The 72,089-nt window shown below is 42.1% G+C and overlaps 1 protein-coding gene across 6 annotated transcripts; it reads left to right on the top strand.

The window, feature by feature from the left end:
* Positions 1-46,227: 46,227 nt before the first annotated feature.
* Kbtbd2 (kelch repeat and BTB domain containing 2) lies at positions 46,228-68,494 on the top strand. 6 transcript variants are annotated; one of them, XM_063286037.1, is made up of 6 exons: positions 46,418-46,561; positions 49,508-49,622; positions 51,167-51,239; positions 56,785-57,270; positions 64,286-64,451; positions 65,784-68,493. In XM_063286037.1, exons 4-6 carry the CDS (start codon positions 57,101-57,103, stop codon positions 67,317-67,319), a joined length of 1,872 nt encoding a protein of 623 aa, XP_063142107.1. In that variant the 5' UTR covers positions 46,418-46,561; positions 49,508-49,622; positions 51,167-51,239; positions 56,785-57,100; the 3' UTR covers positions 67,320-68,493. The 6 variants fall into 6 exon arrangements, with proteins under 6 accessions (NP_001101331.1, XP_008761114.1, XP_006236610.1 ...); XM_008762893.4 differs by lacking the exon at positions 51,167-51,239 and having other exon boundaries at positions 46,402-46,561; XM_063286038.1 differs by lacking the exon at positions 51,167-51,239 and having other exon boundaries at positions 46,406-46,561; positions 49,496-49,622.
* The last annotated feature ends 3,595 nt before the right edge of the window (positions 68,495-72,089 follow it).

The raw sequence follows: 72,089 nt of genomic DNA, 5'->3' as shown, positions 1-72,089 counted from the left end.
AAAGGGAATAACAATCAAAATGTAAATAAATACTCAAGTTAATAAAGGAAAAAAAAAAACAGAAGCATGCTGCAAGGATGTGGGGAGAGAAGCTTCTCACATTCTTAATGAAACTACAAATTATTTTTGCTATTTTGGGAGATAGGAGGTTATTCAGAATCTAGAAGTAGTGCTACCATCTGAGGTGGGCCTGGTAGCACAAGCCTATAACCAAGCTACTTGGAGCCTAAGTAGTAAGATTGGACGTTCAGGGCCTGCTTGTGCTACAGAATGAATTCTGGTCAAGGAACTTAGCAAGATGCTGTCCCATAACGAAGAGAGAGAATGAGGCTGGGAATGTGTCAGTGAGCATTATATTAAGAAAAGCAAACCAGACAGAGAAGAATAGATATCGCATGTGTTAACACATAGAAATTTAAGAGTTCATCTCAAAGTAGAAATTATAGGCGATATATACATATATCAGTTCACGCCTAACCTGACCAAGGCTTTTGATCCAATGCCGAGCAGAAAGAGAAGGGAAAGGAGAAGAAAAAGAGGAGGGAGGAGGAAGAGGAGGAGAAGGAGAGGAAGTCACCAGAACATGGGAAGAGTGTGGAAGATGGGAGGATTGGAAAAGGGGTATTCATGTGTTGGGGGATGGCTTTGTGAGCTGTGTAGTCAGATGCTGATTTCTATACCCAGACGTCTAGTTGAAGTCCAGAGGATTGCATGGTCAGCTATCTTTCATAACACAGGACTCTGTGTTATGTAAAAGTTGGTTGGTTAATAAAAGAGCTATTCAGCCTATTAGCCTAGCAGAAAAGAATAGGGTGGGATTTTTGGTCCCAGCCAGGGGGTCCCAGAGAGACAAGAGAGAAAGACCACGGGGAGAAAAAGGTATGGAGCTATCATATGGAAGGACTAGGAAGAGTTGCCATGAACTCTTCTAGAACACACATAGGGCAGAGTGAGCCAGGACAAGACTCAGATTGAAGGTAAAATGTGGCTGGGAAATAGCCTTAGAGGATGAGAATAACTCAGAACCTTCCCAACCTAGGCTTGCATCTTGTTAATAAAAGTACCAGGTCTCACTCATGGGCATTGTACTGGCTGGTTTTGTGTGTCAACTTGACACAAGCTGGAGTTATCACAGAAAAGGAGCCTCCGTTGTAGAAATGCCTTCATGAGATCCAGCTGTAAGGCATTTTCTCAACTAGTGGTCAAGGTGGGAGGACCCAGCCCATTGTGGGTGGTGCCACCCCTGGGCTGGTGGTCGTGGGTTCTATAAGAAAGCAAGCTGAGCAAACCAGGGGAAGCAAGCCAGTAAGTAACATCCCTCCATGGCCTCTGCATCAGCTCCTGCTTCCTGACCTGCTTGAGTTCTAGCCCTGACTTCCCTTAGTGATGAACAGCAACGTAGAAGTAAGCTGAATAAACCCTTCCTCCCCTCCTTGCTTCTTGGTCATGATGTTTGTGCAGGAATAGAAACCCTGATAAGACAGGCATATACCCAAAAGATGCCGCCCCCACCACAGAGACATGTGTGTTCATAGCAGCCTTTTGTGTAACAATCAGAAGCTGAAAACAACCCAGAGGTCCCTCAAACAAAGAATAGATACAGAAAAAGTGGTTCATTTACACAATGGAGTACTACTCAGGCAGATGGATGGAACTAGAAAATATCCTGATTGAGGTAACTCAGACCCAAAAGGACATACATGGTATATACTCACTAATTAGTGAATATTAGCTGAAAAGCACAGAATACCTAGGATACAACCCACAGAATTTAAGAAGTTTAGCAAGCAGAAGGCCAAGTGAGGGTGCTTCAGTCCCACTTAGAAGGGGGGAGAAAATAATCAGAGGAGGCAGAGGGAGGGAGGAACCTGGGTGGGAGAGGGGAGAGGGGAGAGGAAAGGGGGAACAGGATCAGGTATGGGGGGCAGGAAAGAAGCTCAGAGGAACAGCAGAATGGATGGAAATATGCAGCCTCGAAAGGTGGAAGGCAGGGAGACCCTCTACAAAGCACCAGAGACCTGGAAGGTGAGAGACTCTCAGGACTCCATGGGAGTGACCTTAGCCAAAATGTTCAACAGTGAAGAGAGAACTGGAAGAGTCCACCTCTAGTAGATAGACAGGGCCTCAAGAGGAAGAATGGGGTTACCAATCCACAGTCAAAATTTCTGATACAGAAGGTTCCTATCTAAAAGAACTGCAGGGACAAAAATCGAGGAGAGACTGAGGGGAAAGCGGTCCAGTAATCAGCCTAACTAGGGATTAATCTCATGGGGAGACACCAAAGCCTGACAATATTACTGATACTATGCTGTGCTTCCAGACAGGAGCCTGGGAGGCCCAACCAGTAGCTGACTGAGACAGATGCAGATACTCACACCCAACCATTGGACTCAGGTGGGGACCCCCATGATTGAATTAGGGGAAGGACAGAAGAAGCAGACGAGGAGGGTGACCCCATAGGAAGACCCCAGGAGCTCCAAGACACAGAACCACCAACCAGGCAGCATACAGTAACTGGTCCAAGGCCCCCAACACATACATAGCAGAGGACTGCCTGGTCTGGCCTCAGTGGGAGAAGATGTGCATAATCCTCAAGAGCCTTGAGGCCTCAAGGAGCAGGGAGGCCTGGGGTGGGGGTGGGGGTGGGGAATCCCCTCAGAGAGAAGAATGGGATGAGGAACTGGGGTGGGGGGGCACAAGGAGGAGGGACAATGACTAGATTGTAAAGAAATAATGAAATAAGAAAGGAAGAAAGAAAGGAAGGAAGGAAGGAAGAAAGAAAAAAAGAAAGAAGGAAAGAAAGGAAGAAAGAGAGAGAAAGAAAGAAAGGAAGAAAGAAAGAAAGAAAGAAAGAAAGAAAGAAAGAAAGAAAGAAAGAAAAGGGTACAAGGTCTTTGTGTCTTTATTTGGGAGCTAAAACACACAGGTGCAGAAACAATTGGCAGTTGAGAACAAGGGAGGGTGTAGAATCCCCCCCTTCAAGAATTACATTTACATTAATGGACCAGCAGCAGCTGGAAGGAAACATAATAATTTCTGATGGTTTATAGCAGAAATTCTTAAAATTTTTCTACACATGATCTTTCACTATGGTACATAAATACATAAAATAGTCACATCAATCAACCATTTACTGATGACAAACCATAGGAGTTTTAAGACAATAATATGCATTTTCACCATTTATTAGAAACGAAACCAAGTTTGTGAAATAATGAGACGAATACACTCGTTTATTTTTACACACAAAAGTTACTCCTGGCTGAATGGTTGATATTGCAGGACAGAGAGAAACAGCAACGTTTTTCAGAGATAACTGATGTTCAACATTTAAGTCTCCAATGCTAAGAACACCACTTCAAATGAACACATGCATACTACAGTATAGTAGACGCCGGCCTAGGGTCATTTAGGAAATTCTGTTCTAATCAAAAGCCAAAATTCTTTAATGAACTTTTTATATAAAACTCAAAAGTTATCAACAGCAATGCTTTTTTTTTTGGTTTTGGTTTTGGTTTTTTGGTTTTTGTGACACAGGGTCTCATGTAGACTACACTGGCCTTGAACTACTGGTCCTCCAGACTGCACCCTCCCAGTGCTGAGATTACAGACAAGCATCACCCCGCCTGCCTCAAAAGTCATATCTTAAAATCAAACATTCTTTTTTTTTCTAATTCTGTGATCATTTAAATATATGCTTATAATGTGCTTGGATGACCCTCTCCCATCATCCTCTCTGGTCCCAATCCCCTCAGCCAAACCTCTTCTTCTTGAGTGTGTCTCCTCAATGTGGTGTGTGTGTGTGTGTGTGTGTGTGTGTGTGTGTGTGTGTGTGTGTGCGCGCGCGCGCGCACGCACTTCACTGATTTAATCGGGGTCTCCTTTATGAGTATGCACAACCTTCCAGTGGCTACCACCCTGAGGAATGTGATACCCACTGCTCCAGCAACCATGAACTGCCTGTAGCTCCTTAGAGAAGGGTGGAGCCTCAAGAGCACCTCCCTGACCCATGGTAGAATGTTGATGACACACACTTTGCCGGTAACACTGCATGCTAGAAGCTCAAGAGTGCAGCAGCCACACAGTCAAACATTCTGATAACCATCCAAGGAAATACTAAATTATTCCATGCTAAGAAACCGTGGTAGAAAAACAGTGAAAGTCTTTGTTTTCTGGAACTAACACGTTATGCTTCTAGAAAAGTAAGACTCTTCAAGCAGTGAAGGCACTGCTCTTCATGTCCCACGGGTCTCCAGTCTGACAGAAAGCATTTGTTTGCTGTTGCAAGACGAAGAGCACACAGAGCAGCCTCAGAACCTCAGCTGCTTTGACGTTGAGTGGTGACCACAGGCGCTGTCAGAAACACCTCGGCTTCACTCCGTGTTGAATTTTGAGTTGACTTTGGGTCCTTCACATTCAGAAAACATTTACTGTTGCCGATTTTAAAGGTGCCCTGTGCTGACTAGTTTATGCCAACTTGACATGGGCGATAGTCGCCTGAGAGGAAGGAAACACAAATGGGAAAATGCCTTCATATATTCTGGTTATAGGCAAGTCTGAAGGCCATTTTCTTAATTAGTGGTTGATGAAAGAGAGCGCTGCACTTTGTGGGTGGGGCTATCCCTAGGTAGGTGGCCCTGGATTCTATAAAAAGCAGGCTGAGCAAAGCCATGAAGAGAAAGCCAATGAACAGCACTGCTCTGTGGCTTCTGCATCAGCTCTTGTCTCCAGGTTCGGGCCTTGACTTCCTCCAATAATGATCAGTGCTTACATAGAGCATAAGCAAAAGAAACCTTTCCTGCCTGTCTTAGTGTTGCTATTGCTATGATGAAACACATTGACCAACAGCAACAAGTGTGTGTGTGGGGGGGGGTAGCTTACACTCCCACATTATAGTTCATCATCAAAGGAATTCTGGACAGGACCCCAGAGACAGGAGTTGATGTGGAGGTTGTGGGAGCCTGCTTCTTGGTTTGGCTCAGCAATTAAGAGCACTGACTGCTCTTCCAAGGTTCCAAGTTCAATTTCCAGCAACCACATAGTGGCTCATAACCACTTGTAATGAGAGCCAATGTCCTCTTCTGGTATGTCAGAAGACAGCGGCAGTGTACTCATATACAATAAATAAATAAATAAATAAATAAATAAATAAATAAATAAATAAATAAATAAGAAAGAATCCAGGACCTCTTTCCCAGGGGTGACCCCATCACAATGAGCTGGGCCCTTCCCTATCAATCACTAATTAAGAAAATGTCCTGCAGACTTGCCTCCGCTGGTAGAATTTTCTCAACTGAGGCTGCCTCATCTTAGATGCCAATAGCTTATGTCAAGTTCTGCACAATGGACCCTTTGTCAACTAAACTGACAAATGCATCACAACTAAGTAATAACCTTTCTTTTCCTGTTCATCCCCCAAAATCACACATTAATATCAGCATCACAATATAAGACATTTCACAGACTTAAAAATTCCTACATTCTTTACAAATTTAAAAAATTTGATTAAATTGTAAGATTTAGACTCTTTAGAAATTTAAAGTCTTTTTTAGTTCACAATTCTCTAAAAGTTGAAAGTCTCTCAACTGTCAAAGCACAAATGTCCTTCCACTCACAGAAAACTCTAGGAGAGTGGAGATGAAGACTTGCCTGAATATGAGAAAAGTGAGCAACAATATTTAGAAAGCATCTTTTTATCTGCAATGTCCACAAATCTTCTCATATAACTTTCTGAGGTGACAAAAGAAAGGAAGATTTTTGAAGTAGCAAATTCAACTTGAGTATTATTTTTTAAGACAGTCCCATTATAGACCAGGCTGGTCTCAAACTCTATGTGTAGAGGAGGATATGAGTTAAACCCAGAGCCTCAGGCCTGCTAAGCAAGCACTCTACAAACTGAATTACACACCTAGCCCTAAGTTGAGGACATTCAAAAGTGAACTAATGTTTCGAGCAAATGTACTCCTCACTTGGGCCATTTTTCCATACTTGTAATTCACACATCCCTTTCCTTAAAAAGTGACTTACCAGCTCACTGCTCCCAAACCCCGTGGGAGAGAGAGCTCACCGCCCGGACAGGTGGGCACTGCTGAGACTGCAGAGCGGAAGAGACCACCAATACTGCCCACCCCTGCCCACATCCCTGGCCAAAGAGGAAACTGTATATGGCCTCTGGCAACCGGAAGATAGGGGCACTGGAGCTGCAGGTCCTCTGTGCCCAAGTCACCGCCAGAACCTGAAGGGACCGGATCAACAGTTCTCTGCACCCAAAACCCGTGGGAGGGAGAGCTAAACCTTCAGAGAGGCACACACGCCTGAAGGCAGGAGAGAATACAATCAGCCCACATTCCTGACTCCAGAGGAAAACACCAAACACCATCTGGGAACCTAGTGCACGGGGGCTCCCAGAAAAGGCAGCGCAGGTCCTGGTTGCTGCCCTCGCAGAGAGCTCATAAGCAACACCCTATAAGCAAACATGAGCCTCAGGACCACAGGTAAGACTAACTTTTCTGCTCCAAGTGACCTGCCTGGTGAACTCAGGACACAAACCCACAGGAACAGTTGAAGACCTGTAGACAGGAAAACTACACACCTGAAAGCAGAACACTCGGTTCCCATAACTGGCTGAAAGAAAACAGGAAAACAGGTCTAAAACACTCCTGACACACAGGCTTTTAGGAAAGTCTAACCACTGTCAGAAATACCAGAACAAAGTAATACCAGAGATAATCTGATGGTGAGAGGCAAGCACAGGAACCCAAGCAACAAAAACCAAGACTACATGGCATCATCAGAGCCCAATTCTCCCACCAAAGCAAACATTGAATATCCAAACACACGAGAAAAGCAAGATCTAGATTGAAAATCATATTTGATCATGATGCTGGAGGACTTCAAGAAAGACATGAAGAACTCCCTTAGAGAGACACAGGAAAACATAAATAAACAAGTAGAAGCCTATAGAGAGGAATCACAAAAATCCCTGAAAGAATTCCAGGAAAACACAATCAAACAGTTGAAGGAATTAAAAATGGAAATAGAAGCAATGAAGAAAGAACACAGGGAAACAACTCTGGATATAGAAAACCAAAGGAAGAGACAAGGAGCCGTAGATACAAGCATCACCAACAAAATACAAGAGATAGAAGAGAGAATCTCAGGAGCAGAAGATTCGATAGAAATCATCAACACAACTGTCAAAGATAATGTAAAACAGAAAAAGCTACTGATCCAAAACATACAGGAAATCCAGGACTCAATGAGAAGATCAAACCTAAGGATAATAGGTATAGAAGAAAGTGAAGACTCCCAGCTCAAAGGACCAGTAAATATCTTCAACAAAATCATAGAAGAAAACTTCCCTAACCTAAAGAGAGAGATGCCCATAGCATACAAGACGCCAACAGAACTCCAAAGAGGTTAAACCAGAAAAGAAACTCCTCCCATCACATAATAGTCAAAACACCAAATGCACAAAATAAAGAAAGAATATTAAAAGCAGTAAGGGAATAAGGTCAAGTAACATAAAAAGGCAGACCTATCAGAATCACACCAGACTTTTCACCAGAGACTATGAAAGCCAGAAGATCCTGGACAGATGTCATACAGACCCTAAAAGCAGTAAGGGAATAAGGTCAAGTAACATAAAAAGGCAGACCTATCAGAATCACACCAGACTTTTCGCCAGAGACTATGAAAGCCAGAAGATCCTGGACAGATGTCATACAGACCCATACACAAATGACAGCCAAGGTTACAGTATCCTGCAAAACTCTCAATTAACATAGATGGAGAAACCAAGATATTCCATGACAAAACCAAATTTACACAATATCTTTCTACAAATCCAGCACTACAAAGGATAATAAAGGGTAAAGTCCAACATAAAGAGGCAAGCTACACCCTAGAAAAAGCAAGAAACTAATCGTCTTGGCAACAAAACAAAGAGAAGAAAAGCACGCAAACATAATCCCACATTCAAATATGAATATAACAGGAAGCAATAAACACTATTCCTTAATATCTCTCCACATCAATGGTCTCAACTCCCCAATAAAAAGACATAGATTAACAAACTGGATACGCAACGAGGACCCTGCATTCTGCTGCCTACAGGAAACACACCTCAGAGACAAAGACAGACACTACCTCAGAGTGAAAGGCTGGAAAACAACTTTCCAAGCAAATGGTCAGAAGAAGCAAGCTGGAGTAGCCATTCTAATATCGAATAAAATCAATTTTCAACTAAAAGTCATCAAAAAAGATAAGGAAGGACATTTTATATTCATCAAAGGAAAAATCCACCAAGATGAACTCTCAATCCTAAATATCTATGCTCCAAATACAAGGGCACCTACATACATAAGAGACACCTTACTAAAGCTCAAAACACACATTGCACCTCACACAATAATAGTATGAGATTTCAACACCCCACTCTCATCAATGGACAGGTCATGGAAACAGAAATTAAACAGAGACGTAGACAGGCTAAGAGAAGTCATGAACCAAATGGACTTAACAAATATGGTATGCATGGTATTGGTACAAAGACAGACAGATAGACCAATGGAATAGAATTGAAGACCCAGAAATGAACCCACACACCTATGGGCACTTGATTTTTGACAAAGGAGCCAAAACCATCCAATGGAAAAAAGATAGCATTTTCAGCAAATGGTGCTGGTTCAACTGGAGGTCAACATGTAGAAGAATGCAGATCGATCCATTCTTATCACCCTGTACAAAGCTTAAGTCCAAGTAGATCAAGGACCTCCACATCAAACCAGATACACTCAAACTAATAGAAGAAAAACCAGGGAAGCAACTCGAACACATGGGTGTCCCACGCGCGACTTCCCGCCGGCAAGAAACACGCGGGTACATAGAAATCATTACTGTGACCAACTTTATTATAATCTTAAAAGAGGAAGGGCCCGCCGCGCCAACATGGCGCGCTTATATACACCCTAGTGCGGCGCATCCACACCTGATTGGTTGTTTACCCATGATCTCATGAGGCACGCCTCGGAGTGGGCAAAGACCTGGCACGAAGGCACTCTTGCACATGCGCACAGTTAACTTCCTGAAAGGGAGCCGGCTGGCATGGCGAAGGCTGGCTCAATCTTGTAATGGCGGAGGCTATCCTGGCCTTCCACGTGGGGCGAGTGGAAGCCAGTGCCATCTAGTGTTGGCGAATGTTATTGCGGCCCTCTACACATGGACACTGGAGAAAATTTCCTGAACAAAACACCAATGGCTTATGCTCTAAGATCAAGAATCAACAAATGGGATCTCACAAAACTGCAAAGCTTCTGTAAGGCAAAGGACACTGTGGTTAGGACAAAACAGCAACCAACAGATTGGAAAAAGATCTTTAAGAATCCTACATCTGATAGAGGGCTAATATCCAAAATATACAAACAACTCAAGAAGTTAGACCGCAGGGAGACAAATAACCCTATTTAAAAATGGAGTTCAGGACGGATCTTCCTGGTTGATGCTGCCACGGAGAGCTCTTGGGCAGCATCCCGCGAGCAAACTTGAGCCTCGGGACCACAGGTAAGACCAACTTTTCTGCTGCAAGAGACTTGTCTGGTGATCTCGGGACACACAGAGGCAGAATTCCTCTAGGACCAGGCACCTCCTGTGTTTACCGGGAGTCACACACCCGCAGATCCCGGCCCGCAGCAGCTCTCTGCTCCCAGACACCGTGGGAGAGAGAACCGACCGCCTGGTCAGATGGGCACTCCTGAGGCTGCAGAGCGGAAGAGACCACCAACACTGCCCACCCCTGCCCACATCCCTGGCCCAAGGGGAAACTGTATAAGGCCTCTGGGTTCCCGTGGGGGAGGGCCCAGGAGCGGCAGGACCCCTGCCTGAGACACTGCCGGAACCTGAAGGAAACAGACCGGATAAACAGTTCTCTGCACCCAAATCCCGTGGGAGGGAGAGCTAAACCCTCAGAGAGGCAGACATGCCTGGGAAACCAGAAGAGACTGCACTCTGCCTACACATCTCGGACGCCAGAGGAAAACACCAAACGCCATCTGGAACCCTGGTGCACTGAAGCTCCCGGAAACGGCGGCACAGATCTCCCTGGTTGCTGCTGCAACAGAGAGCTCTTGGGCAGCACCCCACGAGCAAACTTGAGCCTCGGGACCACAGGTGAGACCAACTTTTCTGCTGCAAGTGACCTGTCTGGTGAACCCAAGACACAGGCCCACAGGAACAGCAGAAGACCTGTAGAGAGGGAAAACTACACACCCGAAAGCAGAACACTCTGTCCCCATAACTGGCTGAAAGAAAACAGGAAAACAGGTCTACAGCACTCCTGACACACAGGCTTATAGGGCAGTCTAGCCACTGTCAGAAATAGCAGAACAAAGTAACACTAGAGATAATCTGATGGCGAGAGGCAAGCGCAGGAACCCAAGCAACAGAAACCAAGACTACATGGCATCATCGGAGCCCAATTCTCCCACCAAAGCAAACACGGAATATCCAAACACACCAGAAAAGCAAGATCTAGTTTCAAAATCATATTTGATCATGATGCTGGAGGACTTTAAGAAAGAGGTGAAGAACTCCCTTAGAGAACAAGTAGAAGCCTACAGAGAGGAATCACAAAAATGCCTGAAAGAATTCCAGGAAAACATAATTAAACAAGTAGAAGCCGATAGAGAAGAGTCACAAAAATCCCTGAAAGAATTCCAGGAAAACACAATCAAACAGTTGAAGGAATTAAAAATGGAAATAGAAGCAATCAAGAAAGAACACATGGAAACAACCCTGGATATAGAAAACCAAAAGAAGAGACAAGGAGCTATAGATACAAGCTTCACCAACAGAATACAAGAGATGGAAGAGAGAATCTCAGGAGCAGAAGATTCCATAGAAATCATTGACTCAACTGTCAAAGATAATGTAAAGCAGAAAAAGCTACTGGTCCAAAACATACAGGAAATCCAGGACTCAATGAGAAGACCAAACCTAAGGATAATAGGTATAGAAGAGAGTGAAGACTCCCAGCTCAAAGGACCAGTAAATATCTTCAACAAGTCATAGACGAAAACTTCCCAAACCTAAAAAAAGAGATACCCATAGACATACAAGAAGCCTACAGAACTCCAAATAGATTGGACCAGAAAAGAAACACCTCCCGTCACATAATTGTCAAAACACCAAACGCACAAAATAAAGAAAGAATATTAAAAGCAGTAAGGGAAAAAGGTCAAGTAACATATAAAGGCAGACCTATCAGAATCACACCAGACTTCTCGCCAGAAACTATGAAGGCCAGAAGATCCTGGACTGATGTCATACAGACCCTAAGAGAACACAAATGCCAGCCCAGGTTACTGTATCCAGCAAAACTCTCAATTAACATTGATGGAGAAACCAAGATATTCCATGACAAAACCAAATTTACACAATATCTTTCTACAAATCCAGCACTACAAAGGATAATAAATGGTAAAGCCCAACATAAGGAGGCAAGCTATACCCTAGAAGAAGCAAGAAACTAATCGTCTTGGCAACAAAACTAAGAGAATGAAAGCACACAAACATGACCTAACATCCAAATATGAATATAATGGGAAGCAATAATCACTATTCCTTAATATCTCTCAATATCAATGGCCTCAACTCCCCAATAAAAAGACATAGATTAACAAACTGGATACGAACGAGGACCCTGCATTCTGCTGCCTACAGGAAACACACCTCAGAGACAAAGACAGATACTACCTCAGAGTGAAAGGCTGGAAAACAACTTTCCAAGCAAATGGTCAGAAGAAGCAAGCTGGAGTAGCCATTCTAATATCAAATAAAATCAATTTCCAACTAAAAGTCATCAAAAAAGATAAGGAAGGACACTTCATATTCATCAAAGAAAAAATCCACCAAGATGAACTCTCAATCCTAAATATCTATGCCCCAAATACAAGGGCACCTACATACGTAAAAGAAACCTTACTAAAGCTCAAAACACACACTGCACCTCACACAATAATAGTGGGAGATTTCAACACCCCACTCTCATCAATGGACAGATCATGGAAACAGAAATTAAACAGTGATGTCGACAGACTAAGAGAAGTCATGAGCCAAATGGACTTAACAGATATTTACAGAACATTCTATCCTAAAGCAAAAGGATATACCTTCTTCTTAGCTCCTCATGGTACTTTCTCCAAAACTGACCATATAGTTGGTCAAAAAACGGGCCTCAACACGTACAGAAAGATAGAAATAATCCCAAGCGTGCTATCAGACCACCACGGCCTAAAACTGGTCTTCAATAACAATAAGGGAAGAATGCCCACATATACGTGGAAATTGAACAATGTTCTACTCACTGATAACCTATTCAAGGAAGAAATAAAGAAAGAAATTAAAAACTTTTTAGAATTTAATGAAAATGAAGGTACAACATATCCAAACTTATGGGACACAATGAAAGCTGTGCTAAGAGGAAAACTCATAGCGCTGAGTGCCTGCAGAAAGAAACAGGAAAGAGCAAATGTCAGCAGCTTGACAGCACACCTAAAAGCTCTAGAACAAAAAGAAGCAAATACACCCAGGAGGAGTAGAAGGCAGGAAATAATCAAACTCAGAGCTGAAATCAACCAAGTAGAAACAAAAAGGACCATAGAAAGAATCAACAGAACCAAAAGTTGGTTCTTTGAGAAAATCAACAAGATAGATAAACCCTTAGCCAGACTAACGAGAGGACACAGAGAGTGCGTCCAAATTAACAAAATCAGAAATGAAAAGGGAGACGTAACTACAGATTCAGAGGAAATTCAAAAAATCATCAGATCTTACTATAAAAACCTATATTCAACAAAACTTGAAAATCTTCAGGAAATGGACAATTTCCTAGACAGATACCAGGTATCGAAGTTAAATCAGGAACAGATAAACCAGTTAAACAACCCCATAACTCCTAAGGAAATAGAAGCAGTCATTAAAGGTCTCCCAACCAAAAAGAGCCCAGGTCCAGATGGGTTTAGTGCAGAATTCTATCAAACCTTCATAGAAGACCTCATACCAATATTATCCAAACTATTCCACAAAATTGAAACAGATGGAGCCCTACCGAATTCCTTCTACTAAGCCACAATTACTCTTATACCTAAACCACACAAAGACACAACAAAGAAAGAGAACTTCAGACCAATTTCCCTTATGAATATCGACGCAAAAATACTCAATAAAATTCTGGCAAACCGAATTCCAGAGCACATCAAAACAATCATCCACCATGATCAAGTAGGCTTCATCCCAGGCATGCAGGGATGGTTTAATATACGGAAAACCATCAACGTGATCCATTATATAAACAAACTGAAAGAACAGAACCACAGGATCATTTCATTAGATGCTGAGAAAGCATTTGACAAAATTCAACACCCCTTCATGATAAAAGTCCTGGAAAGAATAGGAATTCAAGGCCCATACCTAAACATAGTAAAAGCCATATACAGCAAACCAGTTGCTAACATTAAACTAAATGGAGAGAAACTTGAAGCAATCCCACTAAAATCAGGGACTAGACAAGGCTGCCCACTCTCTCCCTACTTATTCAATATACTTCTTGAAGTTCTAGCCAGAGCAATCAGACAACAAAAGGAGATCAAGGGGATACAGATCGGAAAAGAAGAGGTCAAAATATCACTATTTGCAGATGATATGATAGTATATTTAAGTGATCCCAAAAGTTCCACCAGAGAACTACTAAAGCTGATAAACAACTTCAGCAAAGTGGCTGGGTATAAAATTAACTCAAATAAATCAGTTGCCTTCCTCTATACAAAAGAGAAACAAGCCGAGAAAGAAATTAGGGAAACGACACCCTTCATAATAGACCCAAATAATATAAAGTACCTCGGTGTGACTTTAACCAAGCAAGTAAAAGATCTGTACAATAAGAACTTCAAGACACTGAGGAAAGAAATTGAAGAAGACCTCAGAAGATGGAAAGATCTCCCATGCTCATGGATTGGCAGGATTAATATAGTAAAAATGGCCATTTTACCAAAAGCAATCTACAGATTCAATGCAATCCCCATCAAAATGCCAATCCAATTCCTCAAAGAGTTAGACAGAACAATTTGCAAATTCATCTGGAATAACAAAAAACCCAGGATAGCTAAAACTATCCTCAACAATAAAAGGACTTCAGGGGGAATCACTATCCCTGAACTCAAGCAGTATTACAGAGCAATAGTGATAAAAACTGCATGGTATTGGTACAGAGACAGACAGATAGACCAATGGAATAGAATTGAAGACCCAGAAATGAACCCACACACCTATGGGCACTTGATTTTTGACAAAGGAGCCAAAACCATCCAATGGAAAAAAGATAGCATTTTCAGCAAATGGTGCTGGTTCAACTGGAGGGCAACATGTAGAAGAATGCAGATCGATCCATGCTTATCACCCTGTACAAAGCTTAAGTCCAAGTGGATCAAGGACCTCTACATCAAACCAGACACACTCAAACTAATAGAAGAAAAACTAGGGAAGCATCTGGAACACATGGGCACTGGAAAAAATTTCCTGAACAAAACACCAATGGCTTATGCTCTAAGATCAAGAATCGACAAATGGGATCTCATAAAACTGCAAAGCTTCTGTAAGGCAAAGGACACTGTGGTTAGGACAAAACGGCAACCAACAGATTGGGAAAAGATCTTTACCAATCCTACAACAGATAGAGGCCTTATATCCAAAATATACAAAGAACTCAAGAAGTTAGACCGCAGGGAAACAAATAACCCTATTAAAAAATGGGGTTCAGAGCTAAACAAACAATTCACAGCTGAGGAATGCCGAACGGCTGAGAAACACCTAAAGAAATGTTCAACATCTTTAGTCATAAGGGAAATGCAAATCAAAACAACCCTGAGATTTCACCTCACACCAGTGAGAATGGCTAAGATCAAAAACTCAGGTGACAGCCGATGCTGGTGAGGATGTGGAGAAAGAGGAACACTCCTCCATTGTTGGTGGGATTGCAGACTGGTAAAACCATTCTGGAAATCAGTCTGGAGGTTCCTCAGAAAATTGGACATTGAACTGCCTGAGGATCCAGCTATACCTCTCTTGTGCATATACCCAAAAGATGCCTCAACATATAAAAGAGACACGTGCTCCACTATGTTCATCGCAGCCTTATTTATAATAGCCAGAAACTGGAAAGAACCCAGATGCCCTTCAACAGAGGAATGGATACAGAAAATGTGGTACATCTACACAATGGAATATTACTCAGCTATCAAAAACAACGAGTTTATGAAATTCGTAGGCAAATGGTTGGAACTGGAAAATATCATCCTGAGTGAGCTAACCCAATCACAGAAAGACATACATGGTATGCACTCATTGATAAGTGGCTATTAGCCCAAATGCTTGAATTACCCTAGATCCCTAGAACAAACGAAACTCAAGACGGATGATCAAAATGTGAATGCTTCACTCCTTCTTTAAATGAGGAAAAAGAATACCCTTGGCAGGGAAGGGAGAGGCAAAGATTAAAACAGAGACTGAAGGAACACCCATTCAGATCCTGCCCCACATGTGGCCCATACATATACAGCCACCCAATTAGACAAGATGGATGAAGCAAAGAAGTGCAGACCGACAGGAGCCGGATGTAGATCGCTCCTGAGAGACACAGCCAGAATACAGCAAATACAGAGGCGAATGCGAGCAGCAAACCACTGAACTGAGAATAGGTCCCCCGTTGACGGAATCAGAGAAAGAACTGGAAGAGCTTGAAGGGGCTCGAGACCCCAAAAGTACAAGAATGTCAAGCAACCAGAGCTTCCAGGGACTAAGCCACTACCTAAAGACTATACATGGACTGACCCTGGACTCTGACCTCATAGGTAGCAATGAATATCCTAGTAAGAGCACCAGTGGAAGGGGAAGCCCTGGGTCCTGCTAAGACTGAACCCCCAGTGAACTAGACTGTTGGGGGGAGGGCGGCAATGGGGGGAGGTTTGGGAGGGGAACACCCATAAGGAAGGGGAGGGGGGAGGGGGATGTTTGCCCGGAAACCGGGAAAGGGAATAACACTTGAAATGTATATAAGAAATACTCAAGTTAATAAAAAAAACATAAATAAATAAATCTTTCAAAAATAAAAAAAAATGGAGTTCAGAGCTAAACAAAGAATTCACAGCTGAGGAATGTCGAATGGCTGAGAAACACCTAAAGAAATGTTCAACATCTTTAGTCATAAGGGAAATGCAAATCAAAACAACCCTGAGATTTCACCTCACACCAGTGAGAATGGCTAAGATCAAGTGACAGCAGATGCTGGCGAGGATGCGGAGAAAGAGGAACACTCCTCCATTTTTGGTGGGATTGCAGACTGGTACAACCATTCTGGAAATCGGTCTGGAGGTTCCTCAGAAAATTGGACATTGAACTACCTGAGGACCCAGCTATACCTTTTTGGGCATATACCCAAAAGGTGCCCCAACATATAAAAAGACACGTGCTCCACTATGTTCATCGCAGCCTTATTTATAATAGCCAGAAGCTGGAAAGAACCCAGATGCCCTTCAACAGAGGAATGGATACAGAAAATGTGGTACATCTACACATTGGAACACTACTCAGCTATCAAAAACAATGACTTTCTGAAATTCATAGGCAAAGGAGGGAATTGGAAAATATCACTCTGTGTGAGGTAACCCAATCACAGAAAAACACACATGGTATGCACTCATTGATAAGTGGCTATTAGCCCAAATGCTTGAATTACCCTAGATGCCTAGAACAAATGAAACTCAAGACGGATGATCAAAATGTGAATGCTTCACTCCTTCTTTAAAAGGGGACCAAGAATACCCTTGGCAGGGAATAGGGAGGCAAAGATTAAAATAGAGGCAGAAGGAACACCCATTCAGAGCCTGCCTCACATGTGGCCCATACATATACAGCCACCCAATTAGACAAGATGTATGAAGCAAAGAAGTGCAGGCCTACAGGAACCGGATGTAGATCTCTCCTGAGAGATACAGCCAGAATACGGCAAATACATAGCTGAATGCCATCATTAAACCACTGAACTGAGAATTGGACCCCCGTTGAAGGAATCAGAGAAAGGACCTGAAGAGCTTGAAGGGGCTCAAGACCCCATATGAACAACAATGCCAAGCAACCAGAGCTTCCAGGGACTAAGCCACTACCCAAAGACTATACATGGACTGACCCTGGACTCTGACCTCATAGGTAGCAATGAATATCCTAGTAAGAGCACCAGTGTAAGGGGAAGCCCTGGGTCCAGCTAAGACTGAACCCCCAGCGAATGTGATTGTTGAGGGGAGCATGGTAATGGGGGGGAGGACAGGGAGGGGAACACTCATATAGAAGGGAAAGGACAGGTGTTAGGGGGATGTTGGCCCGGAAACCGGGAAAGGGAATAACAATTGAAATGTAAATAAGAAATACTCAAGTTAATAAAGAAAAAAAAAGTGACTTACCCTGTCCATCAATGTTTCTTCTTCTTCCTCTTCTTCTTTTCTTCTTCTTCTTCTTCTTCTTCTTCTTCTTCTTCTTCTTCTTCTTCTTCTTCTTCTTCTTCTTTTCTTCTTCTTCTTCCTCTTCTCCCTCTTCTTCTTCCTCCTCCTCCTCTTCTTCTTCCTCTTCTTCTTCTTCCTCTTCTTCTTCTTCTTCCTCTTCTCCTTCTTCCTCCTCCTCTTCTTCTTCCTCCTCTTCTTCTTCTTCCTCTTATTCTTCCTCCTTCTCCTTCTTCTCCTCCTCCTTCTCTTCTTCCTCCTCTTCCCCTCCTCTTCTTCCTCCTCCTTTTCCTTGTCCTCGTTCTCTTCCTTTTCTTCATTATTAGGTTTCAGTCCCTTCCATTAAATTTTTTTTTATAATTTTCCATGTATCTGTAAAGAGTATAGCAGCAAAGAAAGAGATCAATGACATGGTACTTCTCAATACAGGGACTTTAGAACTCTTTGCAGATTACCAGAAGGCAGGATGAGATTCAAGATATGTTGTTGATGATGTCTATGGGACTGCCACGGAAGCCTTTCATTTAAAGCAGCATATCAAAAGGCATCATTACAAAGTCAAGAAACAGAACACTCTTTGAGTAACTTATAAGTCAGTGAATTCTACTTTTTTTGTTTTGTTTTGTTTTGTTTTGTTTTTTTCGAGATAGAGTTTCTCTGTGTAGCCCTGACTGTCCTGGAAATCACACCAGGCTGGCCTCAAACCCATGAGATCCTCCTGGCTCTGCCTCCCAAGGATTAGGATTAAAGTGGTAATTCACTGTTGGGTGATTTCTACTTTTTTAAGACTCTTTTTAAGATGTGCTTGTTTTTATTTTATGTGTATGAGTGTTTTACTTGCTCGTGTGTACTATACATGTGTCTTAGCCCACAGAGGTCAGAGGAGGCATTGTATTCCTCAGAACTAGAGTTATAAATGGTCGTGAACCACCATGGAGGACTGGGAACCAATTCAGGTCCTAGAAAAGGCAACCAGGGCTCTTAACTATTGAGCCATCACACCAGCCCCAACTGCTAGTTTTATAAAAAAAAAAAGAAACATCTCCAAAATTGTTCATTTGAAAATTTTTTCTATACCTCATGAAGTTTTATTTATATATTTCTAATGTTATGGTTTAGTCCATTATTGTCATGATGGGAAGCATGACAGCATGGTGCTGGAGAGGTCGCTGAGAGTTCTACATCTAGATCCACAGACACAGGCTGCAGAAAGAGAGAGTGACGCTGGGCCTGGCTTGAGCATCTGAAACATCAGAGCCCACCCCCAGTGACGCACTTTGTTCAATGAGACCACACCTACTCCAATAAGGCCACACCTCCTAGTAGTGCCACTCCCTATGGGACTATGAGAACCATTTTTATTCAAACAACCACAGTCACTAATGCACCCGTAGAGTTATTGTGTCATGAAGGTAACTGATGTGGTTCATGGGCATCATTCCTGCGTAAGACTGTTGGTTGCCTCCGTCCTTTGGAAGTTTACATGGTGCCTTCTGGTACCATGAACGCTAGTCTCAGGAAGTGGCATTCAGGTCAGGTCTAGCTCGCAGTGGGGGGGGGGTTTCTTGGCCCTGTGTCTGAAGTGTGTGATGTCTTTAGCAAAAGGGATTTGCCTTCCACCTAAGCAGGGTAACCAAGGGCAGCAACAATAGGTTCTATATTTTGAGTCATTTCGTAGGGACTGGAATTACTAGCATCTATGATTTCGTTCTCTCTTTCTATTTTTTCAAGATAGAGTTTCTTGGCATAGCATCTCTGTCCTAGAACTTGCTTTGCAGATCAGGCCAATCTCAAATTCAATGACATCTGCCTGCTCTGCATCCTGAGTACTGGAGTTGAAGACATGTGCCACCACTTCCAGGCAAGGTTTTTTTTCTTAATTAAATGATTTGAAGTGGAAAGATATCTTTTTAATCCACATCATTTGAGGGAGGAAAACCAATCTCTAACCTGGACCACAGCTCCCACTGGAAGCCCATATAAGGGATAGGAAGGAAGGAAGCCTTTGCTCTTTCCTGCTTGCTCTCCCTTTGCCAGCAAGTCCATTTCTCCCCTGGCATAAAAGCCAATTTCAGGATTCCACTACTGAAGACCAGCCGAGTTACCTAGCCCCAAGCACTGAACAACTACTGGATTTTTGAACCTTCTGTTGGTAAACAGACAACACTGACCACAGCCTATAAGTCATTCTAATAATTTCCTTCTATATATAGAGATTCATTCTGTAGGCTCTGTTCCTTAAGCCCTGGCCAACAATTAAACAAAAGGGCTTCTCAATGTCTGATGTTTGGGTTTTTCTGAGGTGGTCTTTGGTTCTTGGAGGGAGCACTATCAGCCCAGATAACAAATGTTCATTACACTGAATACGTGAATTGTAATTTTTAAGATAAGTAGTTAATGGTAGAATTCCTTGTGGCTTTTTCAGACATCTTTATTGTTGTTTTACCAAGTTCTCTTTTTTTCCCTGTATTTCCCTCCCTCCTCCTTCTCTAAGGAGCCCCACTTTTCCCATTTTTCCCATCAGATCACTTGCGACTTACCATCCCTCTTTACTCTCTCCCCAGCTTCTTCGTTATTTTCCTCCCTCACCCTCCCTAGCAAGATTTCCCAGATCAGATTATTTGTACCCTGCTAGTTCCTTCCCTATTGCTCCTCATCCCCCTCCCCCAATCATGGCGACAGCCTGTCTCATTTTACATTTTAGGTTTTAGTAGTGAACCACAGGCTATGTACTCACATCTGAAGATTTGGAGCTAGGAGCCTCTAATAAGGGGGGACAAACATCCTTGCCAAGTTTCGATCTTTATCATTAGTAGGGTGCACTGTGCTGGTAGCACGGAGAAAGGATGGCAGAAGCGTCACAGGAGCCGCCCTGGTGACAAAGGAGACAAAATCAGTAGAAGGGGCAGCAGTAGCAAAGGCACAACGTTGACAAGGAAGCAGCAGAATAGCTCCAGAAACTGGCAGAGGCAGTGTTCTCGAAACATCTCTCACATTCTAAGAGACGGTAATCCTTACTGGACCTCAACGCCAAATTAATAATCCACATAGAAGTCACCTCAGACTTAACACTGCTAACCTACTTGGTCCCCAGTCTGTCCGGGCAGTCTGTTTTTAAGAGATCAATGTAACAAGCAACTTGGCTTGCCTTGGATGTCCCATGTAATCAGCTTTTACAACGTAAGCTAAAGCACAGCTGTGATCTTAAGTTTTACGTTCTTTCACGCCCCTGCCCTACACAACACACATACACCACTCCCTCGCTGAAAGTAGCAATTGCAGAACTTCTAAACTCTATCCTAAAGTTTGACTGCGAGCATTTGTGGATATTGCTTGGTAAATGATGATGTTTGTTGTCTGGGTCAGTTGGGATCCACTGGGACCAGCAATTTAGTCTCTTGTAAAACTGTTACAGGTTTCTGTAAGGTATCCCCTACTTTCCTCATGTGATGCTTTCTGTGCTGTTAAGTACAGCGAAGTCCTCTGTCAAGGGGAGAGATGCATACAGAGACAGAAGACATGAGCATGAGGTAGAGAATTCAAATCTGCACTAGCTCCCACTCGAGGGGCTCTAAATAGAAGTGATTTTTTTCCTTTATGCAACACTGGGGTATTATTGGTAACTTAGAGTTAATCACTAACACATTATGATCTGTGAAAGGCACAGAAATGTTAGAAACAAGAGACAGCTGTAGTGCAGAGAGAAGGCAAGAGAGGCTTGAGAGCTGAAGCTTAACAGAAGCGGAAGACTTTAAGGAGCCCAAGAGAAACTACAGGCCCCGGTTGCTGGGTGAGGTCCAGCGGACTGTCTCCAAACCTGTGTTTCAAGGGTTTCAGATATGCCACACCTGAGAGCTATAATATATGTTGCTGTAGGGCTGATGAAAAGCTATCTATTGTGTTAGAAGGTGACATTTACTCTTGGCTGCTATTACAAAGGCAGTGCTTTCTAGAATACTAAATGCAGGACACTATGAACAAGGATACTTGCCAGTAGTCAACCAGAGCAATAAACATTCAACCTCAGTGCCTAGAGCCCTATGTCTTTATATTCTTTTTTTTAAGTTTTGAGTTTTAATTGTCTTTTAAATATAAACTTAAAAATGTTTTTCTTTTTTTAATTTTTTATTAGATATATTTCTTCACTTACATTTCAAATGTTATTCCCTTTCCCGGTTTTCTGTGCATAAGCACTCATCTCTTCCCCCTCCCCCATACAGCTATTCTCCCTCATAAATTCCCTTTACTACCCCCCCCCCCATATTCCCCTGCACTGGGGGTCCAACCTTGGCAAGACCAAGGGCTTCCCCTTCCACTGGTGCCCCAACAAGGCTATTCTCTGCTACATACTCAGTTGGAGCCCTGGGTCAGTCCATGTATAGTCTTTCGGTAGTGGTTTAGTCCCTGGAAGCTCTGGTTGGTTGGCATTGTTATTTTTATGGGGTTGCAAGCTCCTTCAACTCTTTCAATACTTCCTCAAATCCCCCCCCAAGGGGGTCCTGTTCTCAGTTCAGTGGTTGGCTACTAGCATTGGATGTGTCTCTCAGGAAAGATCTATATCCGGTTCCTTTCAGCATGCATTTTTTAGCTTCATCAATCTTATCTAGTTTTGGTGGCTGTACGTATATGGGCCACATGTGGGGCAGGCTCTGAATGGCCCATTCCTTGAGTTGCTGCTCTAAACTTTGCTTCCACATCCCCTCCTATGGATATTTTTTTACCCTTTTAAGAAGGAGTGGGAGCATCTGCATTTTGGTTATCCTTCTTGAGCTTCCTGTGGTCTGTGGATTGCATCTTGGGTAATTCGAGCTTTTGGGCTAATATCCACTTATCAATGAGGGCATACCAAGTATGTTTTTCTGTGATTGAGTTACCTCACTCAAGATATTTTCTAGTTCCATCCATTTTCCTCTGAATTTCATAAAGTCATTGTTTTTGATAGCTGAGTAGTACTCCATTGTGTAGATGTACAACATTTTTTTTAATCCATTCCTACGTTGAAGGGCATCTGGGTTCTTTCTACTTCTGGCTATTATAAATAAGGCTGCTATGAACATAGTGGAGCACGTGTCTTTGTTATATGTTGGGGCAGAATGGTTGTACCAGTCTGCAATCCCACCAACAATGGAGTGTTCCTCTTTCTCCACATCCTTGCCAGCATCTGCTGTCACCTGAGTTTTTGATCTTAGCCATTCTGACTGGTGTGAGGTGGAATCTCAGGGTTGTTTTGATTTGCATTTCCCTTATGACTAGGGATGTTGAACATTTCTTTAGGTGCTTTTTGACCATTCGATAATCCTCAGCTGAGAATGTTTTGTTTAGCTCTGAACCCCATTTTTAATAGGGTTATTTGGCTCTCTGAAGTCTAACTTCTTGAGTTCTTTATATATTTTGGATATTAACCCTCTATTAGATGTAGGATTGGTAAAGATCTTTTCCCAATCTATTGGTTGCTGTTTTGTCCTAATGACAGTGTCTTCTGCCTTACAGAAGCTTTGCAGTTTTATGAGATCCCATTTGTCGATTCTTGATCTGAGAGCATAAGTCATTGGTGTTTTGTTCAGGAAATTTTCCCCAGTGCCCTTGTGGGAAAAAGTGGGGAGTCTTCCCCACTTTTTTTTCTATTAGTTTGAGTGTATCTGGTTTGATGTGGAGGTCTTGATCCACTTGGACTTAAGCTTTGTACAGGGTGATAAGCATGGATCGATCTGCATTCTTCTACATGCTGACCTCCAGTTGAACCAGCACCATTTGCTGAAAATGCTCTTTCTTCCATTGGATGGTTTTATTTCCTTTGTCAAAGATCAAGTGACCATAGGTGTGTGGGTTCTGGGTCTTCAATTCTGTTCCACTGATCTATCCGCCTGACTCTGTACCAATACCATAAAGATTTTATGACTATTGCTGTAATGTCTTTATATTCTAAAGCATAGAACAATAATCACCCCTGGCCCTTAAAGTTTGGAGCCATAAGTCTCTGGGTCTGCAAGTCAAGCACTTAGGTCTTCCACACTTATGCGCTCCTGGTTGCCAACTTTGGAAGAGCCCATTTTCTGATCATAAATCTTATCTGGTATGTATAAGGACCCCAGCAAACTTACTGGTAACAACACTGAAAAGAACAAGGGGAAACATACCCTGTGCTCAGGGGTTGAGAAATATTAATATTGTTAAGATTTTGATACTATGAGGTGTTATTTTTTTCTTTTTTCTATCAAAAGCAGCTTGCGTGCCAAGGGTCAATATTCTATAAATCTCTCCCAATGTTAATCTCCTTCACCTGGTAAAACTTTTGCTTGCACAAAGGTCCCACTGCCTTCCTGGGACTTGTGGCCTGGAAGACCCGCCCTGTCCCACTCTTCCATTATTTTCTTTGCACAGATTTTATTAAAATGTATTAGTCATGAAAGACTGTGAGACCACACCCCAGCCAATGACCCACAGTCACTACACTGATTTAAGATAAAAACCAAGTGTACTTCCTGCCTCAGCAGGCTTGTTATCCAGTCTGGGTTTTGGTGCACCCATTTTGCCAAAAGAAATCACCTTGCTGTCCTAGTTTGCTTTCTATTCCTATGATTAAACAATGGCCAAAACCAGCTTTTAGAGAAATGAGTTTATTTCAGCCTTTAGTTGTAGACTACCTTGATGGAAGCCAGGGAAGGAACTCCATACGGGAACGTAAACAGATGCATACTGTCTTGCTTTCCATTGCTTGCTCAGCCCGTTTGCTTATACAATTCAAGACCTGTCCAAGGGTGGTTCTACAGCCCACAGTGAGATGGACCCTCTAAGGTAATCATTAATCAAGGAAATGCACTACAGGGTTGCCAACTGCAATCTGATAGAGGCATTTTCTCAGATAAGGTTCTTCTTCCCAGATAATTCAAGCTAACAAAACAATAACTACAACAACAAAACAGCTAGAACAATTCATCCCTTGTGGAGCTGACACGCCAACACATAATTATGAAACTATAACCTTCCCAGTCTTGTCTATTCCCAATATCTCATCATAATACTGTCATGGTTTGAATATGCTTGGTCTAGGGAGTGGCACTATTTGGAGGTGTGGCCTTGTTGAAGTAGGTTTGTCACTGTGAACATGGACTTTTTCACCCTAGTCTTAGCTACCTGGAAGCCAGTCTTCCACTAGCAGCCTTCAGATGAAGATGTAGATCTCTCAGCTCCTCCTGCACCATGCCTGCCTGAATGCTGCCATGTTCCCACCTTGATGATAATGGACTGAACCTCTGAACCTGTAAGCCAGCCCCAATTAAATGTTGTCTTTTATAAGACTTGCCTTAGTTATGGTGCCTGTTCACAGCAGTAAAACCCTAACTAAGACAAACACCAATGTTACAATATAAAATATAAATAACTTTTAAAATCTTGGTCTTTAAAAAATTAAAACTCTTTAAAATATATAATGTCTCTTTAAAAGTCTCTCAACTGTTAGCTTCTATAAAATTAAAAATATTTAAACACTTTACTTCTCCAAGAGAACCAAGGCACAGTCACAGTCAAATTAAAACAAATCAAAATTCAATAGTGTAAAAAGTACAGATCTTAAATGGGGCCCATCCATGATCCTCTATAGACTCCAAAAGGCCTGGCCAGCTCTGCCTCTTCAGCTCTGCTACCTGCAACAAACACAATTTGTTTCATGTCTCACCAGCTCCATTCCACAGCTGGCACTCACCTTGCCTGTCATGCCATAGTCCTGGCATTTCCATATGTTGGGGCCTCCACTGCAACTGAGGCTGCATCTTCACCACTGACCTTTCCTAGACTCTCACGATTCCCTTCATACATTTCAAAACAACACGGGAGACACATATTACCAAGTTTGACTATACCGTGAGACACAGCCTTGGCCAGCTCTGTACCACAGTTGTAGTGTATTGACCCTGAGGAAATACTCCCAGAAGACTTCACATCAATAATGCCAGTCTCTTCTTAATCACCACTAATTTCTCTACATGCTCCATGAATGGGCCCCATTCAAAAACTGTGCTTTTTACACTGCTGAATTTTGATTTGCTTTAATTTGACTGTGACTGCGCCTTGGTTCTCCTTGGAGTAATAGGGGATTTAGTTTTTTTTTTTTTTATTTTATAGGAGTTAACAATTGAGGGACATTTCTACCCACATTCAATGTTCCCAATCACAACCTGGAGCCTTATTTATGTACAATGTCTAGGCCTTAAACTTGTTCCCCGACTAGCTCATAACTCAATTATCCTGTTTAAATTATTGTATATCTGCTACATGGCTGGTTAGTTCTCCTCAGTTTCATACATCTGGCTTTCTCAGAGTCTGGATGGTGAATCTCCTGCCTCTATTTCCCAGAGGTCCAATTTCTCTGCTGGAACTCCCACCTTCTACTTCCTGTCTGTTGTTAATAGGCCATCAGCCTTTGATTGACAGATGATGCTTCCACATAGAGGACAAGAGATTTCTAAAAACATTAACAATGGTCAAACCCTTGATGATGTGGCTTTAGTAAACAAAAGACTGGGTTTGGGCTCTCTTGTCAGGAGAAGGAAAACGAATGAGAGAAAGGAAGAAGGAAAAAAAGGAGAAGGAAGATTGATGAATTTGGGGGGAAGAGAGAGCTTTTGAACTGACAGCTTGCCTCCACCACTGACTCCAATCATTGAATCAACACTGCTCCCATCCCCCACTTTCTCAGGACCCTCCTCACACTGAGGCCAGACCTCAGCATCATAGTCCTATTGCAGGCTCTGCAGGAACACATCTGAAGATTTTCATGCATGGCCATGTTGTGCCTGCTAGTCTTGGGGTATGGTAAGTGCTGGATGATGCTAAAAGACACTCATAAACTTCAGGAGTTTTAGTTTCTATTCTTTGTTTTCAAAACCAAGAAAACGGAGTTGGGGATTTAGCTCAGTGGTAGAGCGCTTGTCTAGCAAGCGCAAGGCCCTGGGTTCAGTCCCCAGCTCCGAAAAAAAGAAAAAAGAAAAAAAAAAAAAACCAAGAAAACACTAGCCAAACTGTGCTCCCATCTATGTTTTGAACCAAAGCAAAACCAAAACCCAGCAAGGCAAACTCCAAATCCTGCAGCTCTGTGTCTTATGTTCAAGGGTGTAGAGGGCCCCTACTTTCCAGCTTTGCTGCCTATAGCACTTTTCTTCCTTGGGCTGGTTCCACTCCCTGTGTGCAGCTCTCCTCAGCAGATATCCCAAGGCTCTGACACCTCTAACATCTGGGCATCTCCACTGCAACCCAGGTTTTATTTTCACAACCTCTCACAATGGTGTCTCCGGCCCTTCATGCAGGGACTCCCCTGTCAACATGCAGCAGCGGTTCTTAACTATGGAAGGATCATCTACAACCCCTTAAATTATGTATCCTTCACGATTCTAAAATCAGAACCACTTGGCAGAACAACACTTCGCAGTGAGACTGCCTGCATGATATGTAGCCTGGCCCCATTGACTCACCCTTGCAACAGCTTTCATCTGTTGTTGCTTTCAAGGAACAGAAAGTTCCTTAGGCTTTTATTTTTCATACATTAGAAGCTTAGCTGTGTGGAGTCTTGCTCTTTATCCTATGCAGATCAGGTTTTGCCTGATGTTATTCTCTTTTGATGTAAACCCTGGCTCCAACATTTTATTCCCTGAAACTCCTTTTCTCTGTACACTGTACATTTTCTAAATTTTATCCTGCTTGCTCTTTTTCATTATAGATATTCATAATAGTAATTTCTAATAAGCATGTGACAGAGTCAATATTAGGCTGTCATGTAATCTTTTTCACCAAAGAATTAGTCCATTACTTTTACATTTGACTGCAAGCACCTTCCTAGAAAAAGTGCAAAAGCGAGCCACATTCAACAGAATTAAAGAGGTTGTGGAATCTTCCTCCACGGTTAAAGGAAACTGCTAAGGTCAGGCATGTGGCAGGGGAGTCACCACATGAAGGTCATGAGAGGCCACTGTATGAAGCTTTGAAAATAAAGCCTGGGTTGCAGTGACAAGATGTAAGAGGTGCCAGCATTGTCTCCAGCCCAGTTCCCAATATCGTTTCTCTCTAAACTGCTTGAGGACTCCACAGTCTACATAGTTCTCAGTTCAATTGTCATCCAGGTTCCTATTAGGACAGACCATTAAAGACTGTTTACAATATTCAATTGCTTTCCTAATGCAAAGTCTCAAAGTCTTCCACATTCCTCAAAATAATAGTTCAGTCAGGCCTGTCACAGCAATAGACCAACTTCTGCCTTACTTTTCTATTGCTGTGATAAGACACTGTAACCAAGCCAACATACCCACACACGAACACACAGACATGCACAGACAGACAGACACACAGACACACAGACACACACACACACACACACACACACACACACACATATATATATGTGTGTGTGTGTGTGTGTGTGTGTGTGTGTGTGTGTGTGTGTATGAGGGGAAAGGGAGTCAATCTTATTCAGATCACCACAGAATACTGTAATATTCCCAAGTTTAATTGATTAAATATATATATATATATATATATATATGGTTTAATTGGACTTATGGCTTTAAAGAGTTAGAGTACATGATGGCAGAGCAAAGCTGTGGTGGCAGGAAAGGCTGAGAGCTTACTGTGAATGACTGCTGGCCTTTGAAATCTCAAAGCCCACCCCAGTGACATCTCCTCCAACAAGGCCACACCTCCTGATCCTTTCCTAACAGTACCACCAACTGGGGACTGAATAAAAATGAGCTCAGTAAAGAAACTAAAATACCTTCTCTGTGCATCAAAGGGGAAAAGTTTATTCCAAACTACAAAGGTTGTCTCCTGGGAAAGCAAGGAGAAGCTGACAAAGGAAAGATTTTCAGGGATAAATGGAACCAGGAGAAAAGGGGCTTCTGAACTGCCGTGAGGTTTGTGAGCCTAAACTGAGTAAGCATAGAGTGTAGCATTGGCCTTGACAAGTTAATGGTCAACACCATCATAAGCTAATGAATGGGTCGCAAGCTCCTCTTGCCAGAGATAAGGAGAATGACTTCTTTTTTAGCAAGTAAAAATTTTCTTCAAGCCCCTGAAGGAATGAAAACTTTGGTCTAAATGCCAGTCTTGGGAAAAAGATTCTTGGGTGACCAGACAGGGACCAAGTATTCAAATATATGAGCCTATGAAGCTGTTGTGTTGGGGATTGTGGGTTCTGAGGGGAAGGGGAGTAAATCTTATTCAGATCACCACAGAATACTGTAATATTCCCAAGTTTAATTGATTTTTTTATACTAATGGCGTAATGATCTACATCTTGAAAGCACTGAAATAAACCCATTCCATAACCTCAAACTCAATGATGCTGTGCTCAGGCCTCAATTGTGTTGTGCTCAAACATGAACTTTATAGGTGGCAGTGCTACTTCACAATGTCAAAAGGTTGGATATACCTGAAAGGGAGTCCACCCTAAAGACCCAAGTGTCCTTCTAATACCATCATCCTAAGCCTGTGAAAGATAAACCTGCCCGGCCACAGCCCTCCCCTGACACAGCCCTCCCCTGACACAGCCCTCCCCTGACAGAGCCCTCTCCTGACACAGCCCTCCCCTGACACAGCCCTCCCTTGACACAGCCCTCCCCTGACAGAGCCCTCTCCTGACACAGCCCTCCCCTGACACAGCCCTCCCCTGACACAGCCCTCCCCTGACACAGCCCTCCCCTGACACAGCCCTCCCCTGACACAGCCCTCCCCTGACACAGCCCTCCCCTGACACAGCCCTCCCCCTGACACAGCCCTCCCCTGACACAGCCCTCCCCTGACACAGCCCTCCCCTGACACAGCCCTCTCCTGACACAGCCCTCCCCTGACACAGCCCTCTCCTGACACAGCCCTCCCCTGCTGCCCTTCGCTTTCTAGGAACTCTTTCCACCCAGAAGTGTTGCTCCTCTCTTAGCTGCATCTTCCTCTATCTTTACAAAGCCAGTGGTGGCATAGCTGGATGACTGGCCTCAACCTGTGCCACTGGTTCTGTCCTACTGAGTGGGTTGAGTCCTGCCACTCACTCTTCTTCACTGCTGCTGCTGTCGCCGCCGCCACCACCACCAACCACCAACCACCATCTTTGCTGAGGAATGGCAGCCTGGAGCTGCTCCACTTCTCCCTCCTAAATAGTTTTTGGTCACTGTGCCCTGGCTTCCTTCCACCCTTTCAAAGACCATAGCACAGCCTCCTCAGCTTGACTGTGTGGAGGTGAGCAGGTCCTCATAGGTTTTCTGAGCTCAGAGTCTCCATTTGTTGAAACTGAAGCTGATGACACTTGGGGAGAATAGCTGGTTGGGCTTGTAAGAGATAAAGCGAACAAAGTCACAGGAACTGGGGTGGAGGAGGTCTGAGGAGGAGTAAGATTCGCAGAGCAGTTTTCAGCTTGCATAATACAGGGTATGGTGGGGGCTCATAATTACAAGGCTATTGGTCAGCAAAGCTGGAGTAGAAGAAGCTACAGAAACTGTGGGCAGATAAGCAGGCAGTCTGAAAGGAAAAGGGTTCAAAATTATTGTTCCCTTGTATACGATAAAAAGACATAGGATAAGAGTTAATGGCAGTCGTCTCTCTCTCTCTCTCTCTCTCTCTCTCTCTCTCTCTCTGTGTGTGTGTGTGTGTGTGTGTGTGTGTGTGTGTGTGTGTGTGTGTGTGTGTGTGTGTGTGTCCTGGTACAAGTCATATATGTCTTACCTTATGAAAAAAGTTATGTAAACTCTTAGTGTTATTCATGTAAGGAAATATAGACAAATTTTTTGTGCAACCAAATTAAGGATTTGAAAACAAAGAAAAAAACAAATTTTAGAAATGGAATTGCTCATCTTCTGAGTAATTAGTTTCTGTGGAAATCTATCAGTGATGGCTGTTATTTTCAAGTATAAGGATACACTAATTTTAAAGAAATGTTTGGTTTTAATAATCTCACTTGTGTTTTTTTTTTCTGGAATCAGGGAAAGACGCATTACCCCAGGCTACCGGGCTTCCATTTCAGCCAGCATCCTTTATGGTTGGTCGTAGCAGTTTTATGCCATAATTCAGCCTCAGGCAACCTATGACATTGTTGACCTTGATCTTATTCCAGCTGTGTGTAGATCAGGGTGCTACATAGTCCACTGGTAATCATGCATAAAGAAAATGTCCCTGGAATTGGTTTGTCCCTACTGATTTTTTTCCAGCTCCGATTATTGTAAAGGCAGTTATTTCTGTGGCTCATTCTGAACAGTATGCCAGTTTAGACTCGGGACACACGTGGGATGGGATCTCCCCCTAGTGTTGAAACAGTGGAAACGCATCAGCAACAAACATCACAGATCAGGAATGGAGAGACCATTGAATGCTGACAGTTCACAGGAAGTTAGTAGCCTGTTTATAATTTCTGAACAGATAAGCACAATGCCAGATTGGAAAGATTTAAACAAACACCTAATTCCTCAACCCTGGGATGACAGAATAAATCAGCAAGCATCCAGAACTGATTCCTAACGGCCAAAATAAAGAGCCAGAAAATGACCGGATAGCAATTAATATTGGAGAGTTCCCAGGTTGAAAATTTTAGACAGCTGTTTAAAGTCCTCGAAGCTCAGCCTAGTGAGCTCCATTCATGGCTCTCTCTCGTTTAGGGCTGAGCACTCAGCATCTGGGACCGGGTGTGCATCTTTCTATTGGCTGATGTCCACGGCACAAAGAAGCTTCTCTGACCAAGGTGACAGCAGCTCAGGCCTATCTATGGGTATAAGCACAAATATGTAGAAGGCACATTGACAGCATGACCATTTAGCAACATACCAGTCGCGGATTCTACCCTATGGGCCTAGGAGACCATTCTTATTCAAACCACCACAGAATCTTACTGACTAGTGGGTTTCCTTAAGACGTTTGTATACACTCATAATTTTGGCTGACCTACCCTCTACACTTTCCTCCTTTCCATCCTCCTACTCTACCCTTGCTTATTCCTCTAACCCCCAGTATATATCCTCTTCTTCTTTTATTTCACATGTTTTCTGCTGTCCTTTAAACTGGTTTTTAAACTGGATTGTGAGATGGTAGATTTCTGTATGGCTTTTCATACACCCTTCGTTTGGATTGGCCCTTCCCTCCACCCCACTGGTCTTCCCTTTCTGCTTAAGTCCTTCCAACCCCAACATTTCACCTCTCCTTTTATTTTACTGACAGCGTTCAATATCCCCTCCCTTAGCATGTCCCCAAAGGCACCTCTCTAGTTTCCTGTATTCCCTTGTGATTCAAGTTAAACTCACAAAAGATTTGAAACTAGGATCCACGTATGTGCTGGTCAGTTTTTTGCTAACTTCACACAAAGTGAGTCACTTGGAAAGAGGAAACTACAACTGAGGAATCACCTGTATGAAAGCACCCTGCAGGCATGACTCTGGGGCATTTTCTTGGTTAATGATTGATGTGGAGCCCACTTAGGGGAGAGGGTGATCCTGGGATGATCAAGTCAGTGAGCAGAGTCAATCTTTCCCGCCTCCGCTCCTGTATGAATCCGATCCTGGCTTCTCTTAGTGACTGGCTGTAATTGAGACATGTAAGACAATAAAACTCTTCCTCCATAAGTTGGTTTTGGCCACAGTCTTCATCACAGCAGTAGAAAACAAACTAGGACAGCACATACGGGAAAGCATATGGTGTTTGTCTTGCTAGACCTGAGTTACCTCACTTCAGTACTTTTTCTAGTTCCTTCCATTTACCTACAATTTTCATGTCCTCATTTTTCCTCTACAGGTGAATAATCTGTGTTAGTATATACATCACACATTTCTTATCCACTCTTCAGTTGATTTTGTTTCCCAGGTATTGCAAATGAACAAATGAACAAATGAACACAATGAACACAGTGAACAGCAATGAACACGGATGTACAAATATAGAGATCAGAAGACAATTTGTTCTCTCTTTTCACCGTGTGGGTTGCAGGAATAAAACTCAGGTCTACAGCTTGGCAAGAAATGACTTTACCCACTGAGCTGTCTACCTGACTCTGGTTTGTTAGTTTTGGAGGGTCACACGCATTGTCTAGGCTGGGACTCTGTGGGACCAAGTGATCTTTTGCTCCACCTTTCACAAAACCGACAAGTGTATTGCTGTATTATCTGTCTTAGTAAGCTTCTCCAGAGAAATGGTATTTAGTAAAAGCCCCCCCCCCTCTCTCTCTCTCTCTGTGTGTGTGTGTGTGTGTGTGTGTGTGTGTGTGTGTGTGTGTGTGTGTGTGTGTGTGTAAAGGATTGAACCCACTACAGCTTTGTGAATGTTAGGCCAGTACTCCACCACTGACTGACATCTCTAGCCCTTTGGTTTGGGGGACACGGTCTTGCTGGCTTCAAACACTCAGTCCTCTTGCCTTAGCCTTCTGAAAGCTTAGTCTCTAGGCATGCCCACACTCAGACTATTTTTTAAATTGTATTTATATATTGACTTTCAGATTATGTTTTAAGATGAGAATAAGCTTCAATACATTATTAATCATAATGCTCTCTGCTGGTTTGCTTTTTTAGCTATTTTATTGAGTTCTTATACCTCTACCTTCCTTTCAACCCTTATTCCACCCTAATCCCTTCCAACCACCTCCCCAACACTAAATAGGAGAGAAAGGTTAGAGGTGAAGGGGGATATAAACATCTTTAGGATTAGGGACATTTAGTAACCAAGTCAAATCTTCATTATCAGAATATCCAGCAGACCAGCAAACCAGCAATCCAGCGAAAGCAAATGCAACAGGGACCAGCAGTACCCAATTTTTTTACTTCTTTTTACCTCCTCCTCCTCCTCTTCCTCTTCCTCCTCCTCTTCTTCTTCCTCCTCCTCTTCCTCTTCCTCCTCCTCTTCCTCTTCCTCCTCCTCTTCTTCTTCCTCCTCCTCTTCCTCTTCCTCCTCCTCTTCTTCTTCCTCCTCCTCTTCTTCTTCCTCCTCCTCTTCCTCTTCCTCCTCCTCTTCTTCTTCCTCCTCCTCTTCCTCTTCCTCCTCCTCTTCTTCTTCCTCCTCCTCTTCCTCTTCCTCCTCCTCTTCTTCTTCCTCCTCCTCCTCCTCTTCCTCCTCCTCTTCTTCCTCCTCCTCCTCTTCCTCCTCCTCTTCCTCTTCCTCTTCCTCCTCTTCCTCTTCCTCTTCCTCCCCTTCCTCCTCTTCTTCTTCCTCCTCCTCTTCCTCCTCTTCCTCCTCCTCTTCCTCCTCCTCTTCCTCCTCCTCTTCCTCCTCTTCCTCCTCCTCTTCCTCCTCCTCTTCCTCCTCTTCTTCCTTCTCCTCTTCCTCTTCTTCCCCTCCGCCTCTCCCTCTCTCTCCTCTTCCTTTTCTTCCTCCTCCTTCTTCATAGCACCTCCTGCCCCTCTCAGGGCTCTGACATTTATTCCCTCTCCAGAGTCTCCAGAATTAATCTATCTGCAGCTGACCAAAAAAAAGATGCTCTTCCTAGAGCACTAGACAATTATAATGGCTGTGGATAAGTAAAGCAGTCCCATATCCCACACTTGGCATTAAAACAAAAAAAATTCACATAACCTAACTGGGTTTTTCCCGATAATTTTTTTATTCACTTTACATCCCAATTACAACCCGCCTCCCTCCTCTCCTCCCCATTGTCCTGTCCTCTTCTCCTCAGAGAAAAGGAGTCTCCCTTGGGTACTACCCAACCCTGGGACATCTAGTCACAGCAGGACTAGGCGCATCCTCTCCCACTGAGGTCCAATCAGGCAGTCCAAGTAGGGGGAAAGGGATCCAATGGCAGAGAACAGAGACCAAGAACCTACCCCTTTCCCACAAGAAGACCAAGTTGCACATTTGCCACTAACGTGTGTGGGGTCTAGGTCCTGCCCCTGAATGGTCCATAGCTGGTGGCTCGGGCTCTGTGAGCCCCCATGGTTCCAGGTTAGTTGACTCTGTGGGTTTTCTTTTGGTGTCCTTGACTCCTCTGGCTTGCTCACTTCTGTCCCTCACTCCTCCACAAGACTCCCTGAGCTCCTCCTGATGTTTGGCTGGAGGTCTGCATCTGTATCCATTCACTACTGAATGAAGCCTCTCAGAACACAATTATGCTAGGTTCCTGTCTGCAAGCATAGAAGAGTATCATTAGTAATGTCGGGTTGGCTCTCTCACATGGGATGAATCATGAACTGAGGCAGTCATTGGTTGACTGTTCCCTCAGCCTCTACTCCACCTTTATCTCTGCACATCAAGGAAAGACAGATTCTGGGTTGAAGGTTTTGTGTGTGGATTGATGTCCTCATTTCTCCTCTGGAAGTCTTAGGAATCTCAGATAGAGTCACCCTGTAGACTCCCTTTATCCCCCCTGCCATCCCAGGCCTCCAGCTAGTCACCAGAGATGCCCTTTCATTCTCACTCCTAGCCCTCTCCTACCTCCCCTTACCTACCCTCCCCATCCCCACACCTAATCGCCATCCCCATTCTCCTCCTCTCCCCCGTCTTACCCATGTCCCTCTTTCCAGCCACCTCAGATGACTATTCAGTCTCACCTTGAGTGAGATGCACGTATCCTCCTTTAGGACCTCCAATTTACCCAGTTTCTTTGGGTCTGTGGATTGTAGCATGATTTTCCTGTGCTTTATGGCTAATGTCTACTTAGAAGTGAGTACACACTACACATGTTTTTCTGCTCTGGGTTACCTCACTCAGAACAATCTCCTCAAGTTCTATCCATTTGCCTTCAAAACTCATGATGTCTTGGTTTTTAATAGCTTAGAAGTATTCCACTGTGTAGCTACACCACATTTTCTTTGTCCATTCTTCATTTGAGGGGTATTTAGGTTGTTTCCACTTCCCGGCTTTTATGAATGAAGCTGCTATGAACACAGTTGAGCAAGTGTCCCTGTGAGGCATCTTTGGGGTCTATGCCCAGGAGTGGTATAGCTGGGTCTTCAGGTAGAATTATTCCTAGTTTTCTGAAAAACCACCAAGTTGATTTCCAAAGTGGTTGTACTAGTTTTCACTCCCACCAGCACTGAAAGAGTGTTCTCCCTTGCTCTACCCCCACCCAGTGTGCGCTGTCACTTGAGTGTTCTTAGCCATTCTAATGGGTGTAAGGTGGAATCTCAGGGTTGTTTGATTTCTGTTTCCCCGATGATCAAGGACATTGAACATTTTAAGTGCTTCTTGGCCATTCAAGATTACTCTAGTGAAAAGTGTAGCTTTGTACTTCATTTTTTAAAAATGGATTATTGGTTCCTTGGTGTCTAATTTCTTTAGTACTTTATGTATTTTGGATATTAGTCCTCTGGTGGATGTAGGGTTGATGGATATCTTTTCCCAATGTGTAGGCTGCCATTTTGTCTTCTTGACAGAGTCCTTTTCCTTACAGAAGCTTTTCGGTTTCTTGAGGTCCCACTTATCAGTTGTTGATCTCAGAGCCTGAGCAGAGTTCCCCCAGTCTCTGCTTCAGTTCGTCCAGGTTGCTGTCTTGAGCTTGTACCTTGATTTTCCATGATGGTGGATTATAAGTGTAAGCTGAAGTAACACTTTTCCTTCCCAGGTTGTTTTTAGTCAAGGTGTTTATCACAGCAATAGAAAGCAAACTGAAATAAACCTCAAAACGCCTGACTCCTGAAGTATTGGGGATTTTTATTGTTTTGTTTTGCCGTTTGTTGTTTGTTTTTAGATTTTAGAACACACACACACATACACACACACACACACACACACACACACACACACACACACACACACAGAGAGAGGTATATCTTAGTAGTGGGACCCAAATACAGATTTGAAATTCACTTGTAATTTAAAATAATCTTATATAAATAACTTGAACATATTTAACTGTCGATATTTTTTAGACCAACTTTTTCTCAGCATGCTTTTTGGACTGGCCACCAGCTCGTGAGCCTCCTTGCCTCATCCTCCTGAGAGCTGAGATTATGGGTATGTGTTAATATGCAACCTGAAAGTACCACAGTGCATGTAGTGCTTTTGGTACATTTTACCTTGATTGCCATCTGTCGCATGAAGTGACTGTATAATTTTTCTACTTGTAGTATCATTTCTATGCTCAAAAAGTTTTGGATTTTGGAGCGTTTTGCATTTGGATTTTCATATTAGAGATGCTTAACTCATACTACACTAGCCCTATCTTATAGATGAAGAAATAGGCAGATATCCTGCAAATTCCCGAAAGCTACTATGTATGGAAACAAAGGATTTCTACTAGATCTTCATAAATCTGTGCTGGAGGCCAGAAAAAATAGTTTTGAGGCTGCAATTTAAACATAATCCAGCAATAGTAGGAAGGTGTAGTAATACTTATTGACTGGATGTATAGACTAGTGTTGATTTATATATTAGTGCCAACCATTAGTAAAGTTAACAAAATTCGAACTGTCCTCCAAGTTCATTAATATATTAGTTATCTATCACCGAGCAACAAACTATGCCCAACTTCTTGTTGGATGTGTGCCTAGAGTTTAAAGAGAACATTTAATATGAAGCATTTTCATTTATTTATTGATTCATTCATTCATTCATTGGGTTTTTTTTTTCAAAACAGAGTCTCACTGTATAGCCCTGAGTGTTCTAGAACTCACTCTGTACACCAGGCTGGCCTCGAACTCAAGAAATCCACCTGCCTCTGCCTCTCCAATGCTGATGTTAAAGACATGCACCACCAGTGCCCAGCCTCATGATGAAACATTTTCTCAGGGGTAGAGAGTAAGGGACACATGGCCAGGGTGACTCTAGCTCTGAGTCTCGCATAAGTTTGTTCCATGTCTTGTCAGCTTCAGTGGGACAGGGGAATCTTTCTCCATGCTCACTTGTATTTCTACCCTTCCGTTAGTACTGGTTGCTGACCAGATGCTTTTGTTTCTAGCCAGATGGACCTCTTCAAAGACTGTGTGGGTGTCCTCACGCCATGGTGGCTAGTTTCCGCAAGCACTAGTGATGAAGGGGTGTGTGTAGCAAAATGCAGAGAGAGGAAAGAGAGAGAAGGACAGAAATAGAGTGTTCTCCAGATGGAAGGACACCATCCCTTCTACCCTACACATGGGGCTGTGATGGGCACACGCCTTGCTTTATGTGTCAAGCACCTGCCACACGGTTACTCACACCTCCTCAGTCTTACTCAAACTTCTTTTCTGTGTGCCGTTCAATGAATCACGCACTGTCAGACCATGGGCTTTACAAGAGGTGAGACATCAATCATAAAACGTAAATATTTACGCAATCTAACTGGAGTGTCAGCTGTGGTTAGACAGTGATCTGCTACTTAGATAGTGTTTGGCCCATTTACCTATTTGCACAGGTTGTACAGGCCACATGGCTCCTTTCCCTCTCTTGTTGGTTGGTGTTAGGGACTGGTCGAGGGCACCATGTGTACAGACCACACTCGCTCCAGCTGCAGCAAACCCGCCATCTGCCATCCCTTCCGGAATCCTGGAACATACATCTGTTTGGATTCCTCGGTTCAAGATTCTGGTTTCGATGCATTCTGTGTCTTTACCAGAGTCCTTCATTGTTAAGTAAAAGTTTCCCCTTCTTTTAAAACAAATCTTTACTATTTTATGTGTGGGGGTGTTTTGCTTACATGTATGTTGTGTCAAGTGTGTTCAGTGCTCGTAGAAGGATGCCAGAAGATGCTGTTGGATTCCCTGGAACTGGAGTTATAGATGGTTAGGAGTTGCTACCTAGGTCCTAGGAATCAAATCCGAGTCCTCTGGAAGGGCAGCCAAGTGCTCTTAACTGCAGACTCACCACTACAGTTCCCAAGTTTTCTCTTCTTAATCTCTGCAGTGGGTATTTTCCAAGTCATTACTCCCTCGAACACTGAATTAATGTTGTGTGTTCATGAGTTTAATCATAGGTTTTTTTGACTGAGTTGGGAAGTATAAGAGGGTGCTTAGTCTTTTTACTTTCCTTTTCTTTCTTGCTCTTTCTTCTAATTCTTTTTTTTCATTCTGTGCTTGCTTCCTTCCTTTTGGATCTTCTGCTGCTAGAGTTTGAGCCCAGGGGCCCGTGAATGCCTAACAAGTGATGTACACTGAGCTATACCCATAGCTGCAGAGTGTTTGTATTACAATTTAAAGTAAATCTTAGGGGGAAATGAAACCAGATTCTTAGCCAAAATCTTACATGGCCTCTATCCTACTTATTAATAAAGTCCTTTGTCCATGTTCCCCCCACGCCCACTCACTGCTGAAGTCTCATGACCAGGCTTCCACTGTATTTCTCTCACCATTCTCCCACCAGAATGCCACACTATGCTCTGTGTTCAGCAGGAATTTTTCTAGCCTGGAGTATCAAAAATGTCCACATTCGTCACACAAACCAGTTCCAGAGGCCTAAGAACCACGTACGTGTTCAGATTTATCACAGTAACAGCCCCACTCCTAGTACCAATGTTCTTTCCTAGTCACTTCTTTCCTGTTACTATAATAAAAATATCCTGACAAAAACAACATTTAAGGAAGAAAGTGTTTGCTTTGGCTCAGAATTCAAGGGTGAAGTACATCACGGTAAGGGGGTCCTGGTAGCTGAGCTTGATGGAGCTGGTCACTTTGCATTCACAGTCGGGATGCAGACAATGATGCTGGCACTCAGTTTGCTTTCTCCTTTCTGGGCTTTTCAGGACCCAAGCCTAGGGGATGGTGTAACCCACTTTAAAAAAAAAAAAGACCTATTTATTTTATTTTATGTGTATGGGTCTTTTGCCTACATGGCCAGAGTTACTCCCTAGCTACTTCCTAGCAACAGTTAATCAAAGATTAGCCTGATTGTTTCAGATATACTGAAACTGTGTATGATTGTACACAGTCTTGCTTTAGAGCACCCACCTATTCACTTGTAGTCATTCTATTAGATGTCTTACTCAGTGTCCCAGTGCTGTGAAGAGACTCCATCAAGCAATTCCTATCAAGGAAAGCATTTCACTGGAGCTGGCTTACAGTTCAGAGGTTTAGTCTGTTATTCTCATAGCACAGAACACAGTGGCGCACAGCAGACTTGGTGCTGGAGAGTAGCTGAGAGTTCTACATTGCAACCAGCAGGCAACAGACAGTGGGAGGAGGATAGGAGAAAGAAAGAGAGAGAGAGAGAGAGAGAGAGAGAGAGAGAGAGAGAGAGAGAGGAGAGTGAGAGTCCAAATCTACTCCATCTTGGGACCAGCCTCCATCTTAAAGAAAAGAAAAGAGAAAAAAAAAAAAAAGCTTGGGAACTTGACCTACAGCAAAACCCAAGCTGTAGCCTGTACCAGGAAAGGCACCACGGCTTGTCCTTGGCTAGAGTCACCCCTAGCTACTTCCTAGCAACGGTTAATCAAAGATTAGTCTAATTGTTTCAGATGTACTTTCAGACCATTTGTGAATGTACACAGTCTTGCTTCAGAGCACCCACCCAGTGGCTTATAGTCATTCTATTAGATGCCTGCCACTGGACACCCCACCCTCCCCCTCACTTGCTCCTGTTTTCCTATAAAAACTTGTCCTGCTAAGGGTTCAAGGCTACTCTGCCTTCCCTTCCTGTCCTGCTGTGTTAGAGTTGGGTTGGTGGGGAGCCCAATCCTGAGCTTGTAATAAAGAGACCCTTAATGCCATTACATCAGAAACGGCTCCTTGGTTGTCTTTTGGGGTTCATGAATGCTTCCTGGCACAACAGAGGGGGGAGCACCTGACTTGAACATTTGTACCCTCAAAGCCCATTTCCAATGACATACTTCCTCCAACAAGGTCACACCTCCTAATAGTGCCACTCCCTGGTGTTCAAGCAGTCAAATCTATGAGCTGATGAGTTTCATTCTTATTCAAACTACCATACATATGTATGTGCACTACATGTGTGTCTGGTACCCACAGAAGTCAGAAGGTGCCATATTCCAGGAACCGGAATTAAGGATAGCTGTGAACCACAGTGTGGTGCTAGGAACAAAACCCATGTACTCTTCAAAAGGAACAAGTGCTCTTAACCACTAAGACATCTCTCTAACCCTGTTTGTAGAGTGGATATTCCCACTTAAATTAACCTGATTACAATAATTCCTCACAGGCATGGCCAGAGGCCAAAGCAATCTAAATAATCCCTCACAAGTATGCCCAGAACTTTGTCTCCTAGGTGACAATAGATCCTAACAAGTTAAAAACAAGATAGGCCACCATAGTCACTGTAACTTTGGTTCTTCCAAGTGGCTCATGTATGTGGAATCATGTGGTTTGTCTTTTTGTATGTAGTTTATTTCACTCAGCATAACATCTTCTATAGCAGATTCCAGTTTCCTTTAAAAAAAGAAAAAATCCTGAATGAAATTTCATTCCACTGCAGTAATATTCTGACATATATAACTCCTTTTGTCCCCACCTCTGCCTGTGAGCTGACATGTTTCTACTTTTCGGTAGTTGTGATTAATGCTATTATGAATATTGGTGCACAAAAATATGCTTATGCCAATGCTATAAATGATTTTTGGTATGTATTCCACAGTAGAACTGAGACAGATAAAATGACCTAACTTTCTCTAACAGTTTTTGGCTCAGTGTTACACACTATTAAATACTGTAAAAGCATTGTTAATGTTTCAGGTTTTGTTTTTGACACTGAATCTTGCTATGCAGCCCAGGTTGGCTTTGAACTGTCATTGGCTTTTGTAGTGGTTTGAATAGGTTGTTCCCCATAGACTCATATGTTTGAATATGCTTGGCCCAGGGAATGGCACTATTGGAAGTGGCCTTGTTGGAGGAACTGTGTCATTGTGGGGTGGACTTTAAGACTGTCCTCCTAATGCCGAATGGCTGAGAAACACCTAAAGAAATGTTCAACATCTTCAGTCATAAGAGAAATGCAAATCAAAACAACCCTGAGATTTCACCTCACACCAGTGAGAATGGCTAAGATCAAAAACTCAGGTGACAGCAGATGCTGGAGAGGATGTGGAGAAAGAGGAACACTCCTCCAATGTTGGTGGGGTTGCAGACTGATACAACCATTCTGGAAATCAGTCTGGAAGTTCCTCAGAAAATTGGACATTGAACTGCCTGAGGATCCAGCTATACCTCTCTTGGGCATATACCCAAAAGATGCCCCAACTTACAAAAAAGACACGTGCTCCACTATGTTCATCGCAGCCTTATTTATAATAGCCAGAAGCTGGAAAGAACCCAGATGCCCTTCAACAGAGGAATGGATACAGAAAATGTGGTACATCTACACAATGGAATATTACTCAGCTATCAAAAACAATGACTTTATGAAATTCGTAGGCAAATGGTTGGAACTGGAAAATATCATCCTGAGTGAGCTAACCCAATCACAGAAAGACACACATGGTATGCACTCATTGATAAGTGGCTATTAGCCCAAATGCTTGAATTACCCTAGATGCCTAGAACAAATGAAACTCAAGACGGATGATCAAAATGTGAATGCTTCACTCCTTCTTTAAAAGGGGAACAAGAATACCCTTGGCAGGAAAGAGAGAGGCAAAGATTAAAACAGAGACTGAAGGAACACCTTCAGAGCCTGCCCCACATGTGGCCCACACATATACAGCCACCCAATTAGACAAGATGGATGAAGCAAAGAAGTGCAGGCCGACAGGAGCCAGATGTAGATCGCTCCTGAGAGACACAGCCAGAATACAGCAAATACAGAAGCGAATGCCAGCAGCAAACCACTGAACTGAGAATAGGACCCCCGTTGAAGGAATCAGAGAAAGAACTGGAAGAGCTTGAAGGGGCTCGAGACCCCATATGTACAACAATACCAAGCAACCAGAGCTTCCAGGGACTAAGCCACTACCTAAAGACTATACATGGACTGACCTTGGACTCTGACCTCATAGGTAGCAATGAATATCCTAGTAAGAGCACCAGTGAAAGGGGAAGCCATGGGTCCTGCTAAGACTGAACCCCCAGTGAACTAGAGTGTTGGGGGGAGAGCGGCAATGGGGGGAGGGTGGGGAGGGGAACACCCATAAGGAAGGGGAAGGGGAGGGGGAGGGGGATGTTTGCCCGGAAACCGGGAAAGGGAATCACACTCGAAATGTATATAAGAAATACTCAAGTTAATAAAAAAAAAAATCAGAGCAGTTCTGATGATAGGATAAGCTAATATTTTTACAGTCTCTCAATATAAGAGTAGGATTACAGATTTGTGTTAAAATTTTCATGAGAAGAAATAAAACTAGTACATTGTATTTTATTGCCCATGATAATAAATGTGATGAGTATTCACTATAGTGATACTGAAACAAATCATAAAAATATGACTTCAGCTAGGCATGATGGTAAATTTCTGAGTTTGAAACTAACCTGTTCTATATAGTGAAATGTCAGGCCAACTCACCTACACATAAGGCCTAGTCTCAATAAAGATAAAAATACTTCAAAAAAAAAAAAAAAAAAGACTGTCCTCCTAGCTGCCTGGAAGATAGGCTTCTCCTGTTTGCCTTTGGAACAAGATGTAGAACTCTCAGTTACTCCTGTATCTTGCCTGCCTGGATGCTGCCATGTTCCCACCTTGATGACAATGGACTAAACCTCAGAACCTGTAAGCCAGCCCCAAATAAATGTCCTTTATAAGAATTGCCTTGGTCATGATGTCTCTTAACAGCAGTGGAAACCCTAAGACAACTTTCTTACCTCATCCTTTTACTGGGACTATAAACAAGTGCTATCATCCTTAATGGGAACAATTGGCCTTTATTGTAAGCATTCCACTTAATGTTTATTTTCCCACTAACTTAAATGTTGTGGGACTGGAGCAATTAGCCCATTCCCTGGCTCCTCTTTCCATGTGTGGAAGACTGTCAGTCAAGCACTTCCTTTTTAGGATACCTTAAGTATGGTTTGGCTATTTTGAATGGTTCTCTGATACCTTAAGAAAGATAGAGCGTGACCACAGCTGCTTATTGACAAAATATCTGGTTGCAGAAGGCTCTAATCAAACAGTATTTAAAATCACTTGTGCTGGATGTCTGCCTTCACAAGCCCTGCTAAACCCTAGCAGCCATTTTTGCCTATACCAGAAAGGGTACCTTCCCTTTGTGGCTCAAAAAAAGGCTTGTGATTGGTGCATACTGTCTTTTATTTTCATGAGGGGCTCTGTATCCCACACACCCTTTCTGGCTATGTAAGTAAATTCTCCAGAACATCTTTTGGGGTTAGCTTGGGGATTCCCTTCTGTGTGGCACTACAAAAAGGTTTCTGTTGGGACAAGAGGTGCTCTATGGTTAAGAGTGCATACAATTCTTCCAGAGGACCTGCATCAGGTGGCTCACAACTACCTATACTTCTTCCTCCAGCCAATTCTAGCTGATTGGCCTCTCAGGCACCTGCATGCATGTGCACAAACCATATATATATATATATATATATATATATATATATATATATATATATATATCCTCTGCTGAAAGTGTGTGTGTGTGTGTGTGTGTGTGTGTGTGTGTGTTGTGTAGGCCAAGTGTATGTGAGCATGCAGATTTATATGCATGCAGAGTGGGATACCAGGCATCTTCATACCTTCCTCTGTTATTGTCCTATCACAAGTCAGAGTCTCTCACCAAGCCAGCGGTTCACAGTATCTTTTGCTAGACTGGCTGGCCAGCAAGCTTTCAGGACCCACCTCTTTCTGCCTCTCAGTGCTGGGGATACAGCAATGTGTCTGGCTTTATATTTGGATTTGAGGATTCAAAGTCAGGTCCTTCTCTTTGAAGAGCAAGTGTTCTTACCCATTCATCTATCTCTCCAACCCCCATGAGTGGTCTTTTCTGGTCTACTTTTGATATTTATTATTAGGTCATATTGAACTGGTACTATAAAGAAGAGATAGGCAGAAATGAGTGAAATGGGAGCTGCCAAGAAGGCAACAGGGCAGGAGTGTGGCAGTGTTCTAGAAGCAAGCTGCAGAGAGCAACAGGATAGGGAACAGAGGCTGCAGAGGCTGTGAAGAGCTAAAGACAAGAACCTTCCAATCCTTAAATGCCAAGGGTCCCTACAACCCAGATAGAGAACTGTAACACAAGGACCAAAGAGTCCCAACATCTAAGAATTGTCTAGATGCTATAACATTAGCATGCATATCTGGTTTGGCTAGTCATTGCTGGAAGCCTAGGATTACTGCTAAGTGCTGAGGAAGCTAGCAATTGAAGCCCAGAGAAATACTTTCATACCTAAAACCCTAAGTCTCTAGATCCTCAATCCTAGAACAAAAGACCCTTGGCTTTCATCTCTACTAGTTGCAAGTTTCTGGGTCACCTCAATCCCTAGACCGAGGGCATTCAAAGATCCCGGACTATCAATTCCAGAAAAGCCTCTCCTGTCATACTTGTGTTTTTTTTTACACATCTAGCGCAAAGAGATCCCAGCAGCGGACTGCTAACAGAATTGTTGGATCACATGGTAACTCTGTAAAGGAAAAAACAAAAAACAAAACACTATTACGAAATCATTGGGGAGGCCCTTGGTCCTATGCAGGTTTGATGCTATCCTTGAATTTACAGAAATCTGCCTACCTGACTCTGCCATGCTGAAATTAAAGGACTGTGCCACTATGTCCAGATTAAACTTTGTATAATTTATCGTTATAGGGGTGACTTATGACTCCCATATACACACAGTCAAGATGCGACAAAGCAGCCGCATAATTACAAGTTCCTTGGGCTCAGTGCTAGGTGTTCATAATGACCTTGGTCAACTAGATTTTCTTTGCATTATTATTACAGGGAAACAAAAATGGAGTGGATAGATACATTGTATATGAGCACAGCTAACTATATTTTATATGAGCACGCTTAACTATATTTTCTTTGTATCATTACAAGAAAGCAAAATGGGATGGATAGATACATTATACACGACCGCAGTCAACTAGATTTTCTTTGTATCCTTAGAAGGAAGCAAAATAGATACATTGTCTGTAATGCATTCTGAGGGCCCGTTAAGCCCCTCTACCAAACTCGTACTTTTAAATGGTCTCATGTCGTTCATACGCTCCTCTTAAACTTTGAACTCAATCTGGAATTCCTGAGATATCCTTTCTCCAGCCTCCTGCCAGCTGGGATTAGAGGCGTCTGCCACTTTACCTGCTTTTTGTCTTGTAGCCACCCCTATTCTCGAGACTGGACATGGAAGTTAGGAAGTAGACAATTCTGAACGTTTTTTGGTTTTGTTGTAACACGTATCTTCAAGCAAATCTATAATTTTTTTGCTTGCTAACAAGACACGGCAAGTTATAAATAACAGGCATAGACCACAAGCACTTGCTGCTTCAAGGCTCTGCTTTGAAATCTGGGGAATGGAGGGGACAACTGCAGCTACAAGCGCCGCTGAATAGAACTTTCCGAACTGCTTTTTCCAGGCCACGCCTGAGGCTGGGTGGCCCCACGACCCCGCTCCACGCACGCGCCCTAGCTGCCGGGCGGTAGCCCGGGAAGCCCCAACACAGACGCCGGCGTCACCTCGCACCGCCTCCGCCCTTCCTGCTTTCCGTTTCCTTCCCGCGCCTGCGCGGCTCCGATTGTTTTGGCTTTCCGGTGGGGCAAAGGAAAAGGGCGCGGTGAGCCAGATGAAGGCGGGGTCCAGGCGCGGACATCTGGGAACCGGCAGAGCCGCTGCTGGAGCGGGCCAGGGCGCGGGCGCGGGCCGCAGGCCGTGACGGCCCAGCCCAGGAGGCGCGAGGAAGCGGAAGCGGGGGCGGAAGCGAGCGGCCCGGATCCCCGCAGCGACACGCCCCCGCTGTGCGTGCGGCCGCGTGAGTGCAGCCCGGCGGAGCGGCGCGGTGAGCTGGGCGGCCGGGGCCGAGGTGAGCCCGGTCGGACGCGAGGTGGGCGGCCTTTGTGGGCCGGGGCGGCGGCGGCTTTCAAACTCCGGCGCTTCCGCCGAGCGCGCGGTGTTTCCGGCGGGGCCTTGCGCGGGCCGCGGGGCTCGGGGCGGCGTCCTTCCGAGGCAGAGCTGTTTTGCCCCGCTCGTGTCGCGGCAGCTGAAGACCGGCGACCGCGTCCTTGCCTTTTTTTTTTTCTTTCTTTCTTTTTCTTGGCACATCGGCAGTAACTAAGAGTTAGCCAGGTTAGCCGGGGTTCTGTTGTCCTCGGCCTGCGTGTGCTCTACTGTGGGAAGGGGAAGCTGCCCTTTGAAACCTGTTTGTTTTAGAGGGAAATCGTGGGTTTGAACTGGACTCATCTTCTCCTGCTAAATCAGAAGACCGTTGAATAGACTGTTCGCTGCCGTAGTGCAGTTGTTTTGAGTTAACGTGTGCTCTCCCCCACTTCCCGCCCCATCAAACTCCTGGCCTACTAGTTTTAAGATTTCTTTTTATAGCTACTTAAAGGAAAGGAAATACGTATTCTCCGGGCTGCAGCTCTCTAGAATTTCCTTGGTGGCCCCTCGTAAGTTAAGCAAGAAACTAAGATAGTAAACTTGATAGACTTTGCTTTGTGAACAGCTATATCAGCTTTGTAAAAGACTGGGGAAAAGACAGTGCTGGTCACGTGTTGTTTATACATGAATCTGTAAGTCTGGCTCAATGAGCAGACACTAAAGAACAGTCCTATCAGGAGAATGCTCTGACTGGAATTATATTTTCTTCCTGTGAGTTAATACATTTTACTTATCTTCTTTTCTTTTGCGTTGTGAATTGTTCCCCAAATTTGAGTAATATAGACCATGTCGGCCTTTGGGTAAAGCTCTTATTTGTAACCTAAGGTCTATTTGAAAAGTCAAGTCAGTTGTTTTTCCCAGTCTCTGTGATGTGAAGTGTTGTTGCTCTTTTTGTCTGTCTGATAACGTTATGCCTTTCTGCTTTGCTCTTTTGTTAGTTAAGCGCTTTTTCAGGTTCTTTTAGATCAGGGCCAGAAATCTTAGAGGGTATAATTCTTGGCAACTATGGCTTTTCCGTTGAGCATACTTTGTATGTAGTCCGTGTGTTTCCACGCTGTTATTTCCTCTATTCAGATAAGTACTGTAATTATTCTCCCTTTTATTTCCATAAGCGCAGTACTGTAAAATGTTAACTTTTCACTTAAGGAGATGACAGAAATAAAAGGAGTCATGGTAATTAATTAGTGAGGCCACTGTAGAGTTTTCTTTTTAGCTAGCAGAAATAATGAGAATTTCTTAGTTTCTATGCTTTGAATATTGAATGTGTTTTAGATGTTTGTTAAATTCCTAGAAACCTGAGGTGTGTCTTGAGGTATACTGTATTAATAGTGTAACCCAGGCTTGCCTTAAAATCCTGCATCAACCTGGAGTTGCAGACTAGTACTAGCATACCATGCCCTATTGAATACAGTCTTGAAAGCCAAAAGATACCTGGTTTTCCACAGATTTGCATGCGATTTAGTAAACTGTTGACCACCCCCCACCCACCCCTTCTCAGCCATATTCCTAAGACAGTTGGGGCTGAGAAAATGATGAGTTTTGCTGTCCTGAAACGCGTCTTGTTATCCACCAGTCTTGCCCTGTTTTTCAGAGTTTGAATAAAGCAGATACATATGGAACTTGAGTAGTTAAGAGCGTTAGTCAGGTTGGTCTCAAGCACTTAGGTGTAGGAAGGAAGGTGTTCTTGATGTTTTGGGACGATTGGAGTCCCTAGATCCTTTTATGGGAAGGAGAGGTGGTCATGGGATAGTGAAGACAATGAAGTGTAACAGGACCATCTTTCTTTACTCCACTCATATAAATGACAGTGGTGACTCGTAGTGCCTTTCATTGCAAGCAGGGGCTTCCAAGAACTTTACCTTTATGGTTCACTTATTTTTGTTACACTGGGGATGCTAAGCAAACACCCTACTTTTATTACTGAGCAATAGCCCCAGCCCTTGTTTGTTTTTTAAGTGACAGGATCTTGCTGGGTAACCTAAGGTTGGCCTGAGCTACCAGGATGCATTTCCTCCCCTGCCCGCTTTTGGAGAAAGGGCACACTCAGCATCAAGTTTTGAGTTCTATATTTCTGTAAGGAAACACATTTTAGTATTAATTAATTAGTAGTAATTAATGTTAAGGGGCTCTACCCCTTATACTCTATATAAGAATGTGAGTATCCAAGATGATACTTGCATAACTTGGGGTATCAGGAATGGCAAGTTGATTTAAACAATGTTGTTACAAAGTTACAAAAACAGTTCTTGGTTCTCTTGTCAGTAATTGTTTTCTGTTGTACTTGGAGGAACTGACCCAAGAAAACAGTGTTAATGGAAAATTTTGGGTCAGTTTTGTATCAGCCAGGCCCCGCCCCTTCTTGAGACTGAGTAAAATGGAGAGGTAAAGGAGTGATAATTCAAAATGGCATCCTGAGCTCAATGATTCTGTCATAGGCCCTGGGTAACTTACTGACCATACTGTAGTGTAAGAGCTTGTCCTTATGCTTCAGTTTACATAAGTACGCATCAATAACCTGTCTGAGCTGGGAATAAAGGAACATGTAGGAACAGACCTGAGCTCCAAGGTTTATTAGAGGAGGGAAAATTACTGATGTCAGATTTGCCATATTTTAAAAGCAAACAAACAAAAACCCCAGCCATTCTCAAAACCCTTTTACTTTTTCTTGTCACAGCTCCCAAAATTCATTTGTGTAAGATTTGTCATTTAAAGATCACATAGTGAGCCAGGTGTAATGGTGCACATCTTTAATCTCAACACTTGGGATGCAGTGGTGGGCAGATCTCTTAGTTGAAGGCCAGCATGGTCTTCATGGTGAGTTCTAAGACAGCCAGAGAGAGACCCTGTCTCAACAAAATAAAAAGATCAAGTTTCTTTTCTAAACATTCTCAACTTTTTTTTTAAGTACTTGAAAGGAAGCTGCTACTGACACCCCTTTAGTCCTCCCAAGGATGTGACCTCTCTTAAAGAGACACTTGTTTAATGACTATGCTATTATGGCTCTCTGTCTTTAATTTTTCTGCGCTGACATCAGCCATCCAGGGTTAATCTTGTTGGGCTGATAAATTCATACTTTGTACCATCTAAAAACTCTGTACATTTAAAAAACTAACTTCATTAAAGTTTCATTTACAGCTTAGCGTGGTAGTTCATGTGTGGGTTATTGGCATTGGAGAAGCTAAGTCAGGAAGACGAGAGTTCAAGACAAACCTGATTATATAGGGGGCTCCAGAACAGCCTGACCTACAAGGTGAGACCCTGTCTGAAAAAGACAAAAATAGGGAGCTACGTTGGGATACTGTGGCCTTGTAACTGAAATCTCTAAGCCTGTTAAGAATGTGGAGATTGGGCCTTTGGGAAGGGATACAAAGTTTCACCAGTGATTGGGACTAATAAAAATTGTACAATGTGTACAGTGCTCTGTTTAAGGCATTGTTCAAGGATGACCCTGAAAAAGCTGTGGAAGAGTTCTGTTTTTATATGAGCAAACTAAGGTGCACAACTAGTGAGCTGCAGAAGTGGGCTTTCCCCCAGAGTCATTTCCACTTCTGTGCTTTTGTACATGCACATGCACATGCACATGCACACACACCACAGTACTACTTGTCATCTAGAATCCCTTGGATCCTTTTCAATAAGTCTTCAGCCTTCTGTAGTGACACTTGCAGTACTGAAAGATGGCAGCAAGAGATTGTACTTACTACAATTGAATACCTGTAACTTGATTCCTAGAGGAAGACCTTCGTGTGTGTGTGTGTGTGTGTGTGTGTGTGTGTGTGTACGTACTATGTATGTACGTACGTACGTACGTACATGCGTGTGTACACGTGTGTTTTCCAGTGTGTTTCCTGTGCTGGGATTGAAGACAGGACTTAACACAGCTTCTTGCAGGCTAGGCCAGTGCCCTGTCTATCACTCAGCTGCACTTGCAGCCTTTGTTTTACTTTTGACTGGCAAGTAATTGTATATTTTGTGGAATACAATGTAATTCTTTAGAGATTTGTTTTTTAATTAGGTATGCATCTCTGAATGTGGGTAGACCCAAGTATGTAGGTGCTCTAAGAGGTCAGAAATGTCAGATACCAGGCTATTATGAGATTGATGGAGATGCTGGAACTGCATCTACGTCCTTGCAAAAGCCATCCCTCAACCTCAGCCATTTCTTCTAGAACAATTTAACGTTTTGATGTGTACTTTGTAGAATGGTGAAGTTATTTCATATGCTCATTGTCTCACCTTGAGAGAGGGGGCAAGAGAGACAGAGAAAGACAGAAATATTTAAAATCTACCCTTAGCAGTTTTTTGTTTTTTTACTGTTTGAGATAGGGTCTCACTGTATAGCCCAGTGTCTTGCTTCCTCCTGCTGTGATAAAATGCCCTGACCAAAGCGACATGAGGAAGAAAGGCTTTATTTTGGCTTGAAGTTCCAGGTTCTAGTCCGTCTTGGCTGGGAAGCCACAGGAGCAGGATTTTAAGGGAGCTAGTTACATTGCATCCACATTCAAGAGAGAGATAATTGCTAGTCTCAGATTTCCCTGTTATATCCACTTAGGACCCTCTGCCCAGAAACTGGTCTCTAACAAAGATGGGTCTTACTTAATGGGTCACATGAACTAATGTAATCAAGATAGTCTCACTTAGCAGACATGTCAAGAGGCCCGTCTCCCAGACGATTAGCAGTTTTTATATAATAACTTATTCTTTATATAATAACGTATTTATTTCTATGAAAGGCCTCACAGTGTAAGAGATTCTGATAAACTTATTTTTCCTGTCTAAAATTTTGTAATGTAGCATCTACAAGCCCTGTTCACATTCTTTTTGTCCATCACTGATCCTTTAAAGATGGGGTAGCTGAAGCTGGCATGTAAGTATCTTGTGTAGCCCAAGTGGCCTCAAACTTGTGATAGTCCTCTTGCCTTAGCCTCCCATGTTCAGGGATGTATGGTAGCTGTCACCATGCCTGTCCTTTCCTGCCTTTGACACCTCATTTTTCATCCACAACTCAGTTAATTTTTGATAGGTCTCATTTTCACATACAGTTGTGTTTATTCTGAACTTTATTCCCTCTTACACACTTGGAAAATGGGTACTTACACATGCTAGACAAACTCCGCCACTGACCTGTCTTCCAACACTTAATACTCTTAAGACAAAGTGAAATGGACAATTCTCACAACAGACACAAACCCTCCAGTGTAACCAGCAACTATGTTGTGCATGTACAGTGAATAGCATGCCAGTCTCTTGCCCTGGCTTCATCTCGTCCTTGTATTTGGTAAATGTTTTTTGTTTTGTTGTTTTTCCTTATTTGTTTGTTTTTATCTTCCTGCTTCAGCCTTAAGAGCTGGGATTATGGGAATGTGTATTAATATTGTAGAAACATGTCTTTTACACATCTTGTGTTTTTCAAGTGTTTGTGTAGGCTGGTGTAGTTAATAAAACAGAAAGAAGCAATTTTGAGTAGTTTTGGATCAGGTCATTATATATAAGCAGTGGTTGTGTTCTTTTTCTTTTTTGTTTTGCTTTCTAGTCAGGGTCTCACTATGTATCCCTGGCTGGCCTGGAATTCATTATATAGACCAAGTGGTCTCAAACTCATAGAGATCCTCCTACCTTTGCCTCTGCTGTGCTTAGGTGTGCACTACTACAGATGGCCTTTGTATTTCTGATTTTGAGAAAAAAAATCTAGTCCTATATATCCCAGGCTGGCCTTAAACTTAGAATCTTCCAGCCTCAGCCTCCCAAATGCTGCCTTTCACGTGAGCATCACCAGTCTTGTCCCTTGATCATGGACTTTTGAGGTCACAGACGCAGGCATTCTTAATGCCTCAGATGTTGGCTGGGATAACAGGTACTTAATGTGTGCCTAGCCAAGAATTTTTGAATCTGTAACAGCGTTTCTCACCATGTGTATATATCTGGGGAGGGATAAGACATCCCTTCACTTTTGGGCTTGATTCTTTTTTTTTTTTTTTTTTTTTTTTTGAGCCTTAATGAAGGGTCCACATATAAGTACAAAAGTGTTTTCAAAGTCCACTGAACCAGAGTAGCAGTGTTTGAATAGTAAGAGGTGTTAGATGAAACTTGGTGTGTTGGCTCCTGTCAGAAGTTTACTATGAATTTGAGACCATTCTGGACTCGGACAACCTGGACTATAGATAGATACCCTGTCTCAAAAACCAACTACCAATTTAAAAAAAAAAAAAATCTCGAAGTGTAGTATATACAGTATGTCCAGGTAAAGTTAATTAACAATCATACTTAGTTCAGTTATCAGTAATTTAAGTCTGTGCTACTCCTTGTCTTTATGATCCAAAGAGAAAATAATTCTAACAAAAACTATAGGTATATATTTTAGTCAGTAGCTGTTCATCCTGAAAAATTGTAAAGACATGCATAGCTCCCAGGAAGCTGAGGCAGAGGTACCCTTGGGCTAACCTGGGCTACATAATGAGATCCAGCCCCCCTCATCCTAACCCCTGCTCCACGGAGGCAAGAATGCTTGCCTAGTATTCAGGAAGCCCTGGATCTACGTATACTGTATATGGCATATCCCTGCAATCTCAGCGCCCTGGAGGTAGAGGCAGGAAGATCAGAAGTCCAGCCTGAGAATATGAAATGATATACTGTGTCTCATCAAAAGTAGATTTAAAAAAAAAAGTCCGTTCATTTGCATGCTGCTATTGATGGTGATATGAAGGCCAGAGCCAAAATATATTGTCTTTGAGTTGAAATAATACATGTTTTGAAAATATGCCTGAAAATTAGGTAAATGAAATTTGTATGTTGACAAAACCCAGAATATTTAAGTAGATACTAAATAAAATTTCCCTTTTCGTTGGGAGTAGCTTTCAGTGGTAGACAAGTGCTTGCTGAGTGCCCATTTTACTTGTTCTGCAGTGTGTCTTAAGAAAAAGAGTAAAGTGCTCTGTGCCTCTGCCAATAGTTTGTAGTTTGAGTGGGGCATAGTAGTATGAGCTTGTAGTACCAGTACTGGGGAGGTTCAAGCAAGAGAGTTTCAACTTAATGGCCAGCCTTGGCTATGTATAGCGATCTCTCAAGAAATCAACCAACTGAAAACAAAACAAAACAACCCAATAACCCATAAAACAGTGCCCACATTTGGAGCTTAAGCTGACCCTGTCTTGGAATAAAACAACCTTGGGCTGGAAGTGTACTTTGGTAGAAGAAGGCCTTTGATTTGTCCCCATTGCCCCTTGAGCTCAAAATTAAAAGGAAAGCTGTATTTCGGGGAAAATGTTCTGATACCAGCTTCTTACAGTTACCCATTTTATTCTTTTGTCTGTCTTTGGTGTCTCTCACTGGTTTTAAAGAGACCTTTAAAAAAAGTCATTTGTAGTTTTCACTGTGATTTTTAGTTAACAATAAATGGATGTGGTATTTAAGAGCACCGGTGGTTGGTAACTCAGCACCTCACGTGTAAGTACTCATATCAATTAACAGTAGTTGAATTCATTTTAAGTAATATTAGCTTATCTTCTAAAAACTAAACAGTTTCTTCAATACTATGCAAAAAAGGATGTCAACTTCTATTGATAAGATGTATGTGATTTATTGTTATTGCTATGCTGGGAATTGAGCCTGGGGACTTGAATACGCCAAGTGTGTGCTCTATGATTGTTCTATATCACCAGCCCTTTAATTTTAAATATAATATAGAATAATATGCAAAACAGCTGTTGAAAGGAAAAAAGTAAAATGTGGTGTTATATACAGTAAATAATGGGAATAGTGTTTGAGATTTGCTGCTGTGATTGGAGAGAACAGCTTTAAAGGAGGAGAGGTTTGGCTATCATGGCAGATGAGAAGCAGAACAGTGACAGGAAGGGGCTAGGGAAATACCCCCAGGAATACCCCCTTCCCCGAGACCTGGTCCTCCCATCAGTACCCAATCTTACAATTTAACTGTCTCCCAGTAGTCTTCATAATTTGAATCAGTGGATTAAACCATCCTCTCATTGAGAGATGACCTTGCCTCAGGAACCACCCACACAGACATCTCTCTTCAGTTAGACACTGGATTTTAATGGTTCTCACTCCAATCAAGGCAAAAGTCAAAATGGGCTTAGAGTATTAAGGATGTCTTTCCGACTTTTTTTTTTTTAAGAGCAAGGAATTTTGTTACAGAAAAACTTGATGTTGGGCATCTCATTTGCTAATCGCCCTGAACTTTGTATATGCACAGCTCAGGTGTGGAAGTCACAGGACAACTATTCCATGTTGTGCCTTTGGTAAAGATGATGTGTTCAGTTATGGAATACTTCCTAGATTTCTTGAGATTACCTCTATAGAAATATGTAACTTCAGATTTTAGAACATATCTCAGTCTAAGAATTATGAATAAAGGGCTGTAGGTGTATGTTAAGAATGAAATTTTTCCAAAACTTGACGAGCGTGGAACATTGCATTATAGCTGGTAGCAGCCAGTGATGTTAGGTATTAACTTGAGAGACTGCAGGGTAAAACTTAGACTTATGATGTGCCTTTCAGATCTAGAAGGACAACAGACCTCCAGGGGTCCAGTCTTGCTTTGCCTTTACACCTGTTTCAGTTACTTCCATAGTTAATTTGCTGGAAACATGACAGTCTGTATGGGGTTAGCAATTCTGGCAATTGTTTGGTTCCAGCCCAAAGATACATTGTGATCTCTTTGGTGCCCTGAATAATTGATACTTTGTAGGAGAAAGCAGTGGTTCTAATACATTAAAATTACTTCCCTTTCTGATTTTGGAGCTCAGGATTAATTATCTAATTTAAAATTGAGATAATTTGGGGGGTTAATTTATGGGTAGCCACCTATTTGGATTTCCCTTTTCATTTTCTGCTTATAGTTCCTTTGACATCACATGTTATAAATCCTGAGTTCCAAATATTTTTTAAATTAAGCCATGATTCATTTTAATTTGTTTGTTTTAAATTTTTTATTATTTCTTGTTTTACATGAATTGGATTTTTCCTGCATGTATGTTGAACCATGTATATGCAGTGCTGAAAGGGCCAGAAAAGGGCTCCAATTCCTTGGAACTGGAGTTACAGAAAGTTGTAAACTGCCATGTGGGTGCTAAGAACTGATGCTGGTGCTGGAAGAGCAGCCAGTGCTCTTAACCACTGAACCACCACCCTAGCTCCAATATTTTTTAATGAATGTTATGTAGTAGAATTTAGCTGTGTTGTCCCCATTGAGTGGTGTTACATTTCTTGTTATAGCAAAATAAATGATAAATAGCTTAAGGAAGGGCTTGTTTTGGCTTACAATTTGAGAGTATAGTCCATTGGGGGCAAGGGATGACACAGCTGTCACATCATCCCACAGTCAGGAAGCAGCAAATACTGAATGCTACTTCCCACTGACCTTTCTCCTTTCTATTCAGCCTGGGTCTTTTCACATTAATCTAACCTAGAAACTCCTTCACAAACATGCCTAGAGATTGGTTTTCACAGTGATCCTAAATCTTATGAGGTGACAGTCAAGATTAGCCAGCCAGCTATTCAACAAATTTTTTGTTGAAATAAGCTCGTCTTCTTGCTTTCAAGTCCTATTTGATCATGTCTAATTTCTTAGGGGTACTTTTGGGTTTATTGGTGATTTAAAATGCATTTCAATGAGAGAGAATGGGCAGGGGGAGACACTTGTTCTTTCAAATATTCTGACAACTTAAGTTCAACTCATTAATTTGGAAAACAATTTGTATGGTAAGGGTGTTTCTATGTAACTTGTTATTGTCACTCAAACATTTCTAAGAGAACACACTACAAAGAGATAAATTATACATACTTGTCTTGTGTAGAATTTAGAGAAGAGATGTGACTCAGTGGAGTGCTTGCCTGGTATCTTGCAAGGTTCTGAACTCTTATCTCCATCTCCTCAACAAAGTACATGTTTGATACCTATACATACAGATGTCTGCACAGTGGAATGTCTTCAAATTTAGAACTAGCACAGTTTGAATCCAGTTGCTGTGTAGTCTTTATGAACGTATGGATATGTTCAAAGAGCCATTGCCAAAGAGGGCTTCTGTTTGAGTTTTGGTTTCCCCTTAAATTGCACTCAGGTATTGCTGTTAAATATCTAAAAGATCTGACTTTTGCAATGTAAATTTTTTAGAGAACCTTAGAATTGCCTGGTTATTCATTTGCTTATTTTCTAGGATGTTTGTATCTTGTTTGGAAGGCAAAAAAGTTTAGAGTACAACTGTTAATTTTCTGCTGCCTAGTTATTTTAAGTGTTTATGACTCAAAACAATTCATTTCTCTTGTTTCATTTTTGTACTAATATCTGAAAATGATTAGAAGTTCACAAATATAATGCATATCAAAGGTTGTTGATTTTAAATATTGTGTTCTAAAAGCTTGATCTACATATTCTAACTGACCTTTTTTCTTTTCAGTTCTGCAGAAAACCTACTGAACATAAAATGTTGCAACAAAATCTACCTCCTGTACTTTTCCCCTTTATTCATGAGCTTCACAGTTGCAAATTTGAGCAGGATGTTTGGAAAATCTGTTGAAGAACTGTAGCGCAGGATGACCTAGCAAAGATTGTGAGCCTGTAACAAGATACTCATAGTGGCTGTGTCAGCTCTGTTCTGAATGCTGCAGATAACAGCAAGTGAACTCCCTCCTCTACTTCTCAAGTATTCATTTGACCTTCCATCAAGAAGGACTTTTCTAATCTGTTCTTGAAGATATTAATGGAATACAATCATGTCCACTCAAGAGGAAAGGCAGATCAATACGGAGTATGCTGTGTCCTTGTTGGAACAGTTGAAACTGTTTTATGAACAGCAGTTATTTACTGACATAGTGTTAATTGTTGAGGGCACCGAATTCCCTTGTCATAAGATGGTTCTTGCAACATGTAGCTCCTATTTCAGGTAAGTAGTTTGTCTTGTTTAGTTTGTAAGAAAAGTGTCATTTAAATTTCTTTATTATTCTGTGTGTGTGTGTGTGTGTGTGTGTGTGTGTGTGTGTGTGTGTGTGTGTTTACATACTCAGCTATGCCAGAACAAGCAGCGGAACCCACTGAGCATCTTACTGGAGATGCTGCAATGATGCTTCAGCAATACAGATTCTTTAAATGTTAAAGCTTTTGGTTTTTGGTTTTTGTTGTTGTTTCTGTTTGTTTGTTAGACAGAATCTTCTGTTTAGCCATCCTTGAATTCATTATGGGGACCAGGCTGGCCTTGACCTCCCAGAGATCTATCTGCCTTCCTCTGCCTTCCACGTGCTAGGATTAAAAGCATATACCACTATTCCCAGCATATGTTCAAGTTTTTAAAACTCCCATCTCCATGTTTTACTTAAATTTTTATTTCAGAAGATGCAATATTTGTCAGAGAATTTCCTAATGTCATTAAAGGACAGATGACATTTTCACTAATGTATTAAATATACAAAAATTGTTGAAATTGACCAAAGTTTTACTGCAAGGTGGCATAAAAATTCAAAATACTATTTTTCTTGGAAAGAAAAAAAGAATAGATAATTTACTCTTTTAGAAACTCATAATCATAATAAACTGAAGAATTATACAATAGACTGATATTTTTAGGGGATAATTGTTGCTGCTTAGATACTAGCTTAACAACAACAGCAAAACTAGGTGCCACCTTAATAGTAACTTGATTACTATTATGCTTGTGGTACCTCCTCAGTCTTACCAGACTCCAGCAGTGTAGGGACGCCTTGTGTCCCAGAACTTAGAAGTTTATTTAGTTACGCTCATTAGAAATAATAGAACGTTTTTTCTTCTTTAGAGAAGAAAGGTTTATTTTAGTTCACAGTTCCAAGTTACAGTCCATCTCAGACAAATAATAAAACTTTAAACTTTCAAGATGATTGTCATCTTAAAGGCTCTTGAGAATAAAAGCCAAGGTAAAGAAAGAGACAGGATGAATAAGGGAACATAAATGTATACTAAGTGTGTTCCTGTTACAAGCATTTGCTTCTGTTGCCTGTTTGTGGCACCTGAAAGCAAGACAGACTAAATGCCTTTGAAAGTCGATTTACCAAAAAGTGTGGAGATGGTACAATCCTCAGAGCCCACTGTGCCAGTTCCCCGTTCAGTGCCGATTACTTTGATTTTGGTTTGTGTTGTGGGCGTTCATGCAGTTTCAGACACAGATTTTCCTGTCTGTTACAGAGCCTATGTGCAATAATCAAGCATGTTTTACAAGTGGAGGTTACTGGGTTTCAACACCAGTTGTGCTTTGGTGGCTCTCAGGTGCAGACTTAGATGCTATATATTAAAGAACTTTTCACATGACTGTGGGGTCATTTTTGTTTTCAGACCCATTGTCTTAGCAAGTGGTAGAAATTCAGTTTTAGGTTCAGTGAATGGATCCCTGAGTTCATAAGCTCTCTCTTCTTAATGACTTAATTGTAAATCTTAAGCCATTTTTAAAAAGAGCTTTATGCTTTTGTTAGAGATTGGCAGCTGCATAGTCATGGAGTTGGGTTTTTTTTGCCCAGGTCAGTCTTTATTTTGTGAACTTGTACAATTCTCCTGCCTCAGCATTGTTAATAGAATAGATAGAGTTAGTTATTTTAGCAATTATCTTGTATAATATTAAACTACGCAAGAGAAATTCTATTACTGTTTTCTGTGTTGCCACTTCATTTTTTTCTTAAGTTTGTAGCTGTCCAAATAACATATTTTATGTTATGTAAAGTTTTAATCACATTCAGAGAGGAGGGGAGGGAGGGAGGGAAACAAGCAGTTCATGTGTGGAAGCCAGAGTACCAGTTGGAGGAGTTTGTTCTGTCCTTTCTCTCTGTGGGTCCCAGGGATCAAACTGAGGTCATTAGGCTTGGCAAGCAAGTATCTTTTTTGCCAAGTCATCTTGCTGGTTTGAAGACAGTGCACTTTAATCTCTCATTAATACTGTTTAATATTGCAATTTAAAGGCAACAGTATTTTCAAGGCTCCCATTATTTATTATTAGCCAGTTCCTTTTATTTATTGGTTTATTTTGTGTCTACCAGAAGTTGCCTACTCGTTAAGTCTGCACCACATGTGTGCTTGGTGTCCATAGAGGCCAGAAGAGGCTTTTAGATCCCTTGGAACTGGAGTTGTAGATGTTTATGAGCTACCATGGGGAATTGAACCTAGGTCCTGGCAGAGCCTGTGCTGATGAGCCATCACTCAAGCCACCTTTTCAAAGTTGTGATTTTATGTGTATGTTGGACTGCATGCAGTGCTCATGGAGGCCAGAATAGGGTGTTGGATCTCCCAGAACTTGAGTTATACACATGGTTGTAAGCCATCATATGGGTGCTTGGAACAGAACCCAGTCCTCTGGAAGAGTAGCCAGTACTCTTACCCACTGAGCCATCTCCCCACCCTGTAGTTTGTTCTTTAGCTTCTGTGATGTTTTGGGAAAAGCAACTGCTTATATTTATTGAGAACATACAATAGTTTGGTACATGCGTATAATTAAAGCTTTGTATCATTAAGATCATGTGATTGGACTGGTTTTATAGCCACAGAAGAAAGCATACTAATTACCTTTTCTTATGTTTCTTTTGTTCTAAGTAGCTTATGGTATATGGCTTAATAATACATCTGTCTCAAATATTTTTAGTTGGATTCTGCCTTTAGAATTCAGGATTGTTACATACACAATTAATTCTGCTTTTTATTTTTTATATGTGTTTATGGTGTGTTGCAGAGTGCACACCACTTTGTGTGTATAGGTCAGGGACAAACCTCAGGTGTCAGACTTAGCCTCCCATTTTGTTTGAGATCGTCTCCTTGTTTGCCATCACATAAACCAGACTCCAGACTTGCTGGGCATTCCCTCTCTCGTTGTAGAAAACTGGGATTACAGATGCTAGTGGATCCTGAGAATTTGAACGGAAATCCTCAATACATATGCAACAAGCATTTTACCTGCTGAGTCATCTATCTCCCCAGTATCTAAATTCTGTCTTTAAACTAGTTGTGATTTTTTTTCTTTTGTAGTTTGTTACCCAAATAGTAATTGTATTTTGGTAAAATTTACTGATCATTTTGTACTCAAAGTAACTGAGTTACTACTTGAGAATTACTCAGCAATTTTATGATACTTGTTACATCATTATGTGATTCATTATTTGGTTTTTAAAAGATTTATTTACTTTATATATCTAAGTACACTGTCGCTGTCTTCAGACACACCAGAAGAGGGCACCGGATCCCATTACAGATGGTTGTGAGCCACCATGTGGTTGCTGGGAATTGAACTCAGGACCTCTGGAAAAGCAGCTAGTGCACTTTTCCAGAGCCCATCTCTCCAGCCCATTTTTGTTTGTTTGTGTTTTTAAGCCAGTTTAGAACTTTGACAAAGGGTGAGCAATGTGTCTCAGTAGGTAAGTGTGTTTGCCACTGAGCCTAAACCTAGGTAGATTTTCCAGAACCCACATGGTGGAAGGAAAAAACTGGCTCCCACAAGTTGTCTTTTGACCTCCACGTACTCACCATGGCACACATAGGCACAAATGCAATAAACCAATCAATCGGTCAATAAATGTACATTTTAAAAATGTCTGTGGTCACATTGGTTAGGCTCCTGCTACATTTAGTGTTCAGGAAGCAGTCACTTACTGAAGTCGAGTGTTCTTGTGACAGTATTAGGTAACCATTCTCACTGTAATCCTTGCCTTGTGGGTGAAGGAAAACCACGTGTCTGGTGCTTCAGGGATTTTTGCAGTTCTTTTTTCAGTTTGAGGGTTTGAGTGAGTGTGATTCATACTCATATTCTCTTTCTCCAGACAGATGAAGCTGGTAGCGATAAATGTTCTGGGCGTCTTTTCTAAGAACCCTATCCTGACTCAGTCATAATAATTTGTGTTTATCTTTTAGCCTCAGGTGGGACCTAAGAGCCACGCTGATATCGGTTCCTGTGTTCCCTCATTGCTTGCCTTGATTTTAACATTTGTCCATATTGCTCATTTTGTATTGTATTAGGAACCACCAGTAACTTCAGTTCCTCCTGCAGTGTGTGTGTTGAGGTGGGGTACTATTTCAGCTATATAGGCTACAATCCATCATGAAAAGCCAAGGCAAAGGACCTGAGACAAGCTGAAACAGCCCAAGGGCACGGCTTCGCCGCTCTCCGCAGTGTAGCCACAGCTGTTGCTGGTTCTTAGGACTGATGCCAGCCAGCTTCGAACCCACAGTGATCCTCTTGCTTTAACTGCCAGGTGCTGGGTTTGCGGTGCAAGCTGCTGAGCCCAGCAGCAGGTGTATTTATATTATTGATGGTGCGGGTGCTGCTGGTGTGTGTGTGTTGTGTAGTCACTGGAGAGTAAGCCTGGGGTATCATATGGGCAAGGCAAGAACTTTCCGATTGAGATAAACTGGCCCTTTTAAATTTTTGAAAATTTAAAAAGTTTAGTCTGGCTTTCAGCTTCTTGTTTTCCAGCTTTGGCCACAGCCTTCCAGATAGCTGACTCCACAGTTCGATAGCCATACTTCAGTTATGCCGAGGAGTGTTGCATGCATCTCACTGTTTTGGGGGTTTTGTTATTGTTTGCTTTTCAGGAATCTTTCAAATCCCCCCCTCCCCCCCCCAAAAAAAAAAAAACAACAACAACAAAACCAAAAACTGAGTTCTACTACAATGTTGTCTACCTGGTGGGTTTTTTGTTTGTTTGTTTGTTTGTTTTTTAAACTGGAATTCTTAAGTACGGTTCTCTTGCAATTTCTTTTTTCTGGGTGGGGGAAGGTGGGAGGGATCTTCCTTATCCTGCATTAATGCCTAACCTCCAGTTTCCCTCTACTAATGCGTTCTTTACTGGTGATGATACTCTTTCCTTTAGACTCAACTGGTCTTCACATACGCACAGCCTGACTTGCCTTTTTCCAATGAACTTTTCCTTCTTGGCCCTACAACTTGTTAATGGTTAACATTTTTTCCAGGTATTTTATTGAAAGTAAACAGGTAGCTTTGACTCTTATCTACTTTCCGAGTATCCTGTTCTGTGTTCAGAAAGGAGCTAGACTTTATCAGCCTTTTGTACTCACTGTTGGCATAATCTGTCTCCAGCTAGATGCCTGCTCTAGTTTCATAGCCACTTTTCTAGTTTGCACCCTGTGCCTCTTGAGCTGTTTGTGTATAGTGTATTTGTCTTAGAGTTCGTCATGATTAATGCAAGCTTCAAACATTGTCTCCTTTACTGTTTACAAGATTACTCAGAGGCAGCAGGGAGACTGGAATTGAGCCCAAGGCCTCATGTATGATACACAAAGTACTCTACCACTGAACAGCCTTTCCAGCCCTGTCTGTTTAAAGGCCTGTGACCTTCTACTCATCTTTTTCGTTTTCTACTATACTGCATGAACTTTATTCAGCTTACCCACATGTGTTATCCAAAGTGAATGCCTTCCTCGTCTCTTTGTAGACTGAAAGTTAGTGACTGTTTCGGTACTTACTCTTAATTCACTGATACAGGAGCTTTTTTTTCTCTTGAGAATGCAGTAATACTCTTCCAGATAAATAATAGGTAAGGTGTCAAGATGTCTCAGTACTTGCCATCAAGCCTGAAGTTAGATAGACCCTCCAGTTCCACACCGTGGAGGGACAGAGCTGACTCCCAGAACTGGTAACTGACCTCCACACATGCACTGCGGCCTGCACCCTATCTCACGCACAGTGAAGATGCACAATAAATAAAAGCAACTTTTTTTTAAAGTACACTTTTTAAAGTTTCGGTCTGAGCCGTGTGTAATGGTGCGTGCCTTTAATTCAGCAGGAAGCAGAGAGAGATCTCTGAATTCCACAGCCTTTTCTACATAGTAAGTTCCAGGACAGCCAGAGGCACACAAGTGAGACAACTGACTCACAAAACTTGGAGTATAGTATATTGCCACAGTGTACTCTTTCTAGTATAATTTCCTGCATACTTTTTGTAATGGAGCTGCATGGTTTTTAGGAAAGTTAGTGATGTATAAGCTTTTTAAAGATGGAATTTATACACCATAACATCCACCCATTTCAAGTGTGCGGTCAGCTCTCAGCAGCTTCCTTTATCACACATTCAGCTGCAAATAAATGCTCTGAGAAGGAAAACCTTCCAGTCGAGCTACTTTTCCTGTATTTACATTGTTTGAGGTATGAGGCTGGGTGACATTGAAATTGCGTGGTTTTGCCTTCCATGTGTGCAGTGTTCTATATTTGATTCCCAGCACCACATGAACCAGGTATGATAGTGCATGTCTATAATCTCAGCACTGGAGGGAGAGGCAGGAGAATCAGAGTTGAAGGCCAGCCTAGATAATCTAGGCGTGTTGATACATAGATAAATAGGTAAGTAAACAGTTTAAAGGTATGTGCTGGGTTTATACATATGTGCCTCCTTTTTAAAAAGGACTTGGCAACTTTGTTTTTGTGTTGAAGTATCCAGGAGCCGTCCTCCTTGGATTCTGATGACAGAGTCATGCTACCATTTGCATTGTCTAATTGTAAGCACCTCTGCTGCCCTGTCTGCGTGTTTATAATCATTTCTCATCCCTCCCACAGCTCTAGCCACCTGCCAGTCAGCTTTCTGTCAGTGAAGATTTGGCAGCTTTTGGGCATTTCATGTAAATGAACTCAATATGTGGTCTTTGTATCTGGTTTCTTCACTGAGCATGTTTTTGAGGCTCATTTATTTATCAATACTTGTTTTATTGCTGAATAGTATTCCATTACGTGACGGTGAGGAATAAAGTCATTTTGATGTCCTCTGTTAAAATGGCTTAGTGGTTATTGTATGGCTTGTCTTGAACCCTGGATTATATATGATTTTCTCGTGGTCTTTGAAGGGGGTTGTCTATAAGTAAATAGAATTATCAACTTATCAATTAAATTAGCATCCTGTGGTACCTAGTTTGTTTTCATTTATAAGTGTGTTTCCCGTGTCCTGCAGGGCCATGTTCATGAGTGGACTAAGTGAAAGCAAGCAGACACACGTGCACCTGAGGAATGTGGATGCTGCTGCCTTGCAGATGATAATAACTTACGCATACACAGGGAACTTGGCGATAAACGACAGCACTGTAGAGCAGCTCTATGAAACCGCTTGTTTCCTACAGGTAAAGCAGGCCTCTCCCTGATGACGAAGTGTAGCTTATCTCGTCAGTAAACAGTATTTCATTGATGATAGTCTTTAGCCTTACAGTCTTATTGCAGAGTTTATATGGGTCAGATTTTGTATATAAAGTGTCGAATTAAAAAAATAGGATTTTTTTCAGTTGGTAGTTTTATGACAGGCATATAATTTTTTCTCTCTCTTTTTAATTGGGTATCTCTTATATACATGTCAAGTGTTATTCCCTTTCCTGGTTCCCTGTCCATAAGCCCTCTATCCCCTTCCCCCTTCCCTTCTATAAGAATGTTCCCCTCCCCCCACACACACACCCCTGACAGTCCCCTACACTGGGGGTCCAACCTTGGCAGGACCAAGGACTTCTCCGTCCATTGTGCTCAGCAAGGCCGTCCTTTGCTACATATGCAGTTGGAGCCATGGGTCAGTCCAGACAGGCATGTAATTTAAAAGTATGTGCCAGAGTAACAGCCATATTGGTGTAGAGATGTTAAATTTGCCCTCCCTCCCCATTTTCCAGGGGTAGCACTATATTAAACACAAGGTCATAATCTGTGTGGGTTTGATTACAGAATTAAATTAAAATTAAAAATTAATAAGCTGGTACACTCCTGTAATCACAGTACTAGGGAGGCTGAGGCGGGAAGATCACAAATTCCAGCGCACCCTAAACTCTAATGGTCGTAGAATTATATTGAGCTGCTAAGCAGTTAAGTAAAATGGATGACTAATGCATTTTAGTATGATTCTAGTCTGTATTTCTCAGATTACCCTTTCAGATTGTAATAGAATGTGGGTATTTTCCCATCTCTTTCCCTGTTTACGAATAATACTTTGTACTTTGGAAACTGGTGTTTGAGCCAGGCATGGTAGCGAGAGGTGAAAGTGAGGAAGGAATCAGAGTTTAAGGCCAGCCTCAGCTACCTGTAACAAGACCCTGTCTACAAAAACAAACAGGAAACAGCAGTAAACAGGCATTTAGAGAATTTAAACAACTCCTTAAATCTGAGATTACCAATGTGTGCCACTTACCCAGCCTGAATAGAACAACAGGTAAATTAGGCTATTGGGCAAGAGGAAGAAATGGAAAATGTATATAGTCTAGGAGTCTAATGTTGTCATTTGTAGGAAATTGTCTCTTACCCCAAATGTATAAAACTTGACATTATGGGACAATCTGCTATGGAAAACCTATATCTTAGATAAAAATAAACTGGAGGATGGGAGTATGGTTCTCAGTGCAGGGTCCTGGGTTCAAATTCTGAGCATGTTTTTATTTTTTAATTTTTTTCTATTAATCATCTTTTCCCCCTTATTTTAGGTAGAAGATGTGCTACAGCGTTGCCGAGAATATTTAATTAAAAAAATTAATGCAGAGAACTGTGTACGGCTGTTGAGTTTTGCTGACCTCTTCAGTTGTGAAGAATTAAAGCAGAGTGCTAAAAGGATGGTGGAGCACAAGTTCACGGCTGTGTACCGCCAGGAAGCCTTCATGCAGCTGTCCCACGACCTCCTCATAGACATCCTCAGCAGTGACAACTTAAATGTAGAAAAGGAAGAAACTGTGCGAGAAGCTGCCATGCTGTGGCTAGAGTACAACACAGAGTCACGATCCCAGTATTTGTCTTCGGTTCTTAGCCAGATCAGAATTGATGCACTCTCTGAAGTCACACAAAGAGCTTGGTTCCAAGGTCTCCCACCCAACGATAAGTCTGTTGTGGTTCAAGGTCTTTATAAATCCATGCCCAAGTTCTTCAAACCCAGACTTGGGATGACTAAGGAGGAGATGATGATTTTCATTGAAGCATCATCAGAAAACCCTTGTAGTCTGTACTCTTCTGTCTGTTACAGCCCCCAGGCAGAAAAAGTTTACAAGTTATGCAGCCCACCAGCTGATTTGCATAAAGTTGGGACTGTCGTAACCCCTGATAATGATATTTACATAGCAGGGGGCCAAGTGCCCCTGAAAAACACAAAAACAAATCACAGTAAAACAAGTAAACTGCAGACAGCCTTTCGAACTGTGAATTGCTTTTACTGGTTTGATGCACAACAAAATACCTGGTTTCCAAAGACACCGATGCTTTTTGTCCGGGTGAAGCCATCTTTGGTTTGCTGTGAAGGCTATATCTATGCAATCGGAGGAGACAGTGTTGGTGGAGAACTAAATCGGAGGACTGTAGAAAGGTATGACACTGAGAAGGATGAGTGGACAATGGTGAGCCCCTTGCCTTGCGCTTGGCAGTGGAGTGCAGCAGTTGTGGTTCACGACTGCATCTATGTGATGACATTAAACCTCATGTACTGTTACTTTCCAAGGTCTGACTCATGGGTAGAAATGGCCATGAGGCAGACCAGCAGGTCTTTTGCTTCGGCCGCAGCTTTTGGTGATAAAATTTTCTATATTGGAGGGTTGCATATTGCTACCAATTCTGGTATAAGACTCCCCTCTGGCACTGTAGATGGGTCTTCAGTAACTGTGGAAATTTATGATGTGAATAAAAATGAGTGGAAAATGGCAGCCAACATCCCTGCTAAAAGGTATTCTGATCCCTGTGTTAGAGCTGTTGTGATCTCAAATTCTCTTTGTGTTTTTATGCGAGAAACCCATTTAAATGAACGAGCTAAATATGTCACCTACCAGTATGATTTGGAACTTGACCGGTGGTCTCTGCGGCAGCATATATCTGAACGTGTATTGTGGGACCTAGGGAGAGATTTTCGATGCACTGTGGGGAAACTTTATCCATCCTGTCTTGAAGAATCTCCATGGAAGCCACCAACTTACCTTTTTTCACCAGATGGAACAGAGGAGTTTGAACTGGATGGAGAAATGGTTGCACTTCCACCTGTATAGGGGAGTCGAGGGAGTGCACATGCTGAACTTGGGATATCCTTTGCTAAACCAGAGGATATAATAGGACAGAGTATGAGTACATAAAAATCTATCTTTGATACATTTTATTTTTATGCCCTACTTAATATTTGCATCAGTATAATATATATCAGTGTGTCATACAGAAAGATATGCTTCTGTAATATGAAATAGGTTATTTGATAACTGAGAAACTTAAGTGTATCATGTGAGCATAAGAGTCTGGATGATGTAACATTGTTAGCCCTGTGTATGTACAGTCCAGAACTTCACTTTTAAAAGTAATCTCCTGTTCCCAGTGTGGAATTTCAGAATTGTGCCGAGATCATTTTAGTGTATGTATTGAATTCCTGTACTTCCAAAGTCCTGGAATATAGGTTTTTTTGTTTTTGTTTTTGTTTTTGTTTTTTTTTAGTATAATTCCGCTGCACTTAACACTAATATTCATGTTGGTATAGAAATGTCTTTTAAATCCTATACTATGGTTGAGCAAGATCTGCTATACGTCTATGGTATTACACAGGGAAAGCTGTGACTGCAGGATCAGTCTCACTATTCTACTAGGTGCATGTATTCCCTTCCCACTGACTTACACTCGTCTCTCTAGAATACAGGTTGTCCAGTCAGCTGGTCACTTACCAGGTGTGGACTTACATTGCTGGGCTTGCAAATTGCTAGTCCCTCATTGTGCGGGTCTATGTGGAGCTTTAATCAGTAAATGTCTCCACTTCCTATATTACATTAACGTTGGCTCATGCATATAACCACCTGCTGCTGATGTAGTTATCCATCTTAAAAAGATTTAGAGTGGATTAACCAGGTCATTACATCTTAATTTAATAATGAGCATTACTGTAGAGTGATTGTGTATAGGTATCTAATAGGTGTGTTTTTTTTTTTAACCTGATGTGTGTATGTTTGGGGGGCTAGGATTAGAAAGGTGAACTGTGCAGGAATTGTCTGCACTGTGCAGAAGAGCAGATCCGAGTGCTGCTCTGCCATTAATCCCAGGAACCACTAGCAGTAGTGGGGCGCCACCAATGTAACATGAGCACAGGTGCCTCATGACAAACATGGCTGGCATGTTCAACTGCATAATGCTCTGGCACTGTATTTTGAATGACATTAATTTATTAAATAAATTGTATATAATCAATATCTGTTGTTGGTTTCTTTTGTGATGGGAATGTTCTAGCTATGCTTTTATTTGAGGTTTTGCCGAAGCAGATTAGGTACTTGAAGGTGCTTTCTCAAAAATGTTTTTGAGATACACAGACACACACACACACAGACACACACACACACACACACACACACATGCACGCATGCTCGCGTGTGAGAGAGATAGCGAGACAGAGAGACAGAGAGGGTGAGAAAGACTGATGTCAGGGTCATTTGCTTGTTTCCTTCTAGCTGCTTTGCATCTTTCTTCGGTCCCATCGTCCAACATTTAATTTAGTATTTGGTTTGAAAATACTAAATAGAGAATTGTAGAGATAAATAGTTTGTAGTTTTAAATTGATGCAAATTGTCCCTTTAAGTTGCATGTTTGAACTGAGTAAGATACATACTGTTAGTCACTTAGAAACCTACTCGTTACACCATCATAATTGTTGATCTACTTTCTGATTTGTGAAATAAGCTTTTATAATAAAGGTATGAGAATGGTATATGTGGAATGGCTCAGCTTGAGGTATGGCAGTCTTAGAATATGTCTGCAGATAAAGAGAACTATTAGAATTCACTGGGGGTTCTTTTAAAAGCTTGGGATAGCCACAGCTGGATCGCTTGGCCTATAGTCACACCTCTACTTGAGTGCTGTTGGTTCAGGCCTTAAATTGTTGGAGATTGAACCCAGAGGGTTCAATCGAACCACTGAAATACCACACCCCATTCCTTGGCATAGTTAAGGCCTGTCTTAGCATTTCAGTTGCTGCAGTAAAACACCATGACCACAAGCAACTTCACTCTATACTTTACATATCTATCATGTAGGTAAATTAGGGCAGGAACTGAAGCACCGGCCATTGACAAGGCTGCTCATGGCTTGCTCAGCCTGCTATCTTACACCTGCCCAAAAGATGGTACAGCTCACAGTGAGCTGGTCCCTCCCACATCTCAAGACTCTGCCGTACAGGCCAATGGGGGCCTGGGGGCACATTTTCTCAGTTGTTTGCCTCTTTCCAGATGAACTACTTTGTATCAATTTGACAGAAAACTAAGCAGCACACAGTTGACTCTTGGAGAATTTTTCTATCAAAGAGTGGTGGTATGTCTTTAATCCCAGCAGCAGTGGGTGAACCTCTCAGTTGTAAGCCAGCCTGATCTACACAATAATGATTTCTAGCACAGCCAGAGCTACATAAAGAGATCATGTCTAAAAGGAAAATCAACTTTCAAAATTCTTGTTTGGTAAATAATTTGGGGGACTATAATCTATACCATGTAATCCATCCATTTAAAAGTACAAACAGTTGCTTGGTTTTTAAGAATACTTAACTGTACAACCATTACCACAAACAGTTGGAATTTGGTTTTGTGGCCATCATCCTAGCAGACCCCTCTCCAAAGGGCTCCTCATTGATCTTTCACCACACTGAACCAGATTGTCTAAAAGGAAGTCTTGCTTTTGCTCTGTATCTTTGTACCCTTGGAATAAAGCCAGGGTTTTTTCCAGTTTAAAAGACTTGAAGCGTTTCCTCTGCTTTGCTATGAATGTTCATGTACAAGAGAACTGTAGAACTCTGAATACTCATGGCCAGAAAAAAGGCTCACCAAGACAAGCTAGTCACACTACCTTAGTATAGGTACAGTATAAAGAAAATTTTAAAATCTCAAATAGCACCAAGTCACATTTAAAGGTAACACTGTTAGACTAATGAAGTTTCTCAGCTGGAATCCTACAGTCCTAGAGGGACTATGGCATATTCAAGTCCAGAAATAATTACCCAGAAAGGATAACTTTAAGAAGTGAAAGAAAAAGACCTAAGATAAACAGGAGCTTGGGGAATTATGACTACCAGACCAACCCTTACAAACCATTATTAAGGGTCCTAAATCCAGATGTAAAACTATAACCATCCTAAGTACTAAAAGTACAAGTCCACTAGAAGAGTAGATACAAAAACAGAAATAGAGAAGAATCAAACATCAGCACAGTAGAGCTATCAAACCATGGAGCTTAACAAATGAGGAAAAGAACAAAGACTATGCAAAGCAGCCAGAAGGAAACAAGCAACTGACCCTGAGTCAATCAGTACCTCTGGTTTGGATGAGTATGGCGCCTATAGTCATATATTTGAATGTTTGGTTCCCAGTTAGTGGAACTGTTTGGGAAGGATTAGGAGGTGTGGCCTTGTTGGGGGCAATGTGTTTTTCAAAGGGTGGGCTTTGTGGTTTCAAAAGCCCATTCCTTCCTCTGTCCCTCCATCAATCCCTCTGTCTGCTTGCAACTTTAGTATCAGACATGTGCTCTCAGCTACTGCTCCAGTACCATGCCTGCCTGCCTGCTGCTACTCTCTCCCCACAGTGATGATAAGACACTAACCCTCTGAAACTGTAAGCAAGTCCCCAATTAAAATGCTTTCTTTTATAAGTGCTGTGTTGGTCTTGGTGTCTCTTACTAGCAATAGAACAGTAACTAAGACAATAATACCATTCAGTAAATGGATTAAATTCTCCAAATAAAAGACAGATAGGCTGAATGGATTAAAGCAAACATAAGAGTTGGAGGTAGCTCAGTTACCCTGAGAGCACTGGTTTACTCTCCAGTACCACAAAACCTATAACCTCAGCACTTGCCAAGAGGGTTGCTGGGAGTTAAGGGCAGCCTGAGATACCATCTCAAAGAAACTATAAACAAAAGGCTGCCAAGCCACAACAGTATGTTTCCTATAAGGAACGCAGTAATGAGAACACCCAACTGGAAAAGATAGAAAATGATATTCCAGGCATATGATAACCAGCCCCTAAAGCCAACAGAGCAGCTGCACTGTCTATCTGACCAAACACCTTAATGCAAAATAAGTAAGAGACAAAGGCCACCACCAAGGAAATTAATCAAAGATAACAGAAGCAGAGCATGGTGATTTATACTTGTGATACTTATGCTCGGGAAGCCATGTAGAAAGATCACAAGGTAGAAACTAGTCTAGAATACTGAGACCCTAAAAAATAATAAAGATACAGTGCTCGTATATGATAGTATACTTAAGTGATCCCAAAAGTTCCACCAGAGAACTACTAAACCTGATAAACACCTTCAGCAAAGTGGCTGGGTATAAAATTAACTCAAATAAATCAGTAGCCTTCCTCTACACAAAAGAGAAACAAGCCGAGAAAGAAATTAGGGAAACCACACACTTCATAATAGTCCCAAATAATATAAAATACCTCGGTGTGACTTTAACCAAGCAAGTAAAATATCTGTACAATAAGAACTTAAAGACTCTGAAGAAAGAAATTGAAGAAGACCTCAGAAGACGGAAAGATCTCCCATGCTCATGGATTGGCAGGATTAATATAGTAAAAATGGCCATTTTACCAAAAGCGATCTACATATTCAATGCAATCCCCATCAAAATTCCAATCCAATTCTTCAGCTTGTTAGACAGAACAATTTGCAAATTCATCTGGCATAACAAGAAACCCAGGATAGCTAAAACTATCCTCAACAATAAAAGGACTTCAGGGGGAATCACTATCCCTGAACTCAAGCAGTATTACAGAGCAATAGTGATAAAAACTGCATGG

This window comes from Rattus norvegicus, chromosome 4 (genome assembly GCF_036323735.1).
Source record: "Rattus norvegicus strain BN/NHsdMcwi chromosome 4, GRCr8, whole genome shotgun sequence".
Taxonomy (NCBI): Eukaryota; Metazoa; Chordata; class Mammalia; order Rodentia; family Muridae; genus Rattus; species Rattus norvegicus.
The sequence above is the reverse complement of the archived record's forward strand: the minus strand, read 5'-3'. Positions and strand labels throughout refer to the sequence as shown.

Bases quoted from the DNA above. Each gene is read 5' to 3' on its own strand.
- Kbtbd2 (NM_001107861.1), top strand. From the start codon at position 57,101: ATGTCCACTCAAGAGGAAAGGCAGATCAATACGGAGTATGCTGTGTCC. The intron at 57,271-64,285 runs GTAAGTAGTTTG...CGTGTCCTGCAG, and splicing joins ACATGTAGCTCCTATTTCAG to GGCCATGTTCATGAGTGGAC. The intron at 64,452-65,783 runs GTAAAGCAGGCC...CCCTTATTTTAG, and splicing joins AAACCGCTTGTTTCCTACAG to GTAGAAGATGTGCTACAGCG.